The sequence below is a fragment of the Pelobates fuscus genome, chromosome 11, assembly GCF_036172605.1.
Source record: "Pelobates fuscus isolate aPelFus1 chromosome 11, aPelFus1.pri, whole genome shotgun sequence".
Classification (NCBI taxonomy): domain Eukaryota; kingdom Metazoa; phylum Chordata; class Amphibia; order Anura; family Pelobatidae; genus Pelobates; species Pelobates fuscus.
The window spans coordinates 36,590,516-36,662,604 of record NC_086327.1 but is presented as its reverse complement, the minus strand read 5'-3'; the positions used below and the strand labels follow the sequence as shown (position 1 = coordinate 36,662,604).

Genomic DNA, 72,089 nt, shown 5'->3' with positions numbered 1-72,089 from the left:
AAAGGCCAGTTTTAGTGAGAAATGCATATAATATATAGAATATCACACAGTGTCCTTCCAGACTAGATTTAATGTTATTGCCTTTTTCAGTAAGATAATAAAGCAGAACATATTTTAGGGATTGCGATTTTGTACATGGTGATAATAAAAGGGACTGTCCTCGCCCTCTCTCCACGTGTGAAACGGGCGCTTATTTCGATATTCAAAGAGTGATAAAGCCCAAGAAATGATACCTTGTGCAGCAGCTAAGCCGACTATCAAAGAAACACTAAAGACATGATACAATGATTATACTTCAAAAGACTTCACGATTGTGAAATCTTTTGAAGCATAAACAGCTTTGGTTTTAAAAGCCAGAACCATTTCGAGCACGGAAGGAGAGGGTTAAGCATATTATTGAGAGGAAAAAAAAAAGTGAAGGGGCGTGTTTAAAACGCCCGCCTCCTTTGCTGCAGGTCCCCATACGGTCCGTCCGAGGAGTATATAAGGAAGAGCTTTGCACAGCATCTCATATCGTTCGTGCAGAAAGAAGAGCAGAACCATGTCTGGCAGAGGCAAAGGAGGAAAGGGTCTCGGAAAAGGTGGCGCTAAGCGTCACAGGAAGGTTCTTCGTGACAACATCCAGGGCATTACTAAGCCTGCAATTCGTCGCCTTGCTCGCAGGGGAGGCGTGAAGCGTATTTCCGGCCTCATCTATGAGGAGACTCGCGGGGTGCTGAAGGTATTCCTGGAGAACGTCATCCGGGACGCCGTCACTTACACCGAGCATGCCAAGAGGAAGACTGTCACCGCCATGGACGTAGTTTATGCTCTTAAGCGCCAGGGCCGCACTCTCTATGGCTTCGGAGGTTAAAACTCGGGCTTGACTTTACCGCACACCCCATTAACCCAAAGGCCCTTTTCAGGGCCACCCACTTTTTCACTAAAAGACTGAACCTAATCACTTTAACCCCTTCCACACCTGATAAATTGCCTGCTATCTACATAGATACACCGAGAAGGAGATAGTAGTAGAGGCTGCTCCCAAACATCTAGACGGGAAAGGTTGCTAAACACTGTATTTGTAGACCGCATGTTTGAACCATCGGAGGGTTTGGAGCCGCCTTCTGTTAATGGTAGGGGATGTAAACAATTATGATATAGTGAGGTGCATTTAGATTATGAGCAAGTACGTACACACACTGTCAAGAAAGGTCTGGTTTTGGTGTATTGTTACTGTTGCCTACATTTAATACATGCTTGCAGCCACTTAAATAGAAACATTGTTACTAGCTTTGCATATGCACTCCTGTGTTAACTATGTATTCTCCTCTAAGCGAAAAAGTAGTCTTTTTCCTGCTGCCTCTCCACACGATGGATTCTAAATAGTGAAGTTATTGTAAAATCGCCAGTGAAATAGACCAGCAGAGATGATGGCTACATCGTTGCCTGACGTGAAAATGGGATATGTGGGGACATTTGAGCATTGTAGTGTGTGGGCTCCGTAGCTAGCCCGCTCAAAGTCACAGGCTAAAAGACACGTTTTTATGAATGTGTTGGAGCTCGTTCGAGTGCAGATTTGGTGGCTCTTAAAAGAGCCTTTGTGTTTTGTGTTAGCAGGTTTCAACTTAAGCACGTTCGCCTCGGATCCTACGAGCCAGCTGGATGTCTTTGGGCATGATTGTGACCCTCTTAGCGTGGATGGCGCACAAGTTGGTATCCTCAAAAAGACCAACCAGGTAAGCCTCGCTAGCCTCTTGCAGAGCCATGACAGCAGAGCTCTGGAAGCGCAGATCAGTCTTGAAATCCTGAGCGATCTCACGGACAAGGCGCTGGAAGGGCAGCTTGCGGATGAGCAGCTCGGTGGACTTCTGATAACGGCGGATCTCCCTGAGAGCCACAGTTCCTGGACGGTAACGGTGAGGCTTTTTCACTCCCCCGGTAGCTGGGGCGCTCTTTCTAGCAGCTTTGGTGGCTAGCTGCTTGCGGGGAGCCTTGCCTCCGGTCGACTTACGGGCTGTCTGCTTAGTTCTGGCCATTGTAGCAAAACGAAAGGGAATGAACGCTGCTCGCCATCTGTTGCGACCCCGGCCCGCGCAGAGTAAGTGCGGGGGGAAGGGCACGGATCAATTTTAGCACCGGGGCCCCATGGGTCGTGTGTACGCCACTGACTCCCAGCATTACGTTTAGACAAATGTATTTGTGGAAAGCTGTACTAGCTAATACAACGGGAAAGGGAATCCATGAAGGTGATACCCTGGTGGTCCGCCACACAGATCAACATGTTAGCTCCTAATTTGGTGCTAAAATCAGGACAATTTTTGCTGTCATGTTTTTATCATGATTTGAAATAGCATTGAAAAGTTTTTGATGTTTTGGAAAAAGTCCCTAGAGTGCGGAACTCATTGCTGTTGTTTACTGTGCCAGACCTACACCAGGCTTCATAAAGGATTTCTGGAGAGCACAGTGTGTGTGTTTTAATATAACTGGTCTTAATTGTTGTTAGAGGGTAAACATAGATATATAACATACAATTATGTAATTATGTAATTTAAAAATTGCCACGACTAAGAGCTCTTCTGCTATGATCTTACTACATCCTACCTGAGCTACCTGTCTGAACAAACGAGGATCAAAATCCCCTTTCTCTGTTTCTTTACGACACGAGCTTCAACCCACCTTGATAACACGGGCCCCTTCCCTTTCTTGCATAAGAGTGAGAAAGAAAACCTTGGAATATATTCTTTTAATAGTTATCACAGTAATGTTTGTGGAGAACATCAGGCTCATCCCAAAGGAGATGTGTCAGCTTTCACCGGCTCTGCTAGATCGTGACAACCCTCGGGACCCATGGAGCTGCTAATGAATTCTTGGTTAGATAGTTTAGTACATTCCACGATAGATGGCATCGACCTCCGTCCTCTTATTTTACCTAAATGTATTCGTTTTATCCATTCGGAAACAAAGTGTGAGAGCAGAGTGTGAAAAGATGGAGTAGGGACAGTGGAGGGTGTGTCATAAGACTGTATCCAATCAGAGCGTGGTTAGATCAGCCAATAAGATGCTAGCTGGAGATGTATAATTTGGAGGCTGCTGCGGGCGCGTATTATTGCTTGATCTTCATAGAGAATAGTGACCATGTCTGAAGCCGCCCCAGCTCCCGCCGCCGCACCTGCGGTAGAAAGCGCCTCCAAGAAGAAGCAGCCCAAGAAAGCAGCCGGTGTCAAGAAAGCCGCTAAGCCCTCCGGTCCTAGCGTGTCCGAGCTCATTGTCAAAGCTGTGTCCGCTTCTAAAGAGCGCAGCGGGGTGTCCCTGGCAGCTCTGAAGAAGGCTTTGGCTGCTTCTGGTTATGATGTGGAAAAGAATAACAGCCGCCTCAAGCTGGCTCTCAGGGGCTTGGTGACTAAAAGCACTCTCGTCCAGGTCAAAGGAAGCGGAGCTTCCGGCTCCTTCAAGCTCAACAAAAAGCAATCGGAGAGCAAGGACAAGGCTACCAAGAAAAAGGCACCGGCTAAAGTCAAGAAGCCTGCCCCGAAGAAAGCCACCAAGTCTCCAGCCAAACCTAAGAAGGTAGCTGCAAAGAGCCCGAAAAAGGCCAAAAAGCCGGCCGCCTCCGCTAAAAAGGCCACCAAAAGTCCGAAGAAAGTCAAAGCCGCCAAGCCCAAGAAGGTAGTGAAAAGCCCGGCTAAGAAGACCGTGAAGAGCCCTGCCAAAAAGGCAGCCAAACCCAAAGCCGCAAAGAGTCCTGCAAAGGCTAAAAAGGCAGCTCCCAAAAAGAAATAAGCCTTGCTCGCATTTAATTTTATTTTCCAAACCCCAAAGGCTCTTGTAAGAGCCACCACATTCTCATTTCAGAGCTATATATCAGTGATGGCAACGTGTTTGTTTTGGTGTCATGTCACACATACCGTTCCCCCTCCATCCCTCATTCTAAAGTCAGGAATAACCTAATGAATCCTGTAATCCCAGCATCTAGTGCTCGAAAAGATTACACAGGAATGTATCTTGTCGGTGTGGCTAAGTCCCCGTATACCAGTGCTACACTTGAGCGTTGATTTTTTATTTTTTTTGGCTTAGAAATTCCCTCCGTTCTAAGATACTGAGGGTGTTTCTTCATTAAATTGCGAAAGGCCAGTTTTAGTGAGAAACGCATATAATATATAGAATATCACACAGTGTCCTTCCAGACTAGATTTAATGTTATTGCCTTTTTCAGTAAGATAATAAAGCAGAACATATTTTAGGGATTGCGATTTTGTACATGGTGAAAATAAAAGGGACTGTCCTCGTCCTCTCTCCACGTGTGAAACGGGCGCTTATTTCGATATTCAAAGAGTGATAAAGCCCAAGAAATGATACCTTGTGCAGTAGCTAAGCCGACTATCAAAGAAACACTAAAGACATGATAAAATGATTATACTTCAAAAGACTTCACGATTGTGAAATCTTTTGAAGCATAAACAGCTTTGGTTTTAAAAGCCAGAACCATTTCGAGCACGGAAGGAGAGGGTTAAGCATATTATTGAGAGGAAAAAAAAAAGTGAAGGGGCGTGTTTAAAACGCCCGCCTCCTTTGCTGCAGGTCCCCATACGGTCTGTCCGAGGAGTATATAAGGAAGAGCTTTGCACAGCATCTCATATCGTTCGTGCAGAAAGAAGAGCAGAACCATGTCTGGCAGAGGCAAAGGAGGAAAGGGTCTCGGAAAAGGTGGCGCTAAGCGTCACAGGAAGGTTCTTCGTGACAACATCCAGGGCATTACTAAGCCTGCAATTCGTCGCCTTGCTCGCAGGGGAGGCGTGAAGCGTATTTCCGGCCTCATCTATGAGGAGACTCGCGGGGTGCTGAAGGTATTCCTGGAGAACGTCATCCGGGACGCCGTCACTTACACCGAGCATGCCAAGAGGAAGACTGTCACCGCCATGGACGTAGTTTATGCTCTTAAGCGCCAGGGCCGCACTCTCTATGGCTTCGGAGGTTAAAACTCGGGCTTGACTTTACCGCACACCCCATTAACCCAAAGGCCCTTTTCAGGGCCACCCACTTTTTCACTAAAAGACTGAACCTAATCACTTTAACCCCTTCCACACCTGATAAATTGCCTGCTATCTACATAGATACACCGAGAAGGAGATAGTAGTAGAGGCTGCTCCCAAACATCTAGACGGGAAAGGTTGCTAAACACTGTATTTGTAGACCGCATGTTTGAACCATCGGAGGGTTTGGAGCCGCCTTCTGTTAATGGTAGGGGATGTAAACAATTATGATATAGTGAGGTGCATTTAGATTATGAGCAAGTACGTACACACACTGTCAAGAAAGGTCTGGTTTTGGTGTATTGTTACTGTTGCCTACATTTAATACATGCTTGCAGCCACTTAAATAGAAACATTGTTACTAGCTTTGCATATGCACTCCTGTGTTAACTATGTATTCTCCTCTAAGCGAAAAAGTAGTCTTTTTCCTGCTGCCTCTCCACACGATGGATTCTAAATAGTGAAGTTATTGTAAAATTGCCAGTGAAATAGACCAGCAGAGATGATGGCTACATCGTTGCCTGACGTGAAAATGGGATATGTGGGGACATTTGAGCATTGTAGTGTGAGGGCTCCTTAGCTAGCCCGCTCAAAGTCACAGGCTAAAAGACACGTTTTTATGAATGTGTTGGAGCTCGTTCGAGTGCAGATTTGGTGGCTCTTAAAAGAGCCTTTGTGTTTGTTAGCAGGTTTCAACTTAAGCACGTTCTCCTCGGATCCTACGAGCCAGCTGGATGTCTTTGGGCATGATTGTGACCCTCTTAGCGTGGATGGCGCACAAGTTGGTATCCTCAAAAAGACCAACCAGGTAAGCCTCGCTAGCCTCTTGCAGAGCCATGACAGCAGAGCTCTGGAAGCGCAGATCAGTCTTGAAATCCTGAGCGATCTCACGGACAAGGCGCTGGAAGGGCAGCTTGCGGATGAGCAGCTCGGTGGACTTCTGATAACGGCGGATCTCCCTGAGAGCCACAGTTCCTGGACGGTAACGGTGAGGCTTTTTCACTCCCCCGGTAGCTGGGGCGCTCTTTCTAGCAGCTTTGGTGGCTAGCTGCTTGCGGGGAGCCTTGCCTCCGGTCGACTTACGGGCTGTCTGCTTAGTTCTGGCCATTGTAGCAAAACGAAAGGGAATGAACGCTGCTCGCTGTAGCCTGGGCTTTATAGCCGATACGGCGTTTTCATTGGTTCATCAAGTGGGTGGTATGTTCTGATTGGCTGAAAACAAATAGTAAACCATTTCAAAATACCCGCTCAAATCAACTGCTTCTCATCCCCTCCCCCACATTCAAAATGCCCGCTCAAATCAACTGCTTCATCCCCTCCCCCCTCCTCCATCTATTGAGCACACGCGCACAAAGAAGGGATCTAAGCCTTTAGTGACCCTTCCTGTCCTGACAGCATTTATTATAGACGCTACTAGTTGAAAGGAATGGCAGTGGGCAGTAATGGACGTATTCCTCCCAACATACTTATTAATAGCTGTATAGGCTTTATCGAGGGGGAGGGGTGCATGGGACATTGACCTCTTACACATGCAGAAAGGCCGCTTCTTTCGATGGGATAGAAGCCACGTCTGATAAAGGACTTTCACTCACAGGACGCTCAGTAGCCATACAAATGAGCTCCAGGAGACAGAGCAGCAGGAAATGTTACAAAGCATCCACTTATTGAAACAATGTTTTCAGCCGAGAGGCCAGGCTATTAAGGCTGCGTTAACTCATCCAGCAGCACAGACAACAGAGCTGTAGCGCCGCTAGGATTTGAACGCTCATAGTAGGTTTCACCCGGCATGTCCTCCAGACAGCGGGAGAGGGGGGAATCCTGAGAGTGAGCGACATGTAGAGATGCCCCGCTTAACAAAAGAGGACCTGTACACTATATACACTTGCCCCAATTGGTATTAATTTGCTGCTGCGTTTATCATAGACATGCATGGCAGCCATTGATTTTAACTAGTTCTATAGCTGGAATGTTGGACAGGATATGGACTGCAAATGGGACTCAGTCAGTGCTGTGACAGAAGCGCCCTAATATTTTAGCTTGCTTATGAGCTGCCAGCGTGGTGTGTGTGTGTGTGTGTGTGTAGATACAGGGAACGGTTTGCGCGCAGCAGAACAATTAATCGGCTCTTTGTGGAGAACGTGGGTGGCTCTTAAAAGAGCCTTTGTGTTTGGTAGGTGAGGGAGGCAGGTGCAGCAGCTGTCCGCTTTACTTGCTCTTGGGCTTGTGGCTCTCGGTCTTCTTGGGCAGCAGCACAGCCTGGATGTTAGGCAGGACACCTCCCTGGGCGATAGTCACTCCTCCCAGCAGTTTGTTGAGCTCTTCATCGTTACGGACAGCGAGCTGGAGATGGCGGGGAATGATGCGGGTCTTTTTGTTGTCTCTAGCGGCATTCCCTGCCAGCTCCAGAATCTCAGCGGTCAGGTACTCCAGCACTGCAGCCAGATAGACGGGGGCACCGGCTCCCACACGCTCTGCATAATTGCCCTTCCTCAGCAAACGGTGGACTCTGCCGACTGGGAACTGAAGTCCCGCTCGGGATGAGCGAGTCTTCGCCTTTGCACGGGTCTTTCCACCTTGCTTTCCGCGGCCAGACATGTTTGTTCTTGATTGAATGCAAGAAGATGAAAACTCCTCCCCTACCACAGGCTATTTATAAACACACTCTGCTCTGTGATTGGATGACTTTACAAGCACCAATTAGAGACACGTTATACAGGGAACCAATCTATTGCTGGAGCTAGTGTTAAACAGCCGCTTCCTTACGTCATCTGACTTTAGCAACCAATCGCAGGAAGGGAAGCGGAAGGGCCTCATTTACATTGTCCGCCTATAAATAGAACCGCCGGAGCAAGCAGCTTGTTATTCGCTCGCGAACTAACAGCGTTAATCATGCCTGATCCAGCAAAGTCCGCACCAGCCCCCAAGAAAGGCTCCAAAAAAGCCGTCACCAAGACTCAGAAGAAAGATGGCAAGAAGCGTAGAAAGAGCAGGAAGGAGAGCTATGCCATCTACGTGTACAAGGTGCTGAAGCAGGTCCATCCCGACACCGGCATCTCCTCCAAGGCAATGGGGATCATGAACTCCTTTGTCAATGATATCTTTGAGCGCATCGCAGGAGAAGCTTCTCGCCTGGCTCACTACAACAAGCGCTCAACCATCACCTCCCGGGAGATCCAGACTGCCGTGCGCCTGCTACTACCCGGAGAGCTGGCAAAGCACGCCGTGTCTGAGGGCACCAAGGCTGTCACAAAGTACACCAGCGCCAAGTAAATGTCCGCCTCCCTGACCACCCGCTAACACAAAGGCTCTTTTAAGAGCCACCCACACTGTCTCTCTCAGAGCTGGCATCACACCCATGCATCAACTCTACAGCTTACTTGCTGCCCACCACAAGCTCACGCAAACGTGTAGCTTTCCTTTCACTTAACCCTTTCCATGCTGTCCTGTAACTCTGAAGATCTCGAGCTGCTCGTGTTTGCACATTTTAGACACTTGTATCACTCACATGCTGATTTAGCCACCTAATGCTCAGTTTGCTCCGCTCTATTACTTTCAAGTCTACCTAGATACCGGACTTGATCTTAGCAGATATTCGTTGGGCGGCTGTATATCTAGTAACTGTAGATTAGGGACAGGCTTCTTATTCAGGGTAGCGCTTGAAGTCACATTAGGGATATTATAAAAGCTGCTACTGTAGGAGATCTTATACCTAATCCTTTACCAAATGGCTACATGGCCAGGGATTTCACTCGATAAGTGTATCCGTTTCTTTCTCTCTTTTGTTATAGCCTATTGAAACAATGTTTCACTTCATCCTGATACTGTCTATTACTATGTTGCAACTCATGGAAGCCTAGTATGTGGTTCTATCGTCTTTTTGCTCACGCTAGTATTTTACTAGACTTTAAAAGGTCTTTTTGACATATATACCTCAAAACAGCTAGTGTGCAATATCTAGCCTACCTACCCTATTTTCTATCATTTCCACTAGTTATGGGGAATGTGCGCAGGCTTACTTTGGAACATTTAGCAGGCTTTTCCCTTTATTGCACATTGGATATGTACGGATTTATTTTTGTAATTGTCTTTATTTTGTGTAAGTCTTGATATTGGTGACTTATTTTGGGGTATCCCACCCCTTTAGCTTTATTCTTATTAAAGGTTTAGTTGTATCCATTTGTTCAGCCAACCCCCGACTGAATTAGATACCTGTCCTTAGAAAGTATCTACATTAGTCCACATACGATTGTTCATTACTTTTTGGATACATGGAAATCCTCCTTTTTTTTTTTTGATTTGGTGTTTGCCAGTAAAGAACAATTTAGACCATTGAGGCTTCATCTAAATATCAGCATGATGATTTCAGTGTCTGCAGACATGTTGAGCTTATTAAAGACAATCTGATAAGCCTGTTTTGATCTTAAAGACATAAGCATTTTATTTTTTTTTTGTAACTTGCCTTTTTGTCCTGTTTATTGCGCCAACACATTATACACTTTCTCACCAGATGTGCCTGTATACACTCAAACAGCGTTTTCCAATTGGTTTTCTGCAGGAACCTATGGTCCAGCGAGAACAAAACTGGAGTTCTGTAGTGATTTGCCCATTGGGTAGCCCATACACTTAAAGAAACCTGATGGGCATTGCTGCAGAGGGACTCGGTAAGCACTGTTTAATTGCCCAACGGAATCCCTGTAGCATGAGATGCTGGGAAGTGACTGACTATCATTACCTCCCAGCTTCAAATAGAAAATGCTGCACTGGAGGGAGAGAGACCGCAGTCGGCACTGAGCAGCGATTTAGGCGGCTGCCTAAGGCCTAACTCGCCATCGGGCAGGCATACTGTGTCAGGTACAAGGACCCCACACCTTGCCCGGTATGCTGCTGGTTGCGAGGTCCCTCCACTCTGTCCTGAGAAGCAGAAAGCCAGCACAGTCTGCAGCTCCGCTGACTATGCAGTGTCTCGCGATCTCTGGCCAATCAGACCGTCGCCGCGGGATACCACTTCAATGCTCTGACTTCTGGATATTGTGAGGCACTGCACAATCTGCAGCTCACACCTGGTGGAGTTGCAGACTGTGCAGTCTCTCAGGGCAAATTGTAGAGAGAGCTTACTGGAGCACCAGGGATCAAAGACACCAGGGGCCACCAGTTGCAATCCCCTCCCTCACTTTCACACCACTGTGCAACCCGCTCCCTTACTGTGTCACCCCGTCTCTCCCTCAGGCACTCTACCACCGTTCAACCTCTACCACCGTGAGGTTGGAGTGCGTCGTGTCGCCTGCTGCGTTCAGATAGCTGGGGTGGTGATTGATGCCACAGTCTGTTCCCCCAGTGGGGACCGGGATAACCCCCACCGGTCCAGAGGGGGGGGGGGTAGGAGACCTGTAGAGACACTTGGTGTGTCTGGCGTCGGGGTGAGCGGCCGTCTCTCCCCGGCTCCAACTTTAGTAGGCCGCACTCGGCGTTTCGGTTTCCCTTGCCTCGACGGTTTTCAGAGGGGTGTCCTTCGGTTCCGCAGTGCATTCCCAGCATGGGTAGCACAACCCGGTGAGTCTGCGGTCAGTGTAGCCGTTGAGTTTGACCCAAATTTGGCCCGTCAGGCGAGAGCTCGTGGTGCCCACGTCTGTACTGCTTGTCGGTCAGGCTCCGCCCCCTGGGTACGGATTTTTATTTAGCTTTCGGGTATTCACCTTTTTTCTCTACTCGCTGACACATATCAAAGGTTTGGCTATATCCCTGTACGATCCGATGATTCGCTTTCCAAATGCCTAATTGCCCTGCAAGGGGAATATCATGGCTGAGCTTCAAAATGCCCATTTGGTATAGTAGTCTTTGTGCCCTTAACGTAATCCTCTTGTTTGTTTGTTTTTCCGGTAGGTTTCCGGGGTTAAATTGTATTGAACCATTCATTTCTCCTTGACCTTCTCGTATAGATGCATTTCCGATTCTGATACTGCTCGATATGCCTCTGCAGCTCTGCCGGACAATTTGCTAGTTAAAATAGGTGCCCGGTTGTTTGTTGAAACACTTGAATCCACAGACAAAACCAACCTAGACCTCACCACATATAAAACACTTTTGGATAAACGCTCAGAGCTAGCCACCCTTAATGGAACACAAATCAAGAAAAGTCTTCTTCTTACCAGACACCGGTACTATACCCAAGGGGGCAAAGGGGGACGACTATCAGCGCAAGCTCTAAAAACACAAAGACAAACCACATTTATCTCATCCATACAGACTCCACAAGGGACCAAGTCAAATCTGATGGCGGACATCATGCTAGCCTTCCAGGAGTTTTACCACAAACTTTACAACTTGAGGGACTCTCCCCCCAGATGTTACTGACATAAGAGCCTTCCTCAAACAAAGGATCGCCAAGACAATCCCACCCAACGTACAACAAAGACTTGACTCTCCCACAACTAAAGAGGAGTTAGAAGTAGTGATAGAGGGGCGTGTCCGACTTCCGGCGAGTGCAGTCGCATGGACTGAGAGCTCCGTCGACCTGCAAACCTAACGAGCGACAATATCAGCATTAACTGCTAAATTTCAACTAATTATATCCCCAAGGAGCATCCCTCACTAATGTCTCCTCCCAAGCAACTGAAACTGCCCGATATGGCAAGAAATAAAAAGAAAAAAGATCGCAGACGAGAAATCCAAGATGGCGGCGACAGAGCTACCTTATCGGAAGCCAACTCTGACTGCGAATCGACCTCCTCAAAACACTCTGATATCGCGGTCACGGACCGTAGCCTGCACAAAATGCTCCAGGAACTCCGATCGACTATACGTCAAGACTTCCTGAAGATTGACCGGGAGCTAAGGAAAGAAATTTCGGCCCTGGGTGACAGAACGAGCCAACTTGAACATAGATCCGATGAGATTTGCTCAGCCCACAACGAAATGGCTGATAAGTTACAGAAAATCTCGGAAGAAAATACCACGCTCAAATTTAAATTAGCTGACCTAGAAGATAGGTCGAGAAGACAAAATGTTCGGTTCAGGGGCATACCGGACGATGTGTCCCACGACGCTTTACCAGCATTCATACCAGCTGTATGTAAATCCTTGGTCCCGGAACTGCCAGACTCTGCATGGACCTTTGACCACATGCACAGGCTACCACGACCGGCCCGCATGTCTAGTGATGTACCGAAGGACGTCATAGTGAAATTTCATTATTTCACACACAAAGACGCTCTGCTGAATGCGGCCAGGAAAGCTGATCAGCTCCCGGACCCCTACCAACAAATATCCTTGTATGCTGATTTATCGGCCACTACCATGGCACGAAGGAAGGAATTCCTAACCGTCACAAAGACACTACGCAACAACAAAGTCTCTTACAGATGGGGTTACCCCACAAAAGTTTTGATTTGGCGACAAGGAAAAACATATGCAATCAACGAACCAGAAGACGGGATGAAACTCCTCATCAAATGGGGCCTATGGACTAACTCCAACGCTGTTCCGCTTAATTCCCCGTCTAGAAGCTGCTCTCCCAGACGACTTCAAAAGGAGTGGAAGATGGCGGGCTCGCCGGCTCGCAACACATGAACTTTCCGTCCATTATAAATTGCGATGAGTATAAGTTCTTATTGTGGTGCTACTTAAGTGTATCTTATTTTATAACTGACAACCCAATCCATTCTTAGTAATTAACACCGATCATTTATACCATCTTCGGCACTAATCTGTATAACTTAATTACTTGGTTTATAGCGGCAGGTCGACAATCTACTATTAGAGCACGTCCACGTGCTTCTCAATCTCTGTCCTGCAGGTCGACAACCATCCTGCCACATTCGATTTTAACACTACAACATATACACAATTGGATTTGTGGGTTCCCTACACAATAAGTACTCTTCGCATATACAGTACCTACACGGCGATATGTAATCAACACCCGACGTGAACCACTTTCACGATCATAAATTCCCTCCTATCATTACACATATGCCCAGTTGTTGTTTATGTACAACACTTTTCCTTGCTGCATACGGAATCGTATTTGTTGTAACGTTTTACTGTTATATCCCAAATCGTTGCTTTTACTTATTATTTTGAGATCTATGCTATGCTTAAGGGTAACGCACCATGTAGGCCACATGGCTATTACATCCGTTGACTGTTTTCCTTACAGTCCAGTATATGGTCACAATACACCACCGATCCAAGCGTTTCATATCCGCATCCCGGAGGCACGCTTCACGGGCCTTAATCATCTGACGACAGGTTCTTACCCCGGGCCACCCACTACCCGCATGGCTATCCTATTTTGTAGGTCCTCCCTAATTCACATATAGCGTCCCGATCTCGACTATATACGACTATGCACACCTCCAGCCAGCAATTCAAGTGCAAAGGATGAGCATACGTATAGCAAACATTTATTGGTCTGTTTCTATTATTGCCTTTTTTTCATGTTTATAATTTATGTTTTAATACTTCGAGAACTAGGCTTGCTCATAACTAAGGTGTACGGGTCCTACAATGATGATAAGTACGATATTTACCATCCCCAAACCTAAGTAAATGTTCACAACGCTCTAAACAATTTTTTTGCAAGCCCTCTCCAATCACACATGAGGCCCTAACTCTGACCATTTATACCTCCAGTCCCTGCTTCAAGCTCAATTGCTGAGGGCACATATTGCAGAATTTTTTTTTTTCCAGTTATCTCTAATATTGTCTATTTTTATTGATTATGTTTTAATATGCAAAAAACTTTGTAATTGTTCATGGGAAATATGTTACGTATATGTTTAGACAATTATACATGATATTTGCTACCCTCAACTCACGATAATTGGCTTCATCGCACCACCCTACACTTAGAGTTAATATCAATCACTCAGTTGATTTGCACTCACTGCAACTATTTGCTAACGTGCAAATACTCCCCAATCTATACCTACATTCCACTTGTTTCGACTCGGAAATCCTTGCACGAAACTCCTGTCATTCAAAGCCCTAGCCACACCACTGTTGGCAATTTTCTACTCTATATAGAATATAAGATAAATGCTTTCCCGCAGTTATTTATTTTATGATCAATATAACCTGGTTGCAGGACCTCTCACACCTCCCTCCCTCCCCCGGCCATCACTTGAGGCACTCCTAGTGTCTAAAAATGGCCACTCTACGTTTTCCACTTCAAGGAAATGTCTGTGTATATAGTTATCCCGTTACTGCCACTACCCCTCCCCTACTTCCCCCTTGCACTCCTCCAAGGTACCAGAATTTACCCCCTAGGGATCACGACGCACCCTTCGTTACCTATCTTCAAGCCCCATTACTGAGGCCCTTTACTGCGTGCAATATCCAACGGAAGCTTAGGACATTCCTATTCATTCTAGAGTATCCATTCTTTCCACTCGTGCACCATACTTACCTAAAATGACGACTAATACATTAAAAATCCTTTCCCTCAATGCAAAAGGCCTAAACAGCCCCTACAAAAGAAGTCAAGTGTTAAGAGATATGCATAACTCTGAGGCTGCCATAGTCTGCCTCCAAGAAACTCACTTCTGCAAAAACAATCCACCCCACATAAGATCATCCAAATACCCTACAGAATACCATGCATACGCACCAAATAAATCTAAAGGAGTGGCAATTATATTTCACAAGGACTGGGTATTCACTCCCATTAGACAATACGCTGACCCCACGGGCAGACTGCTTATTTTGGTTGGTGAACTTAATGGTATTCAAGTTACAATCTCTTCCCTCTATGCGCCCAATGACGCTCAATTCTCCTTTCTCAACAAGGCTATTAAAAATATATCTACCCTAAAACAAGGTCATGTCATAATATGTGGTGACTGTAACTGCACACTTGATCCCTTACTAGACGTCCAACGGGTCAACAACCTAAAACCTAACAAACTCACTGTGCATAACAGTAAACTGTTTTCGAACCTTATTTTCACACACGATCTCTTTGACACCTGGAGAAATCTATTCCCCACAGAGAAAGATTATACCTTTTTCTCTCCAGTTCATTTGACTTATACAAGGATAGACTTATGTTTACTCGATAAATCGACCCTGCCCCACCTCTTAGATCAAACCATAGGACAACGGACGTGGTCCGATCATGCACCTATTATAGTCACCATAGCAGTACCCTATCCCACAAAAGGCCGCGGCACTTGGCGCTTAAACGAATCCATCCTAGACTCGCCTGACAATTTACAAACAGTTGCCTTGGAAATACAGGACTACTTTAATAACAATGTCACTACAGACACATCTACAGAAACCCAATGGCTAGCGCACAAAAGTGTAATAAGAGGAACGTTCATCAAACTAGGATCAATCAAAAAAAGAACAGCTAGTAACCTAAATACTTCACTTCAAAGAAAGCTTGAAACATTGGAAAACTCCAACAAAATCTCACCCTCTCATTCTACCACGAAACAAATCGCAATAATTCGTGAACAAATACTAAATCTGAGAATTGAGGATTTTACCAATAAGGCGACTAAACTCCAGCAGAGATATTACACCTTAGGCAATAAAGCCGGCAAACTTCTAGCTAATCAGCTTAAATCTAGATACCTCCAGACAAAAATCCCTTATATTCTTTCCAAATCGCACACAAAATTATTTAACCCCATAGACATAGTCAATGAATTATCATCATTCTACAACGATCTTTATAACTTAGACAAGAATACCTACATCCCGAGCGCCCAGAACATATCGACGTTTCTACAACGTATTTCACTTCCACAGGTTACACCACAACAAAATGATCAATTGACCACTCCAATTACGGAGCACGAGGTAGCCACAGCCATAAGGTCCCTACCAAAGCATAAAGCCCCTGGTCCAGATGGACTCCCCAACTATTATTATATTAAAATGGAACCTCAACTCACCCCACACATCACGAAACTCTTCAACACAATACAAAAAATAGGTAGCTTCCCGAAGGAAATGTTGGAAGCATATATCATTACCCTGCCCAAACCCAACAAACCGCCCACATCATGTAGTAACTTACGCCCGATTTCTCTGCTAAACGCAGACGTGAAACTATATGCTAAACTGATAGCTAATAGATTAAAACAGATATTACCGAACTTAGTCTCTGAAGAACAAGCGGGTTTCGTGCCAGGCAAACAGGTGGGAGATAACACCAGATTCTGTACAGACTTGATAGATTGGGCCACTCGTCATCGCCAATCCGGGGTCCTTATGGCCCTCGATGCAGAAAAGGCCTTCGACCGCCTGAACTGGTCTTATATGTCGGCCACCCTTAAAGCCTATGGTTTCTCTGACTCCTTTCTCACTAGCATCATGGCCCTTTACTCCATGCCCTCAGCAAGAGTTTTCAATACGGGCTTCTCATCCATCAATTTTAATATCTCTAATGGTACCAGACAGGGATGCCCTTTGTCCCCTCTAATATTCATTCTCTGCTTAGAGCCTCTTCTTCGCACAATTAAAAACGATCCCTTACTCCCAGGCCTTCAAACCCCTGCAGGAGAAAAAAAGCTAGCTGCATTTGCGGATGATATTATTATTTTTTTGCAACACCCGACTTCTTCTATTCCCTACCTCCTACAAACTCTGAATATGTATGGTACGGTTTCGTACTACAAAAACAACATCGCTAAAACCCAGATACTTCCATTGAACTTAAATCCTCAAACAATCGATACTCTAAAATCACAATTCCCCTTTGATTGGCGCAAGACTTCCATCACCTACCTGGGCATTAAATTAACCCAATCCAAATCACAAACTATAAAAGAGAACCACGAAGCGGTTCTGCACAAAATCTCAACTCAATTGAAACAATGGGACAAACTAAATACCTCTTGGATAGGCAGGATAAATTCGATCAAAATGATGGCACTTCCTCACATACTCTACCTATTCCGCACACTACCCATCACTGTCCCGAACTCTATCCTTACCAAGTTTCAAACTGTTCTAAATGCACATATTTGGAGGAGAAAACCCCCAAGAATCGCACTCCACTCATTATGGCGCCCCATCCACCGAGGAGGGTTAGGCATCCCCAACGTCAGTAAATATTATAGGGCCTCTTCTTTAGCACAGAGCTTGGACATCATGACCAAGAAAGCTAACCCGGTCTGGCTTAAATTGGAACAAGCATGTGGCAACATCCCATCCCTACCCAATGTACTGTGGTCCAAGTGCAACCATTCTTCCACGTCTTTATTGCCAAGCACAAAATTTCTTCTATGCTCCTGGAACTCATGGAGCACAATGTTATGTCCCAAAGAAGAACTACTTTACTTAGCTCCTCTAAGAGCTCTTACTGCGTTATCACCAGATCTTCCCATACACCACTGGCCAACACACGGTCTGACCAATGTTTACTCCTTATTTGACTCAACAGGCCTTCGATCCTTTCCTGACCTACAGTCCACTCATAACTTACCACATCGAGATATATTCCTTTACTTAAGAATAAAACACATAATACACACGGCTAATATCACACGCCTCGATTTATCATCATTAAGCCTGATAGGCCACACTTGCTACATGTCTGACAAATCTCGTTTCCCTCAGAAATTCCTTAAACTATGCTACCTAGCACAAGCAGAGGCCCGTAACCCTGTTAAACTCCCCTATATGATCAAATGGGAACGAGAGCTGGGCGTAGAATTTCACACACAAGATTGGCTCACAGCTATTTCATCCACTAAAAGATCCACTAAATGCGTAACTCTATGGGAGGCGTACTTCAAAGTGCTAATGAGATGGTACCTAGTTCCTAACAGACTTACCAAGATTTACCCTACCTCCACACCCACGTGCTGGAGATGCAACAAAGGTACAGGCTCATTCCTACACATTTTTTGGGACTGCCCGAAACTTCAAACCTTTTGGTATTTTGTAAAAAAAATTATACACTCTTTGTATGGCATGCAATTAACTTTAAACCCAGCAGGTTGCTTACTCCACTTGCTACCTGAGTTGCTATGTACCCCTATGAAAGTAGCGATTATCAATATCTTAATAGCTGCTAAATCATGTATTGCTACTCATTGGAAAAGCAACATCTCCCCCTCTCTGCAAGAATTACTTAACAAAGTTAATACTATTTACTGTCATGAGAGAGAATGGGCCAAGAGAGTTGACTTGACCAATTTCAACGAACACTGGGAGAACTGGGAATCCATCTATAACCAATTTACCAAATTGATCTGATGATCTTCACTACACCAACTACACTCCATAATTATGCATCACACTAGTGTGGCTCTCTAGCATACTCCTCTTTTCACCCAATAACGCCTTGTTATTTTACAAAACTGACACCCCCTACCTCCTATCCCTCTCACAAGTGAAGACGTACGCAACCTTGCAGCTGTGTGCAAACTTGCATTTAATTGAAGTTCTTTGTAAACGAGATACACTAAATGGCCCTATGTAATAGGTTATTGCACCCTCTACCTCTACCTGCTATTTATCCCTACTATTTGTCTCGGCAAAGACGTAAATGTACACACCAATATTATATCTTGCTGTGCTTCTACACATTACATCTTGACTGTGTTTATGATTACATATGTTTCTGTTTATATGTATAAGTTTATATGCATTTGCACGACCATAATTTTGGGTACATGGCCCTTGCAACCAACACACTGTGGTACAGTTTGCCATTACCTCCTATATGGCATAGTTGAAATCTTATCTGACGGTAAATGATGCTTAATCCTATATCTGCAAATATAATTAAGCGACGGTTTATATGCTATGCACACTGTTGTAACAGAATCTCTATGTTTTTATACCCACCTGTAACTAACCTGTAAAAGCGTAATATGACTGTGTCCGATCTCATCAATTATATCATAACGTACTTTTACCCCTTCCCCTTTTTCCTTTCTGTACCCCATTGTATGTTATTTCGAAGAAAATGTTAATAAAAATCAAACATTGAAAAAAAAAAAGAAGTAGTGATACACTCCCTCCCACATGAAAGAGCCCGGGCCAAGATGTCTTCACGGCCAAATACTACAAGAGCTTTTCCATCCAGCTCATACCCCCACTCCTAGACGCACTCAACTCCCTACTTAAAGACAATTCCATACCCCCACAGGCATCGGAAGCCACTATTGCACTCTACCCAAACCAGGTAAAGATTTGACCCAATGTGGGAGTTATTGGCCTATCTCACTTAAAAATATTGATTTAAAAAATGTTCACTAAAACACTAGCTAACCGCCTACGCCTCAAGCTCCCAGAGCTAATTCACCCAGACCAGGCTGGATTTATACAAGGCCGAGAAGCTAAAAAATAATATCACCAAACTCATTAATCTCATGCATCACTCTGAACACACAAACACCCAGACACTGTTACTCTCCAGAGATGCCGAAAAGGCTTTCAACAGGGTGGACTGGTCCCTGATGCTTGCCACCCTGGAACAGATGGGCTTTGGCCCAAACTGGCTAAGGTGGATGGGAGCTATATACTCCAGACCAACGGCTAGGCTACTCGTGAACGGCCAACTCTCACTCCCAGTACCCATCTCCAATAGCACCCCTCTTTGTTTCGTCCTGGTCCTGGAGCCATTCCTCCAGGGAGTTAGAGAAAATCCTAACATCAAGGGTTTCAAATTTGGAGGGGCAGAACACAAAATATCAGCATTTGCAGATGACATGCTATTCACGGTCTCCGAACCCAGCTCCTCACTCCCTCATATACTGGAGGAGATGTCTCTCTATAGCAAAGTGTTCACCTTTCATGCCACTCTAGGTAAATGTGAACTCCTCCCACTGAAAGTACTAAACTCGACCAAAACACATCTACAATCAAACTTCCCATTCTCCTGGGGAACAGAGCATATAACATATCTGGGGGTAGCACTACCATCCGTTATCTCACGACTATATGAAACCACCCCCCACCCCCCTGCTAATCCAAGCTAGAACCAAAGATCTTACTAAATGGCACACTTCGCAGTTCAGCTGGTTTTGCAGGATAAATATCCTGAAAATTAGTATTCTCCCAAGAATATTATACTTGCTGCAAGTTCTCCCGATCACTCTACCCACAACCTTCTTTGCTGCCATACAAAAACTATTTACGACATTTATTTGGTCCCACAAACGCCCCAGGCTAGCCTATCAGCTGCTCACAAGATCAAAGACGGAGGGGGGTCTGGGGCTGCCAGATGTGGAACGATACCACAGTGCAGTACTATTGGCCAGGATTTATGACTGGACAGGCAAGAACACGACCAAACAATGGGTAGATGTAGAGAATAACATCTTCCGTGTCCCCATACACACAATACCATGGCACAACTCTGGCCAATCCTTCCTTATGCACAAACAACACCCGACCATTACTCCGACACTGAGAATGTGGTCACACATGAGTCATTGGCGGCGGACATATCACCATACCCATCACCGCTATATCCACTGACTCACAATCCGCTCTTCAAGCCTGGTGAATCGGGAGCGGCATACAGAGAATATCATACCACAGCATACCTACCTTCACGAGACCTCCTTGACAATGAGGGAGTTAGGCCCCTGTCGTCCCTACACCCGCAGGGAACTCCCACGACCCTTCAAAAATTTCTCTACGATCAACTCATTCACTTTTTGCGGACCAACAAATACCCCCAACAAGGTCACCGAGCACTGACCAAATTCGAACTTACGTGCACCCAATGCACACTCAAAAAGAAACAGGTCAAAACCACATATGCCTACTACAGGACACTAGCCAACCAATCAACCTACTCTACAAAAAAGGACAGCAGGGAGTGAAAAAGAGCCAGAGGGGAAATACACTTTTTTAGAGAACGGGGGGTAACCCCAAAAGTAACATAGCGACAAAAAAAGGCAAAAGTGTACCTATGTATATTGAGTGGTTGCTCAAAAATACGTTAATGCGGAGAGAGCTAAGGTGAGCTATACACAGAGTATTCAACTGTGGGACAACGTCTACCTTAGGTACGATGCTCAGCAAAAAAGAAAAGAAAAAGAAAAATAAATAAATTTTATTAATAAATATAAAACCACAACGTGCTAGTGTACAAAACTGTAAACCTAAGTTAGTGTTAACCAAAAAAACCAACATAGGTGTAGTAAGTGAAAGAAATTAAAAAGAGAGAGCAATCTCTTCCAGGAACTCTATCTTATTTATATATAGTAAGGAATATCAGGACTTATTGAGTTTATTCTAGGCCGCTGGGTAGGTGTGTAGAAGACCTCAAAACCTTCTTGCGGTAACACCCGGGAGATACGTATATTGTAGGCCCATATAATAAGGTTGCGTCCTTAATTGTGAATATATAGGTAAAGATAGACCGAGGAAACAGGCACTTTAGCACCGTGCCCGCGGGAAAATAGTGGCGGTCACAGTTGTATACACACTGTTACTGTGTAGCTAAATTAGTAATTTATTAGCGGTCTAGTTGTAAGATACTTGGTGACCGTAGGATTGTCCATATGATATCTGCAGCCTAAAGTCGTTGATAGTCAAATATTACATAAATTGTCGGCTGTTTGTATAATTAACGGACTCCTCACATGGACACTAATAAAGTGCTGTACACAGTGCAGTGGTTGTAATGACTTAGTGCGGAAACCAAGCAAAATCTATGAGCGGTCTAGTGAAAGGAACCGCCACTCCCCGTGCCTTCGAGGGCACCTAACACCCAACCCGCTCGAACAAACAAAGTAGACTGAGTATATAAAAATTAGCTTAGTATGGTTACTAGAGCGGAGTTAGTCAGTCGTCTTATGAGGAGAGAAATTTGCTAGTCCCCGTGCCTTCATGGGCACCTAACAGTAATCCCACTAAGTCGTTTAAGATTGTCTTAGTTAATCAAAGTAGATAATTAATTTCAAAAGTCATTATCGCTAGGTGAGAAGGCTGGTCTGCCTGAGTGGCCAAGTTATTCTGCCATCGCCCTGGAGGACTGTGCCTTCGAGGGCACCTAAATGCTAACACCCCTGGAAGAGATGTCTATCCTCAGTGTAGCGAGGATCTGATAAGAACTTCTAACTGATAGTGCGCTGCCTAACGGCTCGAATGGGCACACAAGCCTTCGAATGTAGGAGAAATTCAATATAGTTAGAGAGTAGCGTGGTCGCTGGTTACAGTGCTTAACACTAAATCATAGGAGAAGGGGGGCGTGGCTTGATACTCGATGTGAGCGGTCGCACTTGCTTGGAGCTCCCGACCGGCGAAAAAAGAACTGGCTAATAAACACATCCCCAGGCACTAAATGGGCAACAAAAGGAAAACCGACCCGTCCACGAGCACCCTCAACCCCGAGAACCCGAAAAATTCTACCGGCCTCGATAAATACTTCCGAGACACGGTAAAAATCCTCGGAGAAGGCCTAGCAGACAAGATGGCGGCACCCGCTTCCACACACGAGGCATCTCGACAATGCACAGCCCCGGAGGCCCCCACTCCAGCCAACGAAATATCAGATGGCCTAGCTAGCATCAGAGAAACACTCAAGCACTTACCATCAAGAGAAGAGCTGGCTGGAATGATATCTAAGCTGGAATCCGCCGTTCAAGACCAAGTCTCCACGCTGTCGGCAGATATCAGGCAAGTGAACACTAGGGTGGGGGACCTAGAGGAAGACAGAGACCAGATGCTAGTCAGAATCCTTCAACTAGAACAAAGCCAAATGAAAACTGATTCTAAAATTATGTTTACCATGAAAAATACAGAAGATTTAGACAACAGGGGGAGGAGGAATAACGTCAGAATCAGAGGGCTTCCAGAATCACAGGGAAACTCTGAAAACCTGTCACAAATACTCCAATCCCTGTTTAACAAAATTTTACAGAGACCTGAAGACACCCCAATTATACTGGACAGAGCCCACAGGGCGCTAAGGCCCAAAGGCCTACCACAGGACTCCCCCAGAGACATAATCTGCAGAGTACATTACTACACAGAAAAGGAGGCTATAATGAGAAACGCCAGAGACACTACAGACATAACCTTCAATAATTCGAAAATATTGATTTTACCAGATCTGGCATGGATGACTTTAAGGGGTAGGAGAACCCTAAGGCCCCTCACCATGGCCATGCAACAAGCAAATATCAAATACCGCTGGGGTTTCCCCTTCTCCCTCACAGCCTCTCACCAGGGCATCCAAGCTACTTTAACGTCGGCTGCAGATGTGGACACCTTTACACACAGACTAGGACTGCCTAATATAGATATACCGGATTGGTATGATGTGTCCGAACCAGAAAAACTGAGGCCACAAAACCCAAGACAAACCATCCCAGCCGCGGACACACGGAAAAGAGCCTCATGGAAGTCACCACCAGACTCGCCCTTTCTGCGATCAAGAAAACACCAGATGACCCCGAGGAAGATAAACTGATAAAACTGCACAAGAATAGGGACAAAAGACTCTACACTATAACCGAGAGACACGGTAGAACTTTATTACCACACAAGCTTAACCCTCAGTCTGGGAAAGGGTAACTATGAAAAACGACTACCACATGTTTGAATTGATCTACAAATATATGAATAATGTGATAGTAACTATTATATTAGCCTTCTAAACTGTACTGTTGTATCAAATGCATGCATGCTGTATATTCACTCAATGTATTTGAAAACACCCGATATCCTAACAGGCGGCATATCCTATAATGCAACAGACACAACACACGCTGCCCCTCCATTCTAAAACTAACCATTTGAACAGTAAATAAGCCCTAAATTAGAATTAGACCAGTTATGAACGTAATGCGTCTTTAATTCGCCACTAGGGATGCTACTTAGCAGCTAAGGCGTCATTAAACACGCAATCCCACTAGAAAACGAACCAACAACAACTAGAAAGTGCCAGTGTCCCCTCAGGACACAGCCAACAGCCCACTAGGGCACTGAGCGGTACCCACTAAATTAAAGAAAATCACATCATAAAATTAATCACTTCCTGTACCAGTTATATTTGCTGGTAACTCCCAGGCCTGGTACCGTCTCCTTGATAGAGGTCTAACACAAGACTGACCCCCCGGCTGCTTCAGTAGCGCGTAGAAAGTAAACCTCTATAATCACACGAGAAGGTTCAAACCCTTTGCTGAACATCTTCTCGTAGTACGTCAAACTCGACACACTTAAGAAATCGATTTGTATATAGTTATTGATATTTGTTTATCTTGTTTATAATACTCTGTTCCGTTCGGCCAAATATTGGCCTCTCTTTGCTTACATACACACACGTACGAAATCCTCCCAGTTCCGTGGGTTTAATACACATAGCACAAACTCACCTGGCCACCCAGCTCCAACATATACACCGTTTAAATATAGAAGTTGTGTAAAGGAATTCACCCAACCATGGGCTCCCTCCGTATATGCTCTATGAATGTCAGAGGGCTGAATACCCCCGAGAAAAGAAAAATGGTACTAACCGAGTTAACGAAGAATAAAACAGACATAGCGTTTCTTGAAGAAACACATCTCAAGGGCCCTGACGCTCCTAAACTTAAACATCCAAACTTCCCCAACATATACTATAATAACTATAATCTCAGCAAATCAAGAGGGGTGGCTATACTAATAGGCAAGCACATCCCCTTCACCTATTCCTCCCACATAACAGATGACACAGGGAGATACATTATATTACAAGGAACCATAGGGACAGAATTTGTCACACTAGTAGCCATTTACCTCCCAAATAAACACCAGTGCGGGACGCTTAGAAAAATCATGGCAAAAATCAAACAACCTGCAAACGGTATACTAATTATAGGGGGAGACTTTAATGTCTCCCTAGACGCCAAAAAGGACAGTACCTCCACCCAGAGCACACATCTCAATGCATCTAGGATCCAAATGCAGCATATTATCAAGACTCATCAACTATCCGACTGTTGGAGGGTCTTCCACCCAACAACTAAGGATTATACTTACTATTCCATTCCCAACAAAGCTTATTCCAGAATCGATTATTTTCTAGTAGGACACAGAGATCTGAGCCTAGTTTCTGACACATCCATTGGACCGATGACGTGGTCTGATCACTCACCAATACACCTCACATTGACCATACCATCTCTCCCCCGCCCCAAAGGGACCTGGAAACTCAACCCCAATTTACTACAAACAAAAAAGGTTAAAGATTCAATCAACAAAGTGCTAAAGTTTTATTTCAAAGAAAACAAAACCTCAGACACTACCGCATATACACAATGGGAAGCACATAAAGCAGTAGTCAGGGGGGAACTGATCAAATGGGGTGCCCAAATCAAACGGGAAAAACACAAACAAATTGATGACCTACAAGACCAAATTTCACAAATAGAAAGCTCACATAAAACAGATATGACAGAAGCAACCTACCGCACACTGCTGGCCCTGAGAACTGATCTTAAATCTCTTCTACAAGATAACGCGAAAAGATCAATCCTTTGGACTAAACAGCTACATTATGCCCAAGGGGATAGATGCGGAAAATTCCTGGCAAATGCCTTGAAACAAAAACAAACACTCACGTATATTCCTAAAATCAAGCGATCAGACGATTCATACGCCCACACGACAGAAGATATAGCTGACACCTTCCATGAATATTACACCTCCCTATATAATTTAAAGGAACAAAAAAACAACTCCAACGATATTAAACACTATTTAGAAAACAAATTTGACAGAATCCTCCCTCTAGCAGCAACAAAATCTCTAGAAGAACCATTCACAACAGAAGAACTCAACATAGCAATCAAACAAACACCGCATAACAAAAGCCCAGGACCTGATGGTTTCTCGGCTTCCTACTACAAAATGTTCCGACAGGAACTCACCCCCCACCTACTTGAGGCATTAAATTCTATTCCTCACCATGAACATATTCCGAGCCAAGCTCTAGAGGCAACCATTACACTATTACCCAAGCCAGGAAAGGATATAGAAAAATGTGCAAGTTACAGACCAATATCCCTAATAAACGTGGATATAAAATTATTCACAAAAATGTTAGCGACCAGACTTAAGCCCTTTCTCCAGGATTTGATACACCCCGACCAAGCAGGCTTTGTCCCAGCCAGAGAGGCAAAGGACAATACCTCTAAAATCATAAACTTAATCTACGCTACAAAACATAACCCACACCCAACACTACTCCTGTCAATAGACGCCGAAAAGGCATTTGACAGGGTAAACTGGACATTTATGTTCAACACACTTGAGACACTAGGTTTCGGCAAAAGATGGATTCAATGGATAAGAGCGATTTACTCAAAACCCACAGCCAGACTTAAAGTTAATGGACAACTTTCCAAACCCTTCACCATAAGCAATGGGACACGACAAGGGTGCCCCCTGTCCCCTCTGCTCTTTATATTAACACTAGAACCCCTACTTCAGGCAGTCAGACACCTCTCAGACATTAGAGGTATTAAAGTGCAACAACAAGAATACAAAGTCTCGGCTTTCGCTGACGACTTACTTTTCACGATTGAGAATCCCTTGCTTAGCCTACCTCACCTAACAAAAACAATGGAAGAATACAGCTCACTTTCCAACTTCAAAATTAACACTGACAAATGCGAGATTCTTAACATCAACACGCCTCTAAATCAAGTTGAGAAATTAAAACAAATCTATCCGTTTCAGTGGGCCCCCCATTCTATTAGATACCTAGGGATCAATATCACCAAAACACACAAAACACTTTACAAAGAAAACTTCCCCGATCTCATAACAACAATCCGAAAAGATCTGGATAGGTGGGACAGACCGCACTTCAGATGGATGGGGAGAATAAACATTATCTCCATGAACATCCTCCCACGAATTCTATATCTTCTGAACACAATTCCAATACATATCCCCAATATTTTCTTTAGAACCATCCAATCTATGCTCACCTCATTTATTTGGGCGCACAGGCGTCCGAGAATTGCTTTTAGCCTATTGACCAAACCTAAGACGGGAGGAGGCCTGTGTTGCCCCAACATACAAAACTATCACAAGGCTGTACACCTAGGAAGGATCCTGGAATGGTCCAAAGAGGGCAATACAAAAGCATGGGTATACATAGAACAATCTCAAATACAAACTCCTCTGAAATCCCTCCCCTGGATTATATCGGGAAGCAAGGGAGGGTTAGCTAGAGATTTACCCACAATATCGACCACTCTACATACGTGGAAAAAGATATATACATATCCTGACTTTTCACCAACACCTTCCCCGTTTTACCCAATATCACAAAATCCAAAATTCCCCCTGGGAAACGAGCTTCCATATCTGGCCAATATAATACCTAAATCCAGGGATAGAGGCCTAACGCTACAAGACCTGATGTCATCAAGTGGCGTTCTACCACTAAACACTTTCCAAGAATTAACACACCCCACGTTGACACAAACTTTCCAATACATCCAGATAAAACATTTTCTGTCTACTGAAGGGCTCCTTACATGGCAACCTAGAGAGCCCACTCGCTTTGAAAATATGTGTTCTTCTCCACCTAGAACGAAAACAATTTCCACATGTTATCACATGTTACAGAAAAACACTAATGGTAATCTCCCATGGTACACGATACGAAATAACACATGGTTCCTCTCCCCAGTGGAAGAGTCTCAATGGACACTGATCTTCAATAAAATGATGAAATCCCACTCTAGCATAGCACTACAAGAAATAAACTACAAATTCCTGGCCCAATGGTACACCACTCCTGTGGATATTAACAAATTCGACCCAAACGTGTCTTCTCATTGTTGGAGATGCACAACAGTAAAGGGCACCTACAAACACATCTGGTGGGAATATAGTAAGGTGGAGGGATTTTGGAGAGAAGTGCAGAGAGTCACGGAACTGACAAGCGGTATCCGTTTACCTTTTAGTCCTGAGACACTCTTATTCTATCATACTCCCTTGTCGATATCTAAATTTAAAAACTCCTTAATCTTTTATTTGCTGACTGCAGCTAAACTAGTTGTTGCAGGATTCTGGAAAACCAACACGAGACCATCAAGGAGAGAATGGTTTCAGAAAATTGAAACAATCCGCAGAATGGAGGATTTGAGGATGTCCTCCTTAGGCAAATCTAATATAAATAAATCAATCTTATACCCATGGAACTCCTTTATGTTGGGCTCAAACTAACCTAGAAATATAAAGGGTTCAATCCTAGACCAGGATATCCCACGGGTACACCCACCATATAATGAAATAACAAATGCATCGGTTTTGTACCACAAGCAACCACAATTGTATTACCAACGACGTGTATGTAAGCATTATGCATTATGTATTATGTATTATGTATTATGTATTATGTATTATGTATTATGTAATATGTCTTATGTATTATGGATAATGTTATTTTTCCTTTTTAAGACTATTGTCTAACCACAGTTTGTAATTCAATATGCTCAATGCGCAAAAACGAAATAAAAATAAAAAAAATAAAAAAAAAATAAATCATAGGAGAAGCACTGGAGGACACCCTGACGCGCGCGTTTCGCCCGACCTGGCTCGTCAGAGGGGAACCGGCCGGTACACTGCGTCTGGTTTAAATATGGAGGAAAGGATTCCTATTGGGTGAGAAGGACCATCGTCTGATAGGTGAATTCTCATTCCGTCATTAGTGACGGAGTGAGTGGGCGGGGCTTATTCGCGGAGTCGCTTAACCCCTTCAGCGCTGGGTTTGATGATAGGAACAAGGGATTCTAATAGTGTTGAATATGCTGAAATTGCCAGTACATGGGGCAGACATCCTGATGGGTGCCTGTATTTAGTTATAACTCGATGTTGATGGGGCTGCAGCGTAATTATATCATATTCTGCTACCCACTAGACTGTACCTCTGGTGAGAGAATGGGCTAAAAAATCTGTTAAATTTCGTATAAGCATGGACCGATCAAGTTGTGTATATATACATATTGGCCCGGTTCTAGTGGAATAGACCTCCAAAGGATGGTGCCCGTGTGTGTCATGTTCTATGCTTAAGGCAAAAGTTTCTTATAGGTTGTTCATTGGTGTATGAAAGGAGTGAAATTGAACTCTTCGTTCAGACCGTCAGGTGTTAGTGTTTTTAAGGCATAGATCCATCTGGACTCTTTCATCAGGAGAATTTTGTTAAAGTTCCCTTTTCTGGAGTTTAAAGTTAGTCTTTCCAGTGCCTGGAATGTAAGGTGTGTTGGGTCACCCTGATGAAAATTGCGGACGTGGTTCGATACTGGAGTGGAGATGTTTGGGTTAGTAATAGAGCAGATATGTTGTAATATCCTGCGTTTCAGTTGTTGATAAGTTTTTCCCACATATTGGATACTGCAGCTGCACGTGATCAAATACACTACTCTCGTCGAGCTACAATTAATAAACTCCTTAGTTTTATATTCTTTTTTTGTTATGGAGCTTGTAACGATTTTAGTGGGTTTAATGTATTTGCATGCCTTGCAGTGTCCGCAGCGGTAGGTTCCAGTAGTCTGCGTAAGCCATGTGGATTGCGATGGTCTGGTTGGTTCAGTATGGCTATGGACCAAAACGTCTCTCAGGTTTTTTGCCCTACGTGCAGTAATCTGAGGATAGCTGCCAATATTTTCACCAAGGTCTATGTCATGTTGGAGTATCGGCCAGTTGTGTGCCAATATACTTCTTACTTGGTCCCAATATAGATCACAGGTGCCTATGCAACGAGTAATTTTTGTTTCCAGCTTTGGTTTATTGGTTCTTATGCTTACGCTTCTGTCTATTGATAATGCTCGTTGAAAGGCGCGTTTTAAGACTCTATTTGGATATCCTTTCTGCTTAAACATAGTACTCAGTTTACTCGCTTCCAGTAGGAAGCTTGTTTCGGTCGAGCAATTGCGTCTTGCGCGCAGATACTGGCCAAAAGGTATGCCTGACTTCAGCTTTATTGGGTGATAGCTTCTCCAGTGGAGCAGGCTATTGGTTGCTGTGTCTTTTCTAAATAGTTCAGTTTCTACTTTTCCATCTTCCAGGATTTTTATGTTTAGGTCTAGGAATACCAGATGTTCCGAGTCAATCACGTGGGTAAGTTGGAGGCCTATGGTATTATTGTTCAGGTCTCTTACCAGATTGAGAAATTCTTCCACAGAACCTAACCAAAAGACCAGTATGTCATCAATGTATCTATGCCAGCTGTAGATACATGTGTCATACTGGTCTTTGGTGACGGTTGGCAAGATGGTCTCCTCCCACCACCCTAAGTATAGGTTGGCGTAGCTGGGAGCACACGCCGTCCCCATAGCAGTCCCCTTAAGTTGCAGGTAGTGTTGGCCATTGAAGACAAAGAAGTTGTGCATTAATACAAATTCCAGTAGTTCTATAATAAAATCACTTTGTGCCGATGTAAATCCTGGAGTTTTCTTTAGAAAGTAGGACGTGGCTAAGATGCCAATGTTGTGTGGAATATTGTTGTACAGGGCTACCACGTCCAGGCTACCCAACATACAGTAAGGGGGGACTTCTAAATCCTCGAGTAGTAACAGTGTTTGTTTGGTGTCTTTCAGGTGTGATTTTAGTGTGACCACCAAGGGATGTAACAGTTTTTCTAGAAATTGGCTGCTTCTCTCAGTAAGAGAGCCATTCCCAGAAATGATTGGCCTACCAGGAGGATTGTCCGGGTTCTTGTGGATCTTAGGGAGACAGTAGAACGTGGCTATTGTTGGAGTCGTATTTGGGATAATGAATCTGTGTTCATCCTTACTGATAATGCCATCCGATTCTGCTGTATCCAAGATGTTTTTAAGTTCAGTCAAGTATTCCGTGGTAGGGTCATGTGGAAGATGGCTATAATGCTGAGTATCCTGTAGATGTTCCATACAAATCTTGATGTATCTACTCTTGTCTAGCAGGACGATATTACCACCCTTGTCAGAAGCTTTGATGACCAGATTTGAATCGTGACTAAGTTCGAACAGGGCTTTTCTTTCTGCTGTGGTGAGGTTGTCGTCCTGTCTGGTGGGGGTCTGTAGAGATTCAATTTCGTTGGTGGTCATTTTGATGAATAGATCAACGCTGGATACTTCCTTAAGGTTGGGGGTGAACCAACTTTCAGGTTTTAGACTGGTGAGTGGTTGGATAGGATCCTGCTCATCTAGTGTCCCTGGCAGCTCTGAAGAAGGCTTTGGCTGCTTCTGGTTATGATGTGGAAAAGAATAACAGCCGCCTCAAGCTGGCTCTCAAGGGCTTGGTGACTAAAAGCACTCTCGTCCAGGTCAAAGGAAGCGGAGCTTCCGGCTCCTTCAAGCTCAACAAAAAGCAATCGGAGAGCAAGGACAAGGCTACCAAGAAAAAGGCACCGGCTAAAGTCAAGAAGCCTGCCCCGAAGAAAGCCACCAAGTCTCCAGCCAAACCTAAGAAGGTAGCTGCAAAGAGCCCGAAAAAGGCCAAAAAGCCGTCCGCCTCCGCTAAAAAGGCCACCAAAAGCCCGAAGAAAGTCAAAGCCGCCAAGCCCAAGAAGGTAGTGAAAAGCCCGGCTAAGAAGACCGTGAAGAGCCCTGCCAAAAAAGCAGCCAAACACAAAGCCGCAAAGAGTCCTGCAAAGGCTAAAAAGGCAGCTCCCAAAAAGAAATAAGCCTTGCTCGCATTTAATTTTATTTTCCAAACCCCAAAGGCTCTTGTAAGAGCCACCACATTCTCATTTCAGAGCTATATATCAGTGATGGCAACGTGTTTGTTTTGGTGTCATGTCACACATACCGTTCCCCCTCCATCCCTCATTCTAAAGTCAGGAATAACCTAATGAATCCTGTAATCCCAGCATCTAGTGCTCGAAAAGATTACACAGGAATGTATCTTGTCGGTGTGGCTAAGTCCCCGTATACCAGTGCTACACTTGAGCGTTGATTTTTTATTTTTTTTGGCTCAGAAATTCCCTCCGTTCTAAGATACTGAGGGTGTTTCTTCATTAAATTGCGAAAGGCCAGTTTTAGTGAGAAACGCAAATAATATATAGAATATCACACAGTGTCCTTCCAGACTAGATTTAATGTTATTGCCTTTTTCAGTAAGATAATAAAGCAGAACATATTTTAGGGATTGCGATTTTGTACATGGTGATAATAAAAGGGACTGTCCTCGTCCTCTCTCCACGTGTGAAACGGGCGCTTATTTCGATATTCAAAGAGTGATAAAGCCCAAGAAATGATACCTTGTGCAGTAGCTAAGCCGACTATCAAAGAAACACTAAAGACATGATAAAATGATTATACTTCAAAAGACTTCACGATTGTGAAATCTTTTGAAGCATAAACAGCTTTGGTTTTAAAAGCCAGAACCATTTCGAGCACGGAAGGAGAGGGTTAAGCATATTATTGAGAGGAAAAAAAAAAGTGAAGGGGCGTGTTTAAAACGCCCGCCTCCTTTGCTGCAGGTCCCCATACGGTCCGTCCGAGGAGTATATAAGGAAGAGCTTTGCACAGCATCTCATATCGTTCGTGCAGAAAGAAGAGCAGAACCATGTCTGGCAGAGGCAAAGGAGGAAAGGGTCTCGGAAAAGGTGGCGCTAAGCGTCACAGGAAGGTTCTTCGTGACAACATCCAGGGCATTACTAAGCCTGCAATTCGTCGCCTTGCTCGCAGGGGAGGCGTGAAGCGTATTTCCGGCCTCATCTATGAGGAGACTCGCGGGGTGCTGAAGGTATTCCTGGAGAACGTCATCCGGGACGCCGTCACTTACACCGAGCATGCCAAGAGGAAGACTGTCACCGCCATGGACGTAGTTTATGCTCTTAAGCGCCAGGGCCGCACTCTCTATGGCTTCGGAGGTTAAAACTCGGGCTTGACTTTACCGCACACCCCATTAACCCAAAGGCCCTTTTCAGGGCCACCCACTTTTTCACTAAAAGACTGAACCTAATCACTTTAACCCCTTCCACACCTGATAAATTGCCTGCTATCTACATAGATACACCGAGAAGGAGATAGTGGTAGAGGCTGCTCCCAAACATCTAGACGGGAAAGGTTGCTAAACACTGTATTTGTAGACCGCATTTTTGAACCATCGGAGGATTTGGAGCCGCCTTCTGTTAATGGTAGGGGATGTAAAAAAATATGAGCAAGTACGTACACACACTGTCAAGAAAGCTCTGGTTTTGGTGTATTGTTACTGTTGCCTACATTTAATACATGCTTGCAGCCACTTAAATAGAAACATTGTTACTAGCTTTGCATATGCACTCCTGTGTTAACTATGTATTCTCCTCTAAGCGAAAAAGTAGTCTTTTTCCTGCTGCCTCTCCACACGATGGATTCTAAATAGTGAAGTTATTGTAAAATCGCCAGTGAAATAGATCAGCAGAGATGATGGCTACATCGTTGCCTGACGTGAAAATGGGATATGTGGGGACATTTGAGCATTGTAGTGTGTGGGCTCCGTAGCTAGCCCGCTCAAAGTCACAGGCTAAAAGACACGTTTTTATGAAAGTGTTGGAGCTCGTTCGAGTGCAGATTTGGTGGCTCTTAAAAGAGCCTTTGTGTTTTGTGTTAGCAGGTTTCAACTTAAGCACGTTCGCCTCGGATCCTACGAGCCAGCTGGATGTCTTTGGGCATGATTGTGACCCTCTTAGCGTGGATGGCGCACAAGTTGGTATCCTCAAAAAGACCAACCAGGTAAGCCTCGCTAGCCTCTTGCAGAGCCATGACAGCAGAGCTCTGGAAGCGCAGATCAGTCTTGAAATCCTGAGCGATCTCACGGACAAGGCGCTGGAAGGGCAGCTTGCGGATGAGCAGCTCGGTGGACTTCTGATAACGGCGGATCTCCCTGAGAGCCACAGTTCCTGGACGGTAACGGTGAGGCTTTTTCACTCCCCCGGTAGCTGGGGCGCTCTTTCTAGCAGCTTTGGTGGCTAGCTGCTTGCGGGGAGCCTTGCCTCCGGTCGACTTACGAGCTGTCTGCTTAGTTCTGGCCATTGTAGCAAAACGAAAGGGAATGAACGCTGCTCGCTGTAGCCTGGGCTTTATAGCCGATACGGCGTTTTCATTGGTTCATCAAGTGGGTGGTATGTTCTGATTGGCTGAAAACAAATAGTAAACCATTTCAAAATACCCGCTCAAATCAACTGCTTCTCATCCCCTCCCCCACATTCAAAATGCCCGCTCAAATCAACTGCTTCATCCCCTCCCCCCTCCTCCATCTATTGAGACCACGCGCCCAAAGAAGGGATCTAAGCCTTTAGTGACCCTTCCTGTCCTGACAGCATTTATTATAGACGCTACTAGTTGAAAGGAATGGCAGTGGGCAGTAATGGACGTATTCCTCCCAACATACTTATTAATAGCTGTATAGGCTTTATCGAGGGGGAGGGGTGCATGGGACATTGACCTCTTACACATGCAGAAAGGCCGCTTCTTTCGATGGGATAGAAGCCACGTCTGATAAAGGGCTTTCACTCACAGGACGCTCAGTAGCCAAACAAATGAGCTCCAGGAGACAGAGCAGCAGGAAATGTTACAAAGCATCCACTTATTGAAACAATGTTTTCAGCCGAGAGGCCAGGCTATTAAGGCTGCGTTAACTCATCCAGCAGCACAGACAACAGAGCTGTAGCGCCGCTAGGATTTGAACGCTCATAGTAGGTTTCACCCGGCATGTCCTCCAGACAGCGGGGAATCCTGAGAGTGAGCGACATGTAGAGATGCCCCGCTTAACAAAAGAGGACCTGTACACTATATACACTTGCCCCAATTGGTATTAATTTGCTGCTGCGTTTATCATAGACATGCATGGCAGCCATTGATTTTAACTAGTTCTATAGCTGGAATGTTGGACAGGATATGGACTGCAAATGGGACTCAGTCAGTGCTGTGACAGAAGCGCCCTAATATTTTAGCTTGCTTATGAGCTGCCAGCGTGGTGTGTGTGTGTGTGTGTGTGTGTGTGTGTAGATACAGGGAACGGTTTGCGCGCAGCAGAACAATTAATCGGCTCTTTGTGGAGAACGTGGGTGGCTCTTAAAAGAGCCTTTGTGTTTGGTAGGTGAGGGAGGCAGGTGCAGCAGCTGTCCGCTTTACTTGCTCTTGGGCTTGTGGCTCTCGGTCTTCTTGGGCAGCAGCACAGCCTGGATGTTAGGCAGGACACCTCCCTGGGCGATAGTCACTCCTCCCAGCAGTTTGTTGAGCTCTTCATCGTTACGGACAGCGAGCTGGAGATGGCGGGGAATGATGCGGGTCTTTTTGTTGTCTCTAGCGGCATTCCCTGCCAGCTCCAGAATCTCAGCGGTCAGGTACTCCAGCACTGCAGCCAGATAGACGGGGGCACCGGCTCCCACACGCTCTGCATAATTGCCCTTCCTCAGCAAACGGTGGACTCTGCCGACTGGGAACTGAAGTCCCGCTCGGGATGAGCGAGTCTTCGCCTTTGCACGGGTCTTTCCACCTTGCTTTCCGCGGCCAGACATGTTTGTTCTTGATTGAATGCAAGAAGATGAAAACTCCTCCCCTACCACAGGCTATTTATAAACACACTGTGCTCTGTGATTGGATGACTTTACAAGCAGCCAATTAGAGACACGTTATACAGGGAACCAATCTATTGCTGGAGCTAGTGTTAAACAGCCGCTTCCTTACGTCATCTGACTTTAGCAACCAATCGCAGGAAGGGAAGCGGAAGGGCCTCATTTACATGGTCCGCCTATAAATAGAACCGCCGGAGCAAGCAGCTTGCTATTCGCTCGCGAGCTAACAGCGTTAATCATGCTTGATCCAGCAAAGTCCGCACCAGCCCCCAAGAAAGGCTCCAAAAAAGCCGTCACCAAGACTCAGAAGAAAGATGGCAAGAAGCGTAGAAAGAGCAGGAAGGAGAGCTATGCCATCTACGTGTACAAGGTGCTGAAGCAGGTCCATCCCGACACCGGCATCTCCTCCAAGGCAATGGGGATCATGAACTCCTTTGTCAATGATATCTTTGAGCGCATCGCAGGAGAAGCTTCTCGCCTGGCTCACTACAACAAGCGCTCCACCATCACCTCCCGGGAGATCCAGACTGCCGTGCGCCTGCTACTACCCGGAGAGCTGGCAAAGCACGCCGTGTCTGAGGGCACCAAGGCTGTCACAAAGTACACCAGCGCCAAGTAAATGTCCGCCTCCCTGACCACCCGCTAACACAAAGGCTCTTTTAAGAGCCACCCACACTGTCTCTCTCAGAGCTGGCATCACACCCATGCATCAACTCTACAGCTTACTTGCTGCCCACCACAAGCTCACGCAAACGTGTAGCTTTCCTTTCACTTAACCCTTTCCATGCTGTCCTGTAACTCTGAAGATCTCGAGCTGCTCGTGTTTGCACATTTTAGACACTTGTATCACTCACATGCTGATTTAGCCACCTAATGCTCAGTTTGCTCCGCTCTATTACTTTCAAGTCTACCTAGATACCGGACTTGATCTTAGAAGATATTCGTTGGGCGGCTGTATATCTAGTAACTGTAGATTAGGGACAGGCTTCTTATTCAGGGTAGCGCTTGAAGTCACATTAGGGATATTATAAAAGCTGCTACTGTAGGAGATCTTATACCTAATACTTTACCAAATGGCTACATGGCCAGGGATTTCACTCGATAAGTGTATCCGTTTCTTTCTCTTTTGTTATAGCCTATTGAAACAACGTTTCACTTCATCCTGATACTGTCTATTACTATGTTGCAACTCATGGAAGCCTAGTATGTGGTTCTAGCGTCTTTTTGCTCACGCTAGTATTTTACTAGACTTTAAAAGGTCTTTTTGACATATATACCTCAAAACAGCTAGTGTGCAATATCTAGCCTACCTACCCTATTTTCTATCATTTCCACTAGTTATGGGGAATGTGCGCAGGCTTACTTTGGAACATTTAGCAGGCTTTTCCCTTTATTGCACATTGGATATGTACGGATTTATTTTTGTAATTGTCTTTATTTTGTGTAAGTCTTGATATTGGTGACTTCTTTTGGGGTATCCCACCCCTTTAGCTTTATTCTTATTAAAGGTTTAGTTGTATCCATTTGTTCAGCCAACCCCCGACTGAATTAGATACCTGTCCTTAGAAAGTATCTACATTAGTCCACATACGTTCATTACTTTTTGGATACATGGAAATCCTCCTTTTTTTTTTTTTTTTTTTTTTTGATTTGGTGTTTGCCAGTAAAGAACAATTTAGACCATTGAGGCTTCATCTAAATATCAGCATGATGATTTCAGTGTCTGCAGACATGTTGAGCTTATTAAAGACAATCTGATAAGCCTGTTTTGATCTTAAAGACATAAGCATTTTATTTTTTTTGTAACTTGCCTTTTTTTCCTGTTTATTGCGCCAACACATTATACACTTTCTCACCAGATGTGCCTGTATACACTCAAACAGCGTTTTCCAATTGGTTTTCTGCAGGAACCTATGGTCCAGCGAGAACAAAACTGGAGTTCTGTAGTGATTTGCCCATTGGGTAGCCCATACACTTAAAGAAACCTGATGGGCATTGCTGCAGAGGGACTCGGTAAGCACTGTTTAATTGCCCAACGGAATCCCTGTAGCATGAGATGCTGGGAAGTGACTGACTATCATTACCTCCCAGCTTCAAATAGAAAATGCTGCACTGGAGGGAGAGAGACCGCAGTCGGCACTGAGCAGCGATTTAGGCGGCTGCCTAAGGCCTAACTCGCCATCGGGCAGGCATACTGTGTCAGGTACAAGGACCCCACACCTTGCCCGGTATGCTGCTGGTTGCGAGGTCCCTCCACTCTGTCCTGAGAAGCAGAAAGCCAGCACAGTCTGCAGCTCCGCTGACTATGCAGTGTCTCGCGATCTCTGGCCAATCAGACCGTCGCCGCGGGATACCACTTCAATGCTCTGACTTCTGGATATTGTGAGGCACTGCACAATCTGCAGCTCACACCTGGTGGAGTTGCAGACTGTGCAGTCTCTCAGGGCAAATTGTAGAGAGAGCTTACTGGAGCACCAGGGATCAAAGACACCAGGGGCCACCAGTTGCAATCCCCTCCCTCACTTTCACACCACTGTGCAACCCGCTCCCTTACTGTGTCACCCCGTCTCTCCCTCAGGCACTCTACCACCGTTCAACCTCTACCACCGTGAGGTTGGAGTGCCTCGTGTCGCCTGCTGCGTTCAGATAGCTGGGGTGGTGATTGATGCCACAGTCTGTTCCCCCAGTGGGGACCGGGATAACCCCCACCGGTCCAGAGGGGGGGGGGGGGGGTAGGAGACCTGTAGAGACGCTTGGTGTGTCTGGCGTCGGGGTGAGCGGCCGTCTCTCCCCGGCTCCAACTTTAGTAGGCCGCACTCGGCGTTTCGGTTTCCCTGCCTCGACGGGTTTCAGAGGGGTGTCCTTCGGTTCCGCAGTGCATTCCCAGCATGGGTAGCACAACCCGGTGAGTCTGCGGTCAGTGTAGCCGTTGAGTTTGACCCAAATTTGGCCCGTCAGGCGAGAGCTCGTGGTGCCCACGTCTGTACTGCTTGGCGGTCAGGCTCCGCCCCCTGGGTACGGATTTTTATTTAGCTTTCGGGTATTCACCTTTTTTCTCTACTCGCTGACACATATCAAAGGTTTGGCTATATCCCTGTATGATCCGATGATTCGCTTTCCAAATGCCTAATTGCCCTGCAAGGGGAATATCATGGCTGAGCTTCAAAATGCCCATTTGGTATAGTAGTCTTTGTGCCCTTAACGTAATCCTCTAGTTTGTTTGTTTGTCCGGTAGGTTTCCGGGGTTATATTGTATTGAACCATTCATTTCTCCTTGACCTTCTCGTATAGATGCATTTCCGATTCTGATACTGCTCGATATGCCTCTGCCGGACAATTTGCTAGTTAAAATAGGTGCCCGGTTGTTTGTTGAAACACTTGAATCCACAGACAAAAACAACCTAGACCTCACCACATATAAAACACTTTTGGATAAACGCTCAGAGCTAGCCACCCTTAATGGAACACAAATCAAGAAAAGTCTTCTTCTTACCAGACACCGGTACTATACCCAAGGGGGCAAAGGGGGACGACTATCAGCGCAAGCTCTAAAAACACAAAGACAAACCACATTTATCTCATCCATACAGACTCCACAAGGGACCAAGTCAAATCTGATGGCGGACATCATGCTAGCCTTCCAGGAGTTTTACCACAAACTTTACAACTTGAGGGACTCTCCCCCCAGATGTTACTGACATAAGAGCCTTCCTCAAACAAAGGATCGCCAAGACAATCCCACCCAACGTACAACAAAGACTTGACTCTCCCACAACTAAAGAGGAGTTAGAAGTAGTGATACACTCCCTCCCACTAGGAAAGAGCCCGGGCCCAGATGTCTTCACGGCCAAATACTACAAGAGCTTTTCCATCCAGCTCATACCCCCACTCCTAGACGCACTCAACTCCCTACTTAAAGACAATTCCATACCCCCACAGGCATCGGAAGCCACTATTGCACTCTACCCAAACCAGGTAAAGATTTGACCCAATGTGGGAGTTATTGGCCTATCTCACTTAAAAATATTGATTTAAAAAATGTTCACTAAAACACTAGCTAACCGCCTACGCCTCAAGCTCCCAGAGCTAATTCACCCAGACCAGGCTGGATTTATACAAGGCCGAGAAGCTAAAAAATAATATCACCAAACTCATTAATCTCATGCATCACTCTGAACACACAAACACCCAGACACTGTTACTCTCCAGAGATGCCGAAAAGGCTTTCAACAGGGTGGACTGGTCCCTGATGCTTGCCACCCTGGAACAGATGGGCTTTGGCCCAAACTGGCTAAGGTGGATGGGAGCTATATACTCCAGACCAACGGCTAGGCTACTCGTGAACGGCCAACTCTCACTCCCAGTACCCATCTCCAATAGCACCCCTCTTTGTTTCGTCCTGGTCCTGGAGCCATTCCTCCAGGGAGTTAGAGAAAATCCTAACATCAAGGGTTTCAAATTTGGAGGGGCAGAACACAAAATATCAGCATTTGCAGATGACATGCTATTCACGGTCTCCGAACCCAGCTCCTCACTCCCTCATATACTGGAGGAGATGTCTCTCTATAGCAAAGTGTTCACCTTTCATGCCACTCTAGGTAAATGTGAACTCCTCCCACTGAAAGTACTAAACTCGACCAAAACACATCTACAATCAAACTTCCCATTCTCCTGGGGAACAGAGCATATAACATATCTGGGGGTAGCACTACCATCCGTTATCTCACGACTATATGAAACCACCCCCCACCCCCCTGCTAATCCAAGCTAGAACCAAAGATCTTACTAAATGGCACACTTCGCAGTTCAGCTGGTTTTGCAGGATAAATATCCTGAAAATTAGTATTCTCCCAAGAATATTATACTTGCTGCAAGTTCTCCCGATCACTCTACCCACAACCTTCTTTGCTGCCATACAAAAACTATTTACGACATTTATTTGGTCCCACAAACGCCCCAGGCTAGCCTATCAGCTGCTCACAAGATCAAAGACGGAGGGGGGTCTGGGGCTGCCAGATGTGGAACGATACCACAGTGCAGTACTATTGGCCAGGATTTATGACTGGACAGGCAAGAACACGACCAAACAATGGGTAGATGTAGAGAATAACATCTTCCGTGTCCCCATACACACAATACCATGGCACAACTCTGGCCAATCCTTCCTTATGCACAAACAACACCCGACCATTACTCCGACACTGAGAATGTGGTCACACATGAGTCATTGGCGGCGGACATATCACCATACCCATCACCGCTATATCCACTGACTCACAATCCGCTCTTCAAGCCTGGTGAATCGGGAGCGGCATACAGAGAATATCATACCACAGCATACCTACCTTCACGAGACCTCCTTGACAATGAGGGAGTTAGGCCCCTGTCGTCCCTACACCCGCAGGGAACTCCCACGACCCTTCAAAAATTTCTCTACGATCAACTCATTCACTTTTTGCGGACCAACAAATACCCCCAACAAGGTCACCGAGCACTGACCAAATTCGAACTTACGTGCACCCAATGCACACTCAAAAAGAAACAGGTCAAAACCACATATGCCTACTACAGGACACTAGCCAACCAATCAACCTACTCTACAAAAAACACTGGGAACAAGAACTGCACTTATCTTTCGCAGATAATGACTGGAAGCAAATATTCCTCCTGACACAAAAATCATCCACCAGCTTAGCGACACAAGAAAGTAACTATAAGAAGATAGCTAGATGGCACTACACCCCATCCAAACTCAAACGGGCATTCCCAGGCACGTCCAATAACTGCTGTAGATGACTAGAGGCCATTGGGGACACGGCTCACATCTGGTGGTCATGCACGGTGAACCAAAAGTTCTGGTCACGGATCTCCAGTCTCATACACCTCATAACGGGAACCACCATACCCTACCCACCTTAAACACTCCTATATCTTATATTGCCTCCCTCCATACCAAGGGACACTAGGACCCTAGACATACATCTGCTCAAAGCAGCAAATCTGCTTATCACCCTCCACTGGAAAAAAAAAAAAAAAAAAAAACAGCCCCACCTACCATTAGGGACTGGGTACGGAGAGTAGAAAGCATTAGAACAATGGAGGAAATTAGCTTCTCACTAACCGGCAAATACCACATATACATGACCTCCTGGGAACCCTAGTGTAACTTCATGAACACCAGTCAAACAGACCGATAGTGACACCCAGCTGGAGATAATATGAGACCTTGAACTACCAGCGAATCTATTTGAATATCAACACCCTTATTATTTTTGGTCTTCACTTCCCCTCTATGTCGACTACAAGTATTTCTGTTACTGAATGTGAACTTTGTACTAGACATTATGACTAAAGCAGCAATGTTATACACATTTTTGAAGTATCAATTGTTACATTTGCAAGAATTTTAAAATAAACAATTTCTAAAAAAAAAAGGAAAAAGGAAAAAAAGCCGAACAGACACTGCTTGATCCGTTTTAGGTCAGCTTTGGGATTTCTAGGTAGTCTCAGTAAAATCCATTCTGAGTTCTCCTTATAACCGGCAGAAAAAAAAAAAAAAAAAATATATATATATATATATATATATATATATATCTGCGAGCGGTTCAACAGAACACTGCTTGCCGAGACTGGGAGCGACTCCTACCGCACTTCTTATGTGCATATTGGGAGGTACCGCAGGAACTGCTTTGGACTATTATATGGGAGAAGATTACGAGGACCTCATCACAGTGCATTGGGATGGGGGAATGTGCTAAAACTCTGTGACCACATGGAACAGTTGGCTAAGTTGGTAAAAGAGAACCTCCAAGCTGACAAGGGGTGACAGAAAGTATGGTATGACCGGGGTACCCGACTGCGTAGTTTCCGTGTTGGACAAAAGATTAAACCGGTCTGACATGATTAATTACAGGCGGCATGGCAGGGTCCCTACAAGGTGGTGGAGCATATCTGCAATACCACCTATGTGGTAGCCAGCTGTGCAGATGAGAGAGTAAACTGCTCCTTCCACGTTAATATGCTTAAAGAGTACAAAAAAAGGAAGGATGATGTAACTGCAGTGTGCGCCCCAGCTTCTGAGGATCTAGACAGCCTCGCATTACCTGACTTGCTAGAGGGAGACTCCCAAGTTGACCTTATCGCTCAAGTCAAACTAGGAGACAAACTGACTGATAAAGAAATAGTTCAGGCCCACAAATTATTGAAAGCTAAACGAAAGACCTTCTCCCAAGACCCTGGGTACATCACCCTGGCTGTACACAACGTGGAAATCCCAGGACAAGCACCTATGAGGCAACCACCCCTACCACATTCTCGAGGCAGTCCGGTAAGAGATACGGAAGGATATACAGTAAATGCTGTGACTAGGAGTGATTGAGGCTTCAGACTTGGCTTGTAGTCCTAGTACCGAAGCGGGACGGAACAACACTCTTCTGCGTGGACTACAGGCGACTGAACGATCGGACTCTTACCAACTCTTATCCCATGCCCTGGAGGAACTATTTCATCATATAGCATGGGGACAGTATCTCGCCACAAATGACCTATGCAAGGGCTACTAGCAGATTCACCTGGCCGAGGAGGCTATCCCCAAGTCGGCATTCGTCACCCCGCTTGGCCTATTCCAATATCAGGTCATGCCGTTCTAGATGAAGAATGTCCCAGCCACCTTTCAACGTATGGTGGATAGGTTCCTCAATGGCTTCCAGGAATTTGCACGTGCGTACCTGGACAGCATAGCTATCAATTGTGACTCATAGGAGGAAGATTTCCCATGTAGGGAAGGTTATCGGCCGAATTAAAGCAGCTGGCTTAACTCTGAAGCCAGACAAGTGTCACATTGGTATGGCTGAAGTGCGGTATCTGGGACACAGAGTAGCTGGGAGACTTCTGCCCCTACCCGAGTGGCCACCACACACTGGATAACACAGTTCTACTTCACCCTTTACTAAGTCTTGGCTCGTGTTTTTTTTTAAATTCTTTATTTTATTTGTGCATGAAAAATCACATAAAGCACACAATGCCACAACAGCTAGAGCATGCAGAGCGTCATACATAGATTTACATTGGTTAGGCATTAAAACATAGCACAGTTTTATGGATTATTATCGCATGACAAAGAGTTATATCTAATAATATTATCAATAACAGCGTTAAACTAGGTTATCCAGGTTAGATTGTTATCAGCTATATATCAGAGAATTTACAACATTGAAAACAGGTTAGACTACAATGTTAAACCGGTGAGCTATAAAACCACCTGGTAAGCACGTTAATAGAGGTGAGATATCCCCAGCAGTACCTTTCTACATTAGTAAGCATGTTGGTAGCCTGGCTGTAATCAGGCTAAGTTAAGTAATGACATGCAATTAGCCGGCATAGATGTATCTGTGCCATGGAGTAATAAAACGAAAAAAAAAAAAAAAACAAATAGATAATGCTGCTTCTATCTATAACAAGCTCGTGTTGGGATAAAGTCACCCTCACAGGCCAGCAGTATGCATAAGGGCTAGTACTCGTGTTCGCCAAGAGGGACAGTTAATGTCCAGGGTGTAGTAGCAGTTTGTGAGTACGTCTCTCAACAGTCATGCTGTCCCAGGGCCGGTCCGACCCTCAGCCTGTTCCCCGTCTGGGAGAGTGCAGCAGGTCTGTGCCAAGGTGCTGGTCATATCGGGTGTTGGGCAGTGCATGATGGGTGACTACCTTCGGGTGGGCCCGCTGCGTCTCCGATTTCTCCGATGTAGGAGCCGCTTTAGAGGCTGTTGGCGGTCCCCGCTGTTTGGTAGGCATGTAAGGGGTACGGAGATGAGTGCACCCGCTTGTCAGCTCTGTGTCGGGACGCTTTGTGCGGCTTCCTCCTCCGCTTCCCCGCTTGTGTAGCGCCAGCTTTCCTCCCTGGCTGTGGTGGTTTGTCCCCGTTCTGTGGAGGGCTTGTTGCAGCCGTGGGTCTTGTTTGGCTCTGTTTAGCTTGTTCCCAGTATTGCTCCCAAAAGCGTTCAAATGCCAGGGCAATGGGATCCCTGGAGTCTGGGACACACTTGGTCACGTGTTGGCGGCCATCTTTGCCCACTCCAAGCCGCACTCTTGCTGGGCTCATGGTTGGGTGAGACAGCTATACTCTGTGCAAGAGAGCTTAATCACTAGGACCCTGTTACAGGTTAGGAAAGTTTGGATAGACCCCAGCCAAGCTGCAGCGGGTAGGGGCTATAGCACTACTGGTGTCCCAGTGATAGCTAGGAAGCAAGCTTGGCAGAGGTGCCCAGTCAGGGTACCATGCAGTCCATCAAAGTGTGTCCAGGATTGTGTGTCCATGAATGGAGACCCCATGCTGGGGGTCTGTGTATAAATTCTGTGTGCCTTGCCTGAATAAACCAGATCTACTCCCAGCACTGGCGTACATACCGCGGTCGCAGGGGTTGCAGCTGCGACTGGGCCCGGCCCACCAGGGGGCCCGGCCACCTAGCGACTCGGTATGTACGCCAGTGTGGGCAGACTCTTCTACTGGGGGGACAAGGAGCTGGCCACATCAGGGCCCCCGAGGCCGGCCCTGGTGTTACCGGGCGCGCGCGCGAGGGAGCACTCTCCCCTGAGCGCTCTCTGATCAGCTCCCTTGCGCGCCCCGCACTTATGCTGCAGCCGGAATATGAAGTTATATTCTGGCTCCGGCATCAGTAAAAATGTGCGAGGGAGCTGGGCAGAGAGCGCTCAGGGGACAGTGCTCCCTCACGAGCCAGCAGGACCGGCCGCCGGGCAGCCCCTGGACTGGACTGGAAAGGGAGGCTGCGGGATTAAATCTGAAAAAAAAACCACACAAAAAACGTGTGTATGTGTGTTAGTGCTACAGTGTGTGTGTGTGTCTGTGTGTGTTAGTGCACATTTTTGTGCCAGTGTGTGTGTTACTGTGTCTGCTAGTGAGTGTCAGTGAGTGTGTTAGTTTTTGTTTGCGTGTGTTACTGTGTGTTAGTTGTGTGTGTCTGTTATTGAGTGTGTGTCTGTTAGTGAGTGTCAGTGTGTGTGTCTGTGTGTGAGTGAGTGTGTGTGTGTGTCTGTTACTGAGTGTGCTAGTTTGTGTGTGTCTGTTAGTGAGTCTGTTAGTGAGTCTAGTGAGTCTTAGGTTAGTGAGTCTAGTGAGTCTTAGGTGTCTTAGTGAGTGTGTGTTTGTCAGTGAGAGTGTGTGTTTTATAAGTGAGTGTGTATGTGTCTCTGTCTGTCACTGAGTGTGTCTTTGGCAGTAAATGTGTGTGTCTGTTAGCTAGTGTGTATGCGTCTGTTCGTGAGAGTGTGTGTGTGTTTTAAACCCCTTAAGCACTTACCTTTCTCCAGCGCCGGACTCCCTTGGCGCTGGGGATCCCTCCGCCCCGACCTGCCTCTCAGCTCCCAATGCGCATGCGTGGCAAGAGCCGCGCGCGCATTCAAACCGCCCATAGAAAAGCATTACTCAATGCTTTCCTATGGACGTCGAGCGTCTTCTCACTGTGATTTTCACAGGGAGAATCGCGGAAGCGCCTCTAGCCGCTGTCAGTGACACAGCCACTAGAGGCTGGATTAACCATCAGTGAAACATAGCAGTTTCTCTGAAACTGCTATGTATTCAGCTGCAGGGTTAAACTAGAGGGCCCTGGAACCCAGACCACTTCATTGAGCTGAAGTGATCTGGGTGTCTAAAGTGGTCCTTTAAGTGTATGTGTATCTGCATACACTTGCGTACATACCGCGGTCACAGGGGTCGCAGCCCTGCAACCCGGAGCCTGCCGCCATCTGTTGCGACCCCGGCCCGCGCAGAGTAAGTGCGGGGGGAAGGGCACGGATCAATTTTAGCACCGGGGCCCCATGGGTCGTGTGTACGCCACTGACTCCCAGCATTACGTTTAGACAAATGTATTTGTGGAAAGCTGTACTAGCTAATACAACGGGAAAGGGAATCCATGAAGGTGATACCCTGGTGGTCCGCCACACAGATCAACATGTTAGCTCCTAATTTGGTGCTAAAATCAGGACAATTTTTGCTGTCATGTTTTTATCATGATTTGAAATAGCATTGAAATGTTATTGATGTTTTGGAAAAAGTCCCTAGAGTGCGGAACTCATTGCTGTTGTTTACTGTGCCAGACCTACACCAGGCTTCATAAAGGATTTCCTGGAGAACACAGTGTGTGTGTTTTAATATAACTGGTCTTAGTTGTTGTTAGAGGGTAAACATAGATATATAACATACAATTATGTAATTATGTAATTTAAAAATTGCCACGACTAAGAGCTCTTCTGCTATGATCTTACTACATCCTACCTGAGCTACCTGTCTGAACAAACGAGGATCAAAATCCCTTTTCTCTGTTTCTTTACGACACGAGCTTCAACCCACCTTGATAACACGAGCCCCTTCCCTTTCTTGCATAAGAGTGAGAAAGAAAACCTTGGAATATATTCTTTTAATAGTTATCACAGTAATGTTTGTGGAGAACATCAGGCTCATCCCAAAGGAGATGTGTCAGCTTTCACCGGCTCTGCTAGATCGTGACAACCCTCGGGACCCATGGAGCTGCTAATGAATTCTTGGTTAGATAGTTTAGTACATTCCACGATAGATGGCATCGACCTCCGTCCTCTTATTTTACCTAAATGTATTCGTTTTATCCATTCGGAAACACAGCGTGAGAGCAGAGTGTGAAAAGATGGAGTAGGGACAGTGGAGGGTGTGTCATAAGACTGTATCCAATCAGAGCGTGGTTAGATCAGCCAATAAGATGCTAGCTGGAGATGTATAATTTGGAGGCTGCTGCGGGCGCGTATTATTGCTTGATCTTCATAGAGAATAGTGACCATGTCTGAAGCCGCCCCAGCTCCCGCCGCCGCACCTGCGGTAGAAAGCGCCTCCAAGAAGAAGCAGCCCAAGAAAGCAGCCGGTGTCAAGAAAGCCGCTAAGCCCTCCGGTCCTAGCGTGTCCGAGCTCATTGTCAAAGCTGTGTCCGCTTCTAAAGAGCGCAGCGGGGTGTCCCTGGCAGCTCTGAAGAAGGCTTTGGCTGCTTCTGGTTATGATGTGGAAAAGAATAACAGCCGCCTCAAGCTGGCTCTCAAGGGCTTGGTGACTAAAAGCACTCTCGTCCAGGTCAAAGGAAGCGGAGCTTCCGGCTCCTTCAAGCTCAACAAAAAGCAATCGGAGAGCAAGGACAAGGCTACCAAGAAAAAGGCACCGGCTAAAGTCAAGAAGCCTGCCCCGAAGAAAGCCACCAAGTCTCCAGCCAAACCTAAGAAGGTAGCTGCAAAGAGCCCGAAAAAGGCCAAAAAGCCGTCCGCCTCCGCTAAAAAGGCCACCAAAAGCCCGAAGAAAGTCAAAGCCGCCAAGCCCAAGAAGGTAGTGAAAAGCCCGGCTAAGAAGACCGTGAAGAGCCCTGCCAAAAAGGCAGCCAAACACAAAGCCGCAAAGAGTCCTGCAAAGGCTAAAAAGGCAGCTCCCAAAAAGAAATAAGCCTTGCTCGCATTTAATTTTATTTTCCAAACCCCAAAGGCTCTTGTAAGAGCCACCACATTCTCATTTCAGAGCTATATATCAGTGATGGCAACGTGTTTGTTTTGGTGTCATGTCACACATACCGTTCCCCCTCCATCCCTCATTCTAAAGTCAGGAATAACCTAATGAATCCTGTAATCCCAGCATCTAGTGCTCGAAAAGATTACACAGGAATGTATCTTGTCGGTGTGGCTAAGTCCCCGTATACCAGTGCTACACTTGAGCGTTGATTTTTTATTTTTTTTGGCTCAGAAATTCCCTCCGTTCTAAGATACTGAGGGTGTTTCTTCATTAAATTGCGAAAGGCCAGTTTTAGTGAGAAACGCAAATAATATATAGAATATCACACAGTGTCCTTCCAGACTAGATTTAATGTTATTGCCTTTTTCAGTAAGATAATAAAGCAGAACATATTTTAGGGATTGCGATTTTGTACATGGTGATAATAAAAGGGACTGTCCTCGTCCTCTCTCCACGTGTGAAACGGGCGCTTATTTCGATATTCAAAGAGTGATAAAGCCCAAGAAATGATACCTTGTGCAGTAGCTAAGCCGACTATCAAAGAAACACTAAAGACATGATAAAATGATTATACTTCAAAAGACTTCACGATTGTGAAATCTTTTGAAGCATAAACAGCTTTGGTTTTAAAAGCCAGAACCATTTCGAGCACGGAAGGAGAGGGTTAAGCATATTATTGAGAGGAAAAAAAAAAGTGAAGGGGCGTGTTTAAAACGCCCGCCTCCTTTGCTGCAGGTCCCCATACGGTCCGTCCGAGGAGTATATAAGGAAGAGCTTTGCACAGCATCTCATATCGTTCGTGCAGAAAGAAGAGCAGAACCATGTCTGGCAGAGGCAAAGGAGGAAAGGGTCTCGGAAAAGGTGGCGCTAAGCGTCACAGGAAGGTTCTTCGTGACAACATCCAGGGCATTACTAAGCCTGCAATTCGTCGCCTTGCTCGCAGGGGAGGCGTGAAGCGTATTTCCGGCCTCATCTATGAGGAGACTCGCGGGGTGCTGAAGGTATTCCTGGAGAACGTCATCCGGGACGCCGTCACTTACACCGAGCATGCCAAGAGGAAGACTGTCACCGCCATGGACGTAGTTTATGCTCTTAAGCGCCAGGGCCGCACTCTCTATGGCTTCGGAGGTTAAAACTCGGGCTTGACTTTACCGCACACCCCATTAACCCAAAGGCCCTTTTCAGGGCCACCCACTTTTTCACTAAAAGACTGAACCTAATCACTTTAACCCCTTCCACACCTGATAAATTGCCTGCTATCTACATAGATACACCGAGAAGGAGATAGTGGTAGAGGCTGCTCCCAAACATCTAGACGGGAAAGGTTGCTAAACACTGTATTTGTAGACCGCATTTTTGAACCATCGGAGGATTTGGAGCCGCCTTCTGTTAATGGTAGGGGATGTAAAAAAATATGAGCCAGTACGTACACACACACTGTCAAGAAAGCTCTGGTTTTGGTGTATTGTTACTGTTGCCTACATTTAATACATGCTTGCAGCCACTTAAATAGAAACATTGTTACTAGCTTTGCATATGCACTCCTGTGTTAACTATGTATTCTCCTCTAAGCGAAAAAGTAGTCTTTTTCCTGCTGCCTCTCCACACGATGGATTCTAAATAGTGAAGTTATTGTAAAATCGCCAGTGAAATAGACCAGCAGAGATGATGGCTACATCGTTGCCTGACGTGAAAATGGGATATGTGGGGACATTTGAGCATTGTAGTGTGTGGGCTCCGTAGCTAGCCCGCTCAAAGTCACAGGCTAAAAGACACGTTTTTATGAAAGTGTTGGAGCTCGTTCGAGTGCAGATTTGGTGGCTCTTAAAAGAGCCTTTGTGTTTTGTGTTAGCAGGTTTCAACTTAAGCACGTTCGCCTCGGATCCTACGAGCCAGCTGGATGTCTTTGGGCATGATTGTGACCCTCTTAGCGTGGATGGCGCACAAGTTGGTATCCTCAAAAAGACCAACCAGGTAAGCCTCGCTAGCCTCTTGCAGAGCCATGACAGCAGAGCTCTGGAAGCGCAGATCAGTCTTGAAATCCTGAGCGATCTCACGGACAAGGCGCTGGAAGGGCAGCTTGCGGATGAGCAGCTCGGTGGACTTCTGATAACGGCGGATCTCCCTGAGAGCCACAGTTCCTGGACGGTAACGGTGAGGCTTTTTCACTCCCCCGGTAGCTGGGGCGCTCTTTCTAGCAGCTTTGGTGGCTAGCTGCTTGCGGGGAGCCTTGCCTCCGGTCGACTTACGGGCTGTCTGCTTAGTTCTGGCCATTGTAGCAAAACGAAAGGGAATGAACGCTGCTCGCTGTAGCCTGGGCTTTATAGCCGATACGGCGTTTTCATTGGTTCATCAAGTGGGTGGTATGTTCTGATTGGCTGAAAACAAATAGTAAACCATTTCAAAATACCCGCTCAAATCAACTGCTTCTCATCCCCTCCCCCACATTCAAAATGCCCGCTCAAATCAACTGCTTCATCCCCTCCCCCCTCCTCCATCTATTGAGACCACGCGCCCAAAGAAGGGATCTAAGCCTTTAGTGACCCTTCCTGTCCTGACAGCATTTATTATAGACGCTACTAGTTGAAAGGAATGGCAGTGGGCAGTAATGGACGTATTCCTCCCAACATACTTATTAATAGCTGTATAGGCTTTATCGAGGGGGAGGGGTGCATGGGACATTGACCTCTTACACATGCAGAAAGGCCGCTTCTTTCGATGGGATAGAAGCCACGTCTGATAAAGGGCTTTCACTCACAGGACGCTCAGTAGCCATACAAATGAGCTCCAGGAGACAGAGCAGCAGGAAATGTTACAAAGCATCCACTTATTGAAACAATGTTTTCAGCCGAGAGGCCAGGCTATTAAGGCTGCGTTAACTCATCCAGCAGCACAGACAACAGAGCTGTAGCGCCGCTAGGATTTGAACGCTCATAGTAGGTTTCACCCGGCATGTCCTCCAGACAGCGGGAGAGGGGGGAATCCTGAGAGTGAGCGACATGTAGAGATGCCCCGCTTAACAAAAGAGGACCTGTACACTATATACACTTGCCCCAATTGGTATTAATGTGCTGCTGCGTTTATCATAGACATGCATGGCAGCCATTGATTTTAACTAGTTCTATAGCTGGAATGTTGGACAGGATATGGACTGCAAATGGGACTCAGTCAGTGCTGTGACAGAAGCGCCCTAATATTTTAGCTTGCTTATGAGCTGCCAGCGTGGTGTGTGTGTGTGTGTGTAGATACAGGGAACGGTTTGCGCGCAGCAGAACAATTAATCGGCTCTTTGTGGAGAACGTGGGTGGCTCTTAAAAGAGCCTTTGTGTTTGGTAGGTGAGGGAGGCAGGTGCAGCAGCTGTCCGCTTTACTTGCTCTTGTGGCTCTCGGTCTTCTTGGGCAGCAGCACAGCCTGGATGTTAGGCAGGACACCTCCCTGGGCGATAGTCACTCCTCCCAGCAGTTTGTTGAGCTCTTCATCGTTACGGACAGCGAGCTGGAGATGGCGGGGAATGATGCGGGTCTTTTTGTTGTCTCTAGCGGCATTCCCTGCCAGCTCCAGAATCTCAGCGGTCAGGTACTCCAGCACTGCAGCCAGATAGACGGGGGCACCGGCTCCCACACGCTCTGCATAATTGCCCTTCCTCAGCAAACGGTGGACTCTGCCGACTGGGAACTGAAGTCCCGCTCGGGATGAGCGAGTCTTCGCCTTTGCACGGGTCTTTCCACCTTGCTTTCCGCGGCCAGACATGTTTGTTCTTGATTGAATGCAAGAAGATGAAAACTCCTCCCCTACCACAGGCTATTTATAAACACACTGTGCTCTGTGATTGGATGACTTTACAAGCAGCCAATTAGAGACACGTTATACAGGGAACCAATCTATTGCTGGAGCTAGTGTTAAACAGCCGCTTCCTTACGTCATCTGACTTTAGCAACCAATCGCAGGAAGGGAAGCGGAAGGGCCTCATTTACATGGTCCGCCTATAAATAGAACCGCCGGAGCAAGCAGCTTGCTATTCGCTCGCGAGCTAACAGCGTTAATCATGCCTGATCCAGCAAAGTCCGCACCAGCCCCCAAGAAAGGCTCCAAAAAAGCCGTCACCAAGACTCAGAAGAAAGATGGCAAGAAGCGTAGAAAGAGCAGGAAGGAGAGCTATGCCATCTACGTGTACAAGGTGCTGAAGCAGGTCCATCCCGACACCGGCATCTCCTCCAAGGCAATGGGGATCATGAACTCCTTTGTCAATGATATCTTTGAGCGCATCGCAGGAGAAGCTTCTCGCCTGGCTCACTACAACAAGCGCTCCACCATCACCTCCCGGGAGATCCAGACTGCCGTGCGCCTGCTACTACCCGGAGAGCTGGCAAAGCACGCCGTGTCTGAGGGCACCAAGGCTGTCACAAAGTACACCAGCGCCAAGTAAATGTCCGCCTCCCTGACCACCCGCTAACACAAAGGCTCTTTTAAGAGCCACCCACACTGTCTCTCTCAGAGCTGGCATCACACCCATGCATCAACTCTACAGCTTACTTGCTGCCCACCACAAGCTCACGCAAACGTGTAGCTTTCCTTTCACTTAACCCTTTCCATGCTGTCCTGTAACTCTGAAGATCTCGAGCTGCTCGTGTTTGCACATTTTAGACACTTGTATCACTCACATGCTGATTTAGCCACCTAATGCTCAGTTTGCTCCGCTCTATTACTTTCAAGTCTACCTAGATACCGGACTTGATCTTAGAAGATATTCGTTGGGCGGCTGTATATCTAGTAACTGTAGATTAGGGACAGGCTTCTTATTCAGGGTAGCGCTTGAAGTCACATTAGGGATATTATAAAAGCTGCTACTGTAGGAGATCTTATACCTAATACTTTACCAAATGGCTACATGGCCAGGGATTTCACTCGATAAGTGTATCCGTTTCTTTCTCTTTTGTTATAGCCTATTGAAACAATGTTTCACTTCATCCTGATACTGTCTATTACTATGTTGCAACTCATGGAAGCCTAGTATGTGGTTCTAGCGTCTTTTTGCTCACGCTAGTATTTTACTAGACTTTAAAAGGTCTTTTTGACATATATACCTCAAAACAGCTAGTGTGCAATATCTAGCCTACCTACCCTATTTTCTATCATTTCCACTAGTTATGGGGAATGTGCGCAGGCTTACTTTGGAACATTTAGCAGGCTTTTCCCTTTATTGCACATTGGATATGTACGGATTTATTTTTGTAATTGTCTTTATTTTGTGTAAGTCTTGATATTGGTGACTTCTTTTGGGGTACCCCACCCCTTTAGCTTTATTCTTATTAAAGGTTTAGTTGTATCCATTTGTTCAGCCAACCCCCGACTGAATTAGATACCTGTCCTTAGAAAGTATCTACATTAGTCCACATACGTTCATTACTTTTTGGATACATGGAAATCCTCCTTTTTTTTTTTTTTTTTTTTTTATTTGGTGTTTGCCAGTAAAGAACAATTTAGACCATTGAGGCTTCATCTAAATATCAGCATGATGATTTCAGTGTCTGCAGACATGTTGAGCTTATTAAAGACAATCTGATAAGCCTGTTTTGATCTTAAAGACATAAGCATTTTATTTTTTTTGTAACTTGCCTTTTTTTCCTGTTTATTGCGCCAACACATTATACACTTTCTCACCAGATGTGCCTGTATACACTCAAACAGCGTTTTCCAATTGGTTTTCTGCAGGAACCTATGGTCCAGCGAGAACAAAACTGGAGTTCTGTAGTGATTTGCCCATTGGGTAGCCCATACACTTAAAGAAACCTGATGGGCATTGCTGCAGAGGGACTCGGTAAGCACTGTTTAATTGCCCAACGGAATCCCTGTAGCATGAGATGCTGGGAAGTGACTGACTATCATTACCTCCCAGCTTCAAATAGAAAATGCTGCACTGGAGGGAGAGAGACCGCAGTCGGCACTGAGCAGCGATTTAGGCGGCTGCCTAAGGCCTAACTCGCCATCGGGCAGGCATACTGTGTCAGGTACAAGGACCCCACACCTTGCCCGGTATGCTGCTGGTTGCGAGGTCCCTCCACTCTGTCCTGAGAAGCAGAAAGCCAGCACAGTCTGCAGCTCCGCTGACTATGCAGTGTCTCGCGATCTCTGGCCAATCAGACCGTCGCCGCGGGATACCACTTCAATGCTCTGACTTCTGGATATTGTGAGGCACTGCACAATCTGCAGCTCACACCTGGTGGAGTTGCAGACTGTGCAGTCTCTCAGGGCAAATTGTAGAGAGAGCTTACTGGAGCACCAGGGATCAAAGACACCAGGGGCCACCAGTTGCAATCCCCTCCCTCACTTTCACACCACTGTGCAACCCGCTCCCTTACTGTGTCACCCCGTCTCTCCCTCAGGCACTCTACCACCGTTCAACCTCTACCACCGTGAGGTTGGAGTGCCTCGTGTCGCCTGCTGCGTTCAGATAGCTGGGGTGGTGATTGATGCCACAGTCTGTTCCCCCAGTGGGGACCGGGATAACCCCCACCGGTCCAGAGGGGGGGGGGGGGTAGGAGACCTGTAGAGACGCTTGGTGTGTCTGGCGTCGGGGTGAGCGGCCGTCTCTCCCCGGCTCCAACTTTAGTAGGCCGCACTCGGCGTTTCGGTTTCCCTGCCTCGACGGTTTTCAGAGGGGTGTCCTTCGGTTCCGCAGTGCATTCCCAGCATGGGTAGCACAACCCGGTGAGTCTGCGGTCAGTGTAGCCGTTGAGTTTGACCCAAATTTGGCCCGTCAGGCGAGAGCTCGTGGTGCCCACGTCTGTACTGCTTGGCGGTCAGGCTCCGCCCCCTGGGTACGGATTTTTATTTAGCTTTCGGGTATTCACCTTTTTTCTCTACTCGCTGACACATATCAAAGGTTTGGCTATATCCCTGTACGATCCGATGATTCGCTTTCCAAATGCCTAATTGCCCTGCAAGGGGAATATCATGGCTGAGCTTCAAAATGCCCATTTGGTATAGTAGTCTTTGTGCCCTTAACGTAATCCTCTTGTTTGTTTGTTTTTCCGGTAGGTTTCCGGGGTTAAATTGTATTGAACCATTCATTTCTCCTTGACCTTCTCGTATAGATGCATTTCCGATTCTGATACTGCTCGATATGCCTCTGCAGCTCTGCCGGACAATTTGCTAGTTAAAATAGGTGCCCGGTTGTTTGTTGAAACACTTGAATCCACAGACAAAACCAACCTAGACCTCACCACATATAAAACACTTTTGGATAAACGCTCAGAGCTAGCCACCCTTAATGGAACACAAATCAAGAAAAGTCTTCTTCTTACCAGACACCGGTACTATACCCAAGGGGGCAAAGGGGGACGACTATCAGCGCAAGCTCTAAAATCACAAAGACAAACCACATTTATCTCATCCATACAGACTCCACAAGGGACCAAGTCAAATCTGATGGCGGACATCATGCTAGCCTTCCAGGAGTTTTACCACAAACTTTACAACTTGAGGGACTCTCCCCCCAGATGTTACTGACATAAGAGCCTTCCTCAAACAAAGGATCGCCAAGACAATCCCACCCAACGTACAACAAAGACTTGACTCTCCCACAACTAAAGAGGAGTTAGAAGTAGTGATAGAGGGGCGTGTCCGACTTCCGGCGAGTGCAGTCGCATGGACTGAGAGCTCCGTCGACCTGCAAACCTAACGAGCGACAATATCAGCATTAACTGCTAAATTTCAACTAATTATATACCCAAGGAGCATCCCTCACTAATGTCTCCTCCCAAGCAACTGAAACTGCCCGATATGGCAAGAAATAACAAGAAAAAAGATCGCACACGAGAAATCCAAGATGGCGGCGACAGAGCTACCTTATCGGAAGCCAACTCTGACTGCGAATCGACCTCCTCAAAACACTCTGATATCGCGGTCACGGACCGTAGCCTGCACAAAATGCTCCAGGAACTCCGATCGACTATACGTCAAGACTTCCTGAAGATTGACCGGGAGCTAAGGAAAGAAATTTCGGCCCTGGGTGACAGAACGAGCCAACTTGAACATAGATCCGATGAGATTTGCTCAGCCCACAACGAAATGGCTGATAAGTTACAGAAAATCTCGGAAGAAAATACCACGCTCAAATTTAAATTAGCTGACCTAGAAGATAGGTCGAGAAGACAAAATGTTCGGTTCAGGGGCATACCGGACGATGTGTCCCACGACGCTTTACCAGCATTCATACTAGCTGTATGTAAATCCTTGGTCCCGGAACTGCCAGACTCTGCATGGACCTTTGACCGCATGCACAGGCTACCACGACCGGCCCGCATGTCTAGTGATGTACCGAAGGACGTCATAGTGAAATTTCATTATTTCACACACAAAGACGCTCTGCTGAATGCGGCCAGGAAAGCTGATCAGCTCCCGGACCCCTACCAACAAATATCCTTGTATGCTGATTTATCGGCCACTACCATGGCACGAAGGAAGGAATTCCTAACCGTCACAAAGACACTACGCAACAACAAAGTCTCTTACAGATGGGGTTACCCCACAAAAGTTTTGATTTGGCGACAAGGAAAAACATATGCAATCAACGAACCAGAAGACGGGATGAAACTCCTCATCAAATGGGGCCTATGGACTAACTCCAACGCTGTTCCGCTTAATTCCCCGTCTAGAAGCTGCTCTCCCAGACGACTTCAAAAGGAGTGGAAGATGGCGGGCTCGCCGGCTCGCAACACATGAACTTTCCGTCCATTATAAATTGCGATGAGTATAAGTTCTTATTGAGGTGCTACTTAAGTGTATCTTATTTTATAACTGACAACCCAATCCATTCTTAGTAATTAACACCGATCATTTATACCATCTTCGGCACTAATCTGTATAACTTAATTACTTGGTTTATAGCGGCAGGTCGACAATCTACTATTAGAGCACGTCCACGTGCTTCTCAATCTCTGTCCTGCAGGTCGACAACCATCCTGCCACATTCGATTTTAACACTACAACATATACACAATTGGATTTGTGGGTTCCCTACACAATAAGTACACTTCGCATATACAGTACCTACACGGCGATATGTAATCAACACCCGACGTGAACCACTTTCACGATCATAAATTCCCTCCTATCATTACACATATGCCCAGTTGTTGTTTATGTACAACACTTTTCCTTGCTGCATACGGAATCGTATTTGTTGTAACGTTTTACTGTTATATCCCAAATCGTTGCTTTTACTTATTATTTTGAGATCTATGCTATGCTTAAGGATAACGCACCATGTAGGCCACATGGCTATTACGTCCGTTGACTGTTTTCCTTACAGTCCAGTATATGGTCACAATACACCACCGATCCAAGCGTTTCATATCCGCATCCCGGAGGCACGCTTCACGGGCCTTAATCATCTGACGACAGGTTCTTACCCCGGGCCACCCACTACCCGCATGGCTATCCTATTTTGTAGGTCCTCCCTAATTCACATATAGCGTCCCGATCTCGACTATATACGACTATGCACACCTCCAGCCAGCAATTCAAGTGCAAAGGATAAGCATACGTATAGCAAACATTTATTGGTCTGTTTCTATTATTGCCTTTTTTTCATGTTTATAATTTATGTTTTAATACTTCGAGAACTAGGCTTGCTCATAACTAAGGTTTACGGGTCCTACAATGATGATAAGTACGATATTTACCATCCCCAAACCTAAGTAAATGTTCACAACGCTCTAAACAATTTTTTTGCAAGCCCTCTCCAATCACACATGAGGCCCTAACTCTGACCATTTATACCTCCAGTCCCTGCTTCAAGCTCAATTGCTGAGGGCACATATTGCAGAAATTTTTTTTTCAGTTATCTCTAATATTGTCTATTTTTATTGATTATGTTTTAATATGCAAAAAACTTTGTAATTGTTCATGGGAAATATGTTACGTATATGTTTAGACAATTATACATGATATTTGCTACCCTCAACTCACGATAATTGGCTTCATCGCACCACCCTACACTTAGAGTTAATATCAATCACTCAGTTGATTTGCACTCACTGCAACTATTTGCTAACGTGCAAATACTCCCCAATCTATACCTACATTCCACTTGTTTCGACTCGGAAATCCTTGCACGAAACTCCTGTCATTCAAAGCCCTAGCCACACCACTGTTGGCAATTTTCTACTCTATATAGAATATAAGATAAATGCTTTCCCGCAGTTATTTATTTTATGATCAATATAACCTGGTTGCAGGACCTCTCACACCTCCCTCCCTCCCCCGGCCATCACTTGAGGCACTCCTAGTGTCTAAAAATGGCCACTCTACGTTTTCCACTTCAAGGAAATGTCTGTGTATATAGTTATCCCGTTACTGCCACTACCCCTCCCCTACTTCCCCCTTGCACTCCTCCAAGGTACCAGAATTTACCCCCTAGGGATCACGACGCACCCTTCGTTACCTATCTTCAAGCCCCATTACTGAGGCCCTTTACTGCGTGCAATATCCAACGGAAGCTTAGGACATTCCTATTCATTCTAGAGTATCCATTCTTTCCACTCGTGCACCATACTTACCTAAAATGACGACTAATACATTAAAAATCCTTTCCCTCAATGCAAAAGGCCTAAACAGCCCCTACAAAAGAAGTCAAGTGTTAAGAGATATGCATAACTCTGAGGCTGCCATAGTCTGCCTCCAAGAAACTCACTTCTGCAAAAACAATCCACCCCACATAAGATCATCCAAATACCCTACAGAATACCATGCATACGCACCAAATAAATCTAAAGGAGTGGCAATTATATTTCACAAGGACTGGGTATTCACTCCCATTAGACAATACGCTGACCCCACGGGCAGACTGCTTATTTTGGTTGGTGAACTTAATGGTATTCAAGTTACAATCTCTTCCCTCTATGCGCCCAATGACGCTCAATTCTCCTTTCTCAACAAGGCTATTAAAAAGATATCTACCCTAAAACAAGGTCATGTCATAATATGTGGTGACTGTAACTGCACACTTGATCCCTTACTAGACGTCCAACGGGTCAACAACCTAAAACCTAACAAACTCACTGTGCATAACAGTAAACTGTTTTCGAACCTTATTTTCACACACGATCTCTTTGACACCTGGAGAAATCTATTCCCCACAGCCAAAGATTATACCTTTTTCTCTCCAGTTCATTTGACTTATACAAGGATAGACTTATGTTTACTCGATAAATCGACCCTGCCTCACCTCTTAGATCAAACCATAGGACAACGGACGTGGTCCGATCATGCACCTATTATAGTCACCATAGCAGTACCCTATCCCACAAAAGGCCGCGGCACTTGGCGCTTAAACGAATCCATCCTAGACTCGCCTGACAATTTACAAACAGTTGCCTTGGAAATACAGGACTACTTTAATAACAATGTCACTACAGACACATCTACAGAAACCCAATGGCTAGCGCACAAAAGTGTAATAAGAGGAACGTTCATCAAACTAGGATCAATCAAAAAAAGAACAGCTAGTAACCTAAATACTTCACTTCAAAGAAAGCTTGAAACATTGGAAAACTCCAACAAAATCTCACCCTCTCATTCTACCACGAAACAAATCGCAATAATTCGTGAACAAATACTAAATCTGAGAATTGAGGATTTTACCAATAAGGCGACTAAACTCCAGCAGAGATATTACACCTTAGGCAATAAAGCCGGCAAACTTCTAGCTAATCAGCTTAAATCTAGATACCTCCAGACAAAAATCCCTTATATTCTTTCCAAATCGCACACAAAATTATTTAACCCCATATACATAGTCAATGAATTATCATCATTCTACAACGATCTTTATAACTTAGACAAGAATACCTACATCCCGAGCGCCCAGAACATATCGACGTTTCTACAACGTATTTCACTTCCACAGGTTACACCACAACAAAATGATCAATTGACCACTCCATTTACGGAGCACGAGGTAGCCACAGCCATAAGGTCCCTACCAAAGCATAAAGCCCCTGGTCCAGATGGACTCCCCAACTATTATTATATTAAAATGGAACCTCAACTCACCCCACACATCACGAAACTCTTCAACACAATACAAAAAATAGGTAGCTTCCCGAAGGAAATGTTGGAAGCATATATCATTACCCTGCCCAAACCCAACAAACCGCCCACATCATGTAGTAACTTACGCCCGATTTCTCTGCTAAACGCAGACGTGAAACTATATGCTAAACTGATAGCTAATAGATTAAAACAGATATTACCGAACTTAGTCTCTGAAGAACAAGCGGGTTTCGTGCCAGGCAAACAGGTGGGAGATAACACCAGATTCTGTACAGACTTGATAGATTGGGCCACTCGTCATCGCCAATCCGGGGTCCTTATGGCCCTCGATGCAGAAAAGGCCTTCGACCGCCTGAACTGGTCTTATATGTCGGCCACCCTTAAAGCCTATGGTTTCTCTGACTCCTTTCTCACTAGCATCATGGCCCTTTACTCCATGTCCTCAGCAAGAGTTTTCAATACGGGCTTCTCATCCATCAATTTTAATATCTCTAATGGTACCAGACAGGGATGCCCTTTGTCCCCTCTAATATTCATTCTCTGCTTAGAGCCTCTTCTTCACACAATTAAAAACGATCCCTTACTCCCAGGCCTTCAAACCCCTGCAGGAGAAAAAAAGCTAGCTGCATTTGCGGATGATATTATTATTTTTTTGCAACACCCGACTTCTTCTATTCCCTACCTCCTACAAACTCTGAATATGTATGGTACGGTTTCGTACTACAAAAACAACATCGCTAAAACCCAGATACTTCCATTGAACTTAAATCCTCAAACAATCGATACTCTAAAATCACAATTCCCCTTTGATTGGCGCAAGACTTCCATCACCTACCTGGGCATTAAATTAACCCAATCCAAATCACAAACTATAAAAGAGAACCACGAAGCGGTTCTGCACAAAATCTCAACTCAATTGAAACAATGGGACAAACTAAATACCTCTTGGATAGGCAGGATAAATTCGATCAAAATGATGGCACTTCCTCACATACTCTACCTATTCCGCACACTACCCATCACTGTCCCGAACTCTATCCTTACCAAGTTTCAAACTGTTCTAAATGCACATATTTGGAGGAGAAAACCCCCAAGAATCGCACTCCACTCATTATGGCGCCCCATCCACCGAGGAGGGTTAGGCATCCCCAACGTCAGTAAATATTATAGGGCCTCTTCTTTAGCACAGAGCTTGGACATCATGACCAAGAAAGTGTCAGGATCGGGACAGGGATCCAACACGCAGGGTACAAAGAGTGGAAAGGTACGTATACCGGGCCTTAGAATGGCCGGACTAACGTACCGAGAGTAATAGAGAATAGTCAGAGACAAGCCGAGGTCGAGGGAACGAGAAGACAGATAAGCGAGAGACAAGCCGGGTCAAGGGATAACAGAGATAAGCAGGGTAGTACAACAAGCCGAGTCAAAACCAATAGAGCAAACTAGAATACCAGAGCACTGAGTGACTAGACAAGCTAGAACCACGACAGGGCAATGAGCTGAAGTGAGAAGTAAGCTTAAATACCCTGGCTCCGGATGGTAGACACGCCTCTGACAAGTACCGATTGGATATCGGACACTTGAGTGGCAGGTCGCTCGTGATAGCGTCATGACGTCACGTATTGAGCGTCCCGCTAGAAAAGGACGTGGATTCCTCGCGGTCGGTGTTTAAGTGACTGGATGAACCGCGAGGAACGAAGGAAACAGCTCGTTTGGACGGATAAACTACTAAGTCTCTACCTCTTTTAGAGGTAGAGACCTCAGGTACCCTGACAGTACCCCCCCTCTCAGATACGCCCACCGGGCGGAAGGAACCGGGACGAGATGGGAAGCGGAGGTGAAATGCTCTGCGAAGGCGAGAAGCATGAACGTCCTCCTGAGGTACCCAACTCCTCTCCTCAGGACCATATCCCCTCCAGTTGACCAGATATTGCAATTTTCCCCTTGAAATTCTGGAATCAATGATGGAGCTGACCTCGTACTCCTCCCGACCCTCTACCTGAACAGGACGAGGTGAGGAAACCTTAGAGGAGAATTTGTTGCAAATAAGAGGTTTCAACAAGGAGACATGAAAAGAGTTAGGAATGCGTAAGGCAGGTGGCAGAGCAAGGCGATACGCAACCGGGTTGATACGAGTGAGAACCCTGTAAGGGCCTATGTAACGAGGAGCAAATTTCATAGATGGAACCTTTAGGCGAATATTCTTAGTACTCAACCACACCCTATCCCCAGGAACAAAGACAGGAGCCGCTCTTCTATGCTTGTCAGCGTGTTTCTTGAATAACGAGGAATTATGTAACAGAATTTGCCGAGTCTGATCCCATAATTTCTTCAGGTTGGCGACATGATCATCCACCGACGGTATCCCCTGAGAAGAGGAGACCGAAGGAAAAATTGAAGGATGAAAGCCATAGTTCATGAAGAAAGGGCTAGAGCGAGTTGAATCACAAACAAGGTTATTGTGTGCGAACTCCGCCCAAGGAATCAAACCGACCCAATCGTCCTGGTGTTCGGAAACAAAGCAACGTAGATACTGCTCGATCTTTTGATTGGTACGTTCAGCAGCTCCGTTAGACTGAGGGTGATAGGCAGAGGAGAAGTTCAACTTGATTCCCATTTGAGAACAAAAGGATCTCCAGAAACGTGAGACAAATTGAGAGCCTCTATCAGAAACAATCTCCGAAGGAATCCCATGTAGGCGAAAAACCTCTCTCGCAAAAATCTCTGCCAATTCAGGAGAAGTCGGAAGTTTAGGTAATGGCACGAAATGGGCCATCTTAGTAAATCTATCCACCACCGTGAGAATAACAGTCTGTCTCTTGGAAGCAGGCAAATCTACGATAAAGTCTATGGACAAACAGGACCAAGGTTTCTCAGGAATGTCCAAGGGGTGCAACAGTCCACAAGGAGATGTATGAGGTTGTTTAGTCTTGGCACAAGTCTCACAAGCTGCGACGAACTCCTCAATATCTTTTCGTAGTGAAGGCCACCAGAAATCCTTGGATATCAGAGAGTATGTCTTGCGAATACCAGGATGGCCAGCTACTTTACTTTCGTGAAAACATTGTAAGAGCTCCAGTTGGAGTTCAGGGGGGACAAAGTTTCTTCCCTCAGGAGTGTTTCCGGGTGCCAGATGTTGTGACTTCAAGATCTGGTCAAGTAGCGGAGAATGGATTTTGAGACTGGTATTAGCAATAATATTGCATTTGGGTACAATGGAGGACAAAAGTGGTTCAACTGTGGCAGAAGGCTCATATTGGCGAGATAGCGCATCGGCTTTAGAATTTTTTGACCCAGGTCTGTAAGTCAGAACGTAATTGAAATGGGTAAGAAATAACGACCAACGTGCCTGCCTGGAGGACAAACGCTTGGCCTCTCCGATATAAGACAAATTTTTGTGGTCCGTTAGAATGGTAACAGGATGTAATGTACCTTCCAATAAATGTCTCCACTCTTTCAAAGCCTTGATAACCGCTAGTAATTCTCTGTCACCAATGTCATATCTGCTCTCTGTACCAGACAATTTTTTAGAGAAAAATCCACATGGATGTAATGGTTTATCAACACCCAACCTTTGAGATAGGACAGCACCTAAACCAGTCTCTGATGCGTCTACCTCAAGTAGGAAAGGAAGGGAAGTGTCAGGGTGAACTAAAATTGGAGCGGAAGCGAAAAGCTCCTTGAGAGTTTTGAACGCAAGAAGAGCTTCAGTAGTCCAATTCTTAGTATCAGCCCCCTGTTTGGTCATATTGGTGATAGGCGCGATAATTGAAGAATAACCCTTAATAAAGCGCCTATAATAATTAGAAAAACCAATAAATCTCTGTACGGCTTTAAGACCTTTGGGTAAAGGCCACTCTAGAATGGACTGGAGCTTATCCGGATCCATCTTAAATCCCTCCCCAGAGATCACATAGCCGAGAAAGGTTACCTGGGTTTGATCAAAGCTACATTTCTCCAACTTGCAGTACAAGCCATGCTGGAGAAGCTTGTGCAAAACCTTCCTGACTTGCTTGTGATGAGTCTCAATCTCACTAGAATGTATGAGTATATCATCTAGGTATACAATGACGCAATCTTATAAAAGGGTGACGGTGAAGCGCTAATATATACAATTTGTGATGTACAGTGCGGAATATATAGCAATACCTCTACCTTGGAATATTTTATACAGGTGTCCTAATTGAGGTATGCTGTACCTTAAAAACAAAAGGCAAAATAACCACACATAGTGTATACCATAAATATAAGTACGTGGTGTATAAAAGAAGGGGAAATATGCCCACTCACACTTTCAGGAGCTAACGATTATAGCTCACTGTGATCGCCTGTAGGGTCTGTAAAGGCGACCCTATCCCTTCTTGGCAGTCGTTCCTTTGTTGCTGGTTTCTCTAGAAGTGGAGAAAATAGAAAGAGAAGGCCTTCTGTACTGTCTGCAGAACAGCAAAAAAAAAAAAAAAACTGTCTGTTCTGCAGACAGTACAGAAGGCCTTCTCTTTCTATTTTCTCCACTTCTAGAGAAACCAGCAACAAAGGAACGACTGCCAAGAAGGGATAGGGTCGCCTTTACAGACCCTACAGGCGATCACAGTGAGCTATAATCGTTAGCTCCTGAAAGTGTGAGTGGGCATATTTCCCCTTCTTTTATACACCACGTACTTATATTTATGGTATACACTATGTGTGGTTATTTTGCCTTTTGTTTTTAAGGTACAGCATACCTCAATTAGGACACCTGTATAAAATATTCCAAGGTAGAGGTATTGCTATATATTCCGCACTGTACATCACAAATTGTATATATTAGCGCTTCACCGTCACCCTTTTATACTTTGCCTTAAGATAAGTTTTTGGTGTTATAGCAGCTATATTTTGCGGTGTTATACAACAATTATCCACCCTTCCTAAAATAGCGCCAGTACACTCCTACTTCTTCAATGACGCAATCTTGCTGAAATTCCCTAAGAACCTCATTTATCAGATCCTGGAATACAGCTGGTGCATTGCATAACCCAAAAGGCATAACTGTATATTCATAGTGGCCATATCGAGTATTGAATGCCGTCATCCACTCATGTCCCTGCTGAATTCTCACCAAGTTATATGCCCCTCTGAGATCTAACTTGGTGAAAATTGTAGAGCCCTTCAAACGATCGAAGAGTTCGGTGATCAAGGGAATCGGGTAGGCATTTTTAATGGTTATCTTATTTAGGCCTCGATAATCAATACAAGGTCTTAAAGAACCATCCTTCTTTTTAACAAAAAAAAATCCAGCCCCGGCAGGAGAGGAGGACCTCCTAATGAATCCTTTGTCTAAATTTTCGTGAATATACTCCTCTAGAACTGAGTTCTCTTTCGTAGATAACGGGTATACATGACCTCTGGGCGGCATGGTACCAGGGAGTAGGTTAATTTTGCAATCAAAGGACCTGTGTGGGGGTAAGGTATCGGCTTTCTTTTTGTCAAATACTGCCTTTAAATCTAGATACTGAGGCGGAATTTGTGTCTCTGTAGGGTTGTCAGAGTTAGCCGAGGTGTTGGTTAAGCAGAGAGGTGAGACCTTCCGCAAGCATTTCTCTTGACAATTCTGTCCCCATGAAACTATCTCCCCTGACTCCCAATTAATAATAGGGTTATGTCTCCTCAACCAGGAGTACCCCAGGACTATGGGAATAGACGGAGAAGAAATGAGCAGTAAGGATATGTCCTCTCTATGTAGGATGCCAGCAGTTAGGTTAATCGGTATGGTCTCACGGAAAATAACAGGCTCAAGTAACGGTCTACCATCGATGGCCTCAACAGCCAGTGGTGTCTCTTTTAACTGGGATGGGATAGCATGCTTGGCAGCAAAACCCTGATCTATAAAGCTCTCAGCAGCTCCAGAATCGATTAGTGCCATAGTCTTTACTACTCCCTTTTCCCACTTTAAAGAAACGGGTAACAGAAGCCTGAGCTCTTTGTAGTTGTGAATAGAGGACAAAGTAGAAACACCCAAGGCCTGTCCTCTAGAGAAACTTAGGTGCGAGCGTTTCCCGAACGATTAGGACAATTTAGGCGTAAATGACCTCTGACTCCACAATACATACATAAACCCTCCCTTCTCCTGTACTGTCTCTCCCTCTCTGTGAGATGAGTACTGCCTATCTGCATAGGTTCAGAAATACGTAAGTCCTCGAACTCAGAATTTTGAAAGGTAGGCGCTAGTTTAAAGGAGGGTCTACGGTTCCTATCTCGAGTGTTCTGCCTCTCTCTTAGGCGTTCATCAATACGAGATATAAAAGAAATTAAATCCTCCAAATTCTCAGGGAGTTCTCTAGTAGCGACCTCGTCAAGAATTACATCTGATAACCCATTCAGAAACACATCTATATAAGCCTGTTCGTTCCACTTAACTTCTGCCGCCAAGGACCTGAACTCTAGTGCATAATCCACAAGTGTTCGATCGTCCTGTCTAAGGCGCAACAGTAATCTAGCTGCATTGACCTTTCTACCAGGAGGGTCAAAAGTTCTTCTGAACGCAGCTACAAAGGCATTATAATTATAGACTAGTGGATTATCATTCTCCCATAAAGGATTGGCCCATCTCAGAGCTTTCTCAATGAGTAAAGTAATAACAAATCCAACCTTCGCTCTATCTGTAGGATAAGAGCGGGGTTGTAATTCGAAATGGATGCTAATCTGGTTCAGAAAGCCACGACACTTCTCCGGTGACCCGCCATAACGTACTGGTGGGGTAATACGGGAAGAAGCACCTACAGTGGCTACCTCTAGACCTGAGACTGCAGGAGAAATAGAAGGAGTACGTGTCTCCTCAGGTGGGTTACTAGCACGAGACAAAAGTGCCTGTAGTGCTAGAGCCATCTGATCCATCCTATGCTCCATGGCGTCAAACCTGGGATCAGAAGAACCAAGCTGACTGTTTGTACCTGCAGGATCCATTGGCCCTGTCGTAATGTCAGGATCGGGACAGGGATCCAACACGCAGGGTACAAAGAGTGGAAAGGTACGTATACCGGGCCTTAGAATGGCCGGACTAACGTACCGAGAGTAATAGAGAATAGTCAGAGACAAGCCGAGGTCGAGGGAACGAGAAGACAGATAAGCGAGAGACAAGCCGGGTCAAGGGATAACAGAGATAAGCAGGGTAGTACAACAAGCCGAGTCAAAACCAATAGAGCAAACTAGAATACCAGAGCACTGAGTGACTAGACAAGCTAGAACCACGACAGGGCAATGAGCTGAAGTGAGAAGTAAGCTTAAATACCCTGGCTCCGGATGGTAGACACGCCTCTGACAAGTACCGATTGGATATCGGACACTTGAGTGGCAGGTCGCTCGTGATAGCGTCATGACGTCACGTATTGAGCGTCCCGCTAGAAAAGGACGTGGATTCCTCGCGGTCGGTGTTTAAGTGACTGGATGAACCGCGAGGAACGAAGGAAACAGCTCGTTTGGACGGATAAACTACTAAGTCTCTACCTCTTTTAGAGGTAGAGACCTCAGGTACCCTGACAGAAAGCTAACCCGGTCTGGCTTAAATTGGAACAAGCATGTGGCAACATCCCATCCCTACCCAATGTACTGTGGTCCAAGTGCAACCATTCTTCCACGTCTTTATTGCCAAGCACAAAATTTCTTCTATGCTCCTGGAACTCATGGAGCACAATGTTATGTCCCAAAGAAGAACTACTTTACTTAGCTCCTCTAAGAGCTCTTACTGCGTTATCACCAGATCTTCCCATACACCACTGGCCAACACACGGTCTGACCAATGTTTACTCCTTATTTGACTCAACAGGCCTTCGATCCTTTCCTGACCTACAGTCCACTCATAACTTACCACATCGAGATATATTCCTTTACTTAAGAATAAAACACATAATACACACGGCTAATATCACACGCCTCGATTTATCATCATTAAGCCTGATAGGCCACACTTGCTACATGTCTGACAAATCTCGTTTCCCTCAGAAATTCCTTAAACTATGCTACCTAGCACAAGCAGAGGCCCGTAACCCTGTTAAACTCCCCTATATGATCAAATGGGAACGAGAGCTGGGCGTAGAATTTCACACACAAGATTGGCTCACAGCTATTTCATCCACTAAAAGATCCACTAAATGCGTAACTCTATGGGAGGCGTACTTCAAAGTGCTAATGAGATGGTACCTAGTTCCTAACAGACTTACCAAGATTTACCCTACCTCCACACCCACGTGCTGGAGATGCAACAAAGGTACAGGCTCATTCCTACACATTTTTTGGGACTGCCCGAAACTTCAAACCTTTTGGTATTTTGTAAAAAAAATTATACACTCTTTGTATGGCATGCAATTAACTTTAAACCCAGCAGGTTGCTTACTCCACTTGCTACCTGAGTTGCTATGTACCCCTATGAAAGTAGCGATTATCAATATCTTAATAGCTGCTAAATCATGTATTGCTACTCATTGGAAAAGCAACATCTCCCCCTCTCTGCAAGAATTACTTAACAAAGTTAATACTATTTACTGTCATGAGAGAGAATGGGCCAAGAGAGTTGACTTGACCAATTTCAACGAACACTGGGAGAACTGGGAATCCATCTATAACCAATTTACCAAATTGATCTGATGCTCTTCACTACACCAACTACACTCCATAATTATGCATCACACTAGTGTGGCTCTCTAGCCTACTCCTCTTTTCACCCAATAACGCCTTGTTATTTTACAAAACTGACACCCCCTACCTCCTATCCCTCTCACAAGTGAAGACGTACGCAACCTTGCAGCTGTGTGCAAACTTGCATTTAATTGAAGTTCTTTGTAAACGAGATACACTAAATGGCCCTATGTAATAGGTTATTGCACCCTCTACCTCTACCTGCTATTTATCCCTACTATTTGTCTCGGCAAAGACGTAAATGTACACACCAATATTATATCTTGCTGTGCTTCTACACATTACATCTTGACTGTGTTTATGATTACATATGTTTCTGTTTATATGTATAAGTTTATATGCATTTGCACGACCATAATTTTGGGTACATGGCCCTTGCAACCAACACACTGTGGTACAGTTTGCCATTACCTCCTATATGGCATAGTTGAAATCTTATCTGACGGTAAATGATGCTTAATCCTATATCTGCAAATATAATTAAGCGACGGTTTATATGCTATGCACACTGTTGTAACAGAATCTCTATGTTTTTATACCCACCTGTAACTAACCTGTAAAAGCGTAATATGACTGTGTCCGATCTCATCAATTATATCATAACGTACTTTTACCCCTTCCCCTTTTTCCTTTCTGTACCCCATTGTATGTTATTTCGAAGAAAATGTTAATAAAAATCAAACATTGAAAAAAAAAAAGAAGTAGTGATACACTCCCTCCCACATGAAAGAGCCCGGGCCAAGATGTCTTCACGGCCAAATACTACAAGAGCTTTTCCATCCAGCTCATACCCCCACTCCTAGACGCACTCAACTCCCTACTTAAAGACAATTCCATACCCCCACAGGCATCGGAAGCCACTATTGCACTCTACCCAAACCAGGTAAAGATTTGACCCAATGTGGGAGTTATTGGCCTATCTCACTTAAAAATATTGATTTAAAAAATGTTCACTAAAACACTAGCTAACCGCCTACGCCTCAAGCTCCCAGAGCTAATTCACCCAGACCAGGCTGGATTTATACAAGGCCGAGAAGCTAAAAAATAATATCACCAAACTCATTAATCTCATGCATCACTCTGAACACACAAACACCCAGACACTGTTACTCTCCAGAGATGCCGAAAAGGCTTTCAACAGGGTGGACTGGTCCCTGATGCTTGCCACCCTGGAACAGATGGGCTTTGGCCCAAACTGGCTAAGGTGGATGGGAGCTATATACTCCAGACCAACGGCTAGGCTACTCGTGAACGGCCAACTCTCACTCCCAGTACCCATCTCCAATAGCACCCCTCTTTGTTTCGTCCTGGTCCTGGAGCCATTCCTCCAGGGAGTTAGAGAAAATCCTAACATCAAGGGTTTCAAATTTGGAGGGGCAGAACACAAAATATCAGCATTTGCAGATGACATGCTATTCACGGTCTCCGAACCCAGCTCCTCACTCCCTCATATACTGGAGGAGATGTCTCTCTATAGCAAAGTGTTCACCTTTCATGCCACTCTAGGTAAATGTGAACTCCTCCCACTGAAAGTACTAAACTCGACCAAAACACATCTACAATCAAACTTCCCATTCTCCTGGGGAACAGAGCATATAACATATCTGGGGGTAGCACTACCATCCGTTATCTCACGACTATATGAAACCACCCCCCACCCCCCTGCTAATCCAAGCTAGAACCAAAGATCTTACTAAATGGCACACTTCGCAGTTCAGCTGGTTTTGCAGGATAAATATCCTGAAAATTAGTATTCTCCCAAGAATATTATACTTGCTGCAAGTTCTCCCGATCACTCTACCCACAACCTTCTTTGCTGCCATACAAAAACTATTTACGACATTTATTTGGTCCCACAAACGCCCCAGGCTAGCCTATCAGCTGCTCACAAGATCAAAGACGGAGGGGGGTCTGGGGCTGCCAGATGTGGAACGATACCACAGTGCAGTACTATTGGCCAGGATTTATGACTGGACAGGCAAGAACACGACCAAACAATGGGTAGATGTAGAGAATAACATCTTCCGTGTCCCCATACACACAATACCATGGCACAACTCTGGCCAATCCTTCCTTATGCACAAACAACACCCGACCATTACTCCGACACTGAGAATGTGGTCACACATGAGTCATTGGCGGCGGACATATCACCATACCCATCACCGCTATATCCACTGACTCACAATCCGCTCTTCAAGCCTGGTGAATCGGGAGCGGCATACAGAGAATATCATACCACAGCATACCTACCTTCACGAGACCTCCTTGACAATGAGGGAGTTAGGCCCCTGTCGTCCCTACACCCGCAGGGAACTCCCACGACCCTTCAAAAATTTCTCTACGATCAACTCATTCACTTTTTGCGGACCAACAAATACCCCCAACAAGGTCACCGAGCACTGACCAAATTCGAACTTACGTGCACCCAATGCACACTCAAAAAGAAACAGGTCAAAACCACATATGCCTACTACAGGACACTAGCCAACCAATCAACCTACTCTACAAAAAAGGACAGCAGGGAGTGAAAAAGAGCCAGAGGGGAAATACACTTTTTAGAGAACGGGGGGTAACCCCAAAAGTAACATAGCGACAAAAAAAGGCAAAAGTGTACCTATGTATATTGAGTGGTTGCTCAAAAATACGTTAATGCGGAGAGAGCTAAGGTGAGCTATACACAGAGTATTCAACTGTGGGACAACGTCTACCTTAGGTACGATGCTCAGCAAAAAAGAAAAGAAAAAGAAAAATAAATAAATTTTATTAATAAATATAAAACCACAACGTGCTAGTGTACAAAACTGTAAACCTAAGTTAGTGTTAACCAAAAAAACCAACATAGGTGTAGTAAGTGAAAGAAATTAAAAAGAGAGAGCAATCTCTTCCAGGAACTCTATCTTATTTATATATAGTAAGGAATATCAGGACTTATTGAGTTTATTCTAGGCCGCTGGGTAGGTGTGTAGAAGACCTCAAAACCTTCTTGCGGTAACACCCGGGAGATACGTATATTGTAGGCCCATATAATAAGGTTGCGTCCTTAATTGTGAATATATAGGTAAAGATAGACCGAGGAAACAGGCACTTTAGCACCGTGCCCGCGGGAAAATAGTGGCGGTCACAGTTGTATACACACTGTTACTGTGTAGCTAAATTAGTAATTTATTAGCGGTCTAGTTGTAAGATACTTGGTGACCGTAGGATTGTCCATATGATATCTGCAGCCTAAAGTCGTTGATAGTCAAATATTACATAAATTGTCGGCTGTTTGTATAATTAACGGACTCCTCACATGGACACTAATAAAGTGCTGTACACAGTGCAGTGGTTGTAATGACTTAGTGCGGAAACCAAGCA

The 72,089-nt window shown here is 45.4% G+C and overlaps 5 protein-coding genes across 5 annotated transcripts; 3 read left to right on the top strand and 2 right to left on the bottom strand.

Moving 5' to 3' along the window:
• The first annotated feature begins 3,117 nt into the window (after nucleotides 1–3,117).
• LOC134577128 (histone H1-like) lies at nucleotides 3,118–3,762 on the top strand. The gene has a single exon (XM_063435789.1). The coding sequence runs from the start codon at nucleotides 3,118–3,120 to the stop codon at nucleotides 3,760–3,762; it is 645 nt and encodes a 214-aa protein (XP_063291859.1).
• Nucleotides 3,763–5,709: 1,947 nt separating this feature from the next.
• On the bottom strand, nucleotides 5,710–6,120 carry LOC134576794 (histone H3). Its single transcript, XM_063435494.1, has one exon. It carries the CDS (start codon nucleotides 6,118–6,120, stop codon nucleotides 5,710–5,712), a length of 411 nt encoding a protein of 136 aa, XP_063291564.1.
• Nucleotides 6,121–31,022: 24,902 nt separating this feature from the next.
• On the top strand, nucleotides 31,023–31,596 carry LOC134576793 (histone H1-like). Its single transcript, XM_063435493.1, has 2 exons — nucleotides 31,023–31,077; nucleotides 31,121–31,596. Exons 1-2 carry the CDS (start codon nucleotides 31,023–31,025, stop codon nucleotides 31,594–31,596), a joined length of 531 nt encoding a protein of 176 aa, XP_063291563.1.
• Nucleotides 31,597–47,296: 15,700 nt separating this feature from the next.
• LOC134577692 (histone H1-like) lies at nucleotides 47,297–47,941 on the top strand. The gene has a single exon (XM_063436553.1). The coding sequence runs from the start codon at nucleotides 47,297–47,299 to the stop codon at nucleotides 47,939–47,941; it is 645 nt and encodes a 214-aa protein (XP_063292623.1).
• Nucleotides 47,942–49,867: 1,926 nt separating this feature from the next.
• Nucleotides 49,868–50,278, bottom strand: LOC134576792 (histone H3). The gene has a single exon (XM_063435492.1). The coding sequence runs from the start codon at nucleotides 50,276–50,278 to the stop codon at nucleotides 49,868–49,870; it is 411 nt and encodes a 136-aa protein (XP_063291562.1).
• Nucleotides 50,279–72,089: the final 21,811 nt, after the last annotated feature.

Bases quoted from the DNA above. Each gene is read 5' to 3' on its own strand.
- LOC134577128 (XM_063435789.1), top strand. From the start codon at position 3,118: ATGTCTGAAGCCGCCCCAGCTCCCGCCGCCGCACCTGCGGTAGAAAGC.
- LOC134576794 (XM_063435494.1), bottom strand. From the start codon at position 6,120: ATGGCCAGAACTAAGCAGACAGCCCGTAAGTCGACCGGAGGCAAGGCT.
- LOC134576793 (XM_063435493.1), top strand. From the start codon at position 31,023: ATGAATAGATCAACGCTGGATACTTCCTTAAGGTTGGGGGTGAACCAA. The intron at 31,078-31,120 runs GTTTTAGACTGG...CTGCTCATCTAG, and splicing joins GGGGGTGAACCAACTTTCAG to TGTCCCTGGCAGCTCTGAAG.
- LOC134577692 (XM_063436553.1), top strand. From the start codon at position 47,297: ATGTCTGAAGCCGCCCCAGCTCCCGCCGCCGCACCTGCGGTAGAAAGC.
- LOC134576792 (XM_063435492.1), bottom strand. From the start codon at position 50,278: ATGGCCAGAACTAAGCAGACAGCCCGTAAGTCGACCGGAGGCAAGGCT.